At 38.3% G+C, this 58026-nt stretch overlaps 6 protein-coding genes across 6 annotated transcripts; 5 read left to right on the top strand and 1 right to left on the bottom strand.

Moving 5' to 3' along the window:
• Positions 1-8935: 8935 nt before the first annotated feature.
• LOC110681120 (esterase E4-like) lies at positions 8936-10823 on the top strand. Its single transcript, XM_021856887.1, has 2 exons — positions 8936-9070; positions 9133-10823. The coding sequence occupies exons 1-2, from the start codon at positions 9014-9016 to the stop codon at positions 10762-10764; spliced, it is 1689 nt and encodes a 562-aa protein (XP_021712579.1). The 5' UTR covers positions 8936-9013; the 3' UTR covers positions 10765-10823.
• Positions 10824-10980: 157 nt separating this feature from the next.
• Positions 10981-13581, top strand: LOC110681119 (esterase E4-like). Its single transcript, XM_021856886.1, has 2 exons — positions 10981-11129; positions 11914-13581. Exons 1-2 carry the CDS (start codon positions 11070-11072, stop codon positions 13543-13545), a joined length of 1692 nt encoding a protein of 563 aa, XP_021712578.1. The 5' UTR covers positions 10981-11069; the 3' UTR covers positions 13546-13581.
• Positions 13582-13658: 77 nt separating this feature from the next.
• On the top strand, positions 13659-15493 carry LOC110681121 (esterase E4-like). The gene is made up of 2 exons (XM_021856888.1): positions 13659-13767; positions 13833-15493. Exons 1-2 carry the CDS (start codon positions 13708-13710, stop codon positions 15456-15458), a joined length of 1686 nt encoding a protein of 561 aa, XP_021712580.1. The 5' UTR covers positions 13659-13707; the 3' UTR covers positions 15459-15493.
• A 10182-nt stretch (positions 15494-25675) lies between these two features.
• LOC110681124 (fatty acyl-CoA hydrolase precursor, medium chain-like) lies at positions 25676-27494 on the top strand. The gene is made up of 2 exons (XM_021856895.1): positions 25676-25775; positions 25835-27494. The coding sequence occupies exons 1-2, from the start codon at positions 25716-25718 to the stop codon at positions 27458-27460; spliced, it is 1686 nt and encodes a 561-aa protein (XP_021712587.1). The 5' UTR covers positions 25676-25715; the 3' UTR covers positions 27461-27494.
• Positions 27495-33778: 6284 nt separating this feature from the next.
• On the top strand, positions 33779-35570 carry LOC110681125 (fatty acyl-CoA hydrolase precursor, medium chain-like). The gene is made up of 2 exons (XM_021856896.1): positions 33779-33844; positions 33901-35570. Exons 1-2 carry the CDS (start codon positions 33779-33781, stop codon positions 35524-35526), a joined length of 1692 nt encoding a protein of 563 aa, XP_021712588.1. The 3' UTR covers positions 35527-35570.
• A 3481-nt stretch (positions 35571-39051) lies between these two features.
• Positions 39052-48529, bottom strand: LOC110681123 (translocon-associated protein subunit alpha-like). Its single transcript, XM_021856890.1, is given in 4 exon segments — positions 39052-39743; positions 47446-47655; positions 47658-48164; positions 48259-48529. Coding segments are annotated over 4 exon segments (867 nt in total). The 5' UTR covers positions 48323-48529; the 3' UTR covers positions 39052-39657.
• Positions 48530-58026: the final 9497 nt, after the last annotated feature.

The raw sequence follows: 58026 nt of genomic DNA on the forward strand, positions 1-58026 counted from the left end.
AATGTCTTTGGCGACCATTTTTTTGGTCAATTGATCAAAAAAAATAAAATGTGTCAATTACAATATGGAGCTTTTAAGAGTTTTCAAGATCTTTATTTGTCCAGCGTGGTACCAGAAACATAAATGCTCATTATTCAAAGACGGCTGCACCCAATTGCTTATTTTTTTCACAACATACTCGCAATAATGTATCATTTCGTGGAGTGAATATCATGAAAAAAATGTGCAAGAAGCTGCCGGTAGAGCGGTTAAATATCCATTTACACTTCTAGACATTTTTAAAGCATGCTGAAGCTTTTTCAATATCGCATATTCCAATATGAATGTGCTAACAATACAAAAAACTTATAAAAAATAAAAAATAAAATAATTAAAAAAAGTTTTATTGATATGAATTGCATTTGCCAATGATGGTGTCTTTTATTTTGTCTGTAAGAGCTCTGTTCATCACCGAGAACTAAACGGAAGTTCTTTTTAGTACTGCGTTCTCTCGAGAAAAAAAAATATTACGTACCATTCATTTTTATGGGTCATTTGGATACATAAGACAGCTTCATGGACGCAAAAGTTAAATTTTATTTAGATTTGTGACAAAATAATAAAAACTAACCTTACCGATATTTTTGTAAGTAATCATACTATTCTGACCTGAAAAAAAAACAAATGGTTTAAAATATTTCAAATTGATCGAAACCTGTTAGATTGTATCAAAAGTGATTTTCTACATATCACAGCGTAACAAAAATGACACTTTCGCGTGTCTCAAGGAACAAATTATGTGTTTCTAGTAGATTTTGGGTCGCTGAATCTAATGCCGATCTCAGAAATGTTGCAGCACGTCACAATTTTTAGCTACAGGTTGCCAAAGTTGTATAAAACACTAACTTTTTTGTGATATAATCTACCAAACATGCTTAATAGGACTTGAACTTTTAATTTAGATACAAATCAGTTGAAATTTTACGATAAAATTTAGCTTAAATCGATTTTATCCAACATGTTTGCAGTCTTCATATAAAATTCTTCGTTTCTCTTATGTGTGTGTGTGTGTGTGATACAATCCACCTCCCACTGGCCGGCAGTGCTTTTATGGAAGAAAATTGTATGCATGTATTTAATGATACCCTTCGATATCTTTATATCTGCAGACAATTTTAGCCCAGGAGATGAAAGGTGATAGCTCTACTGAAATTCCAACGACCCATTTCAAGAATGGCAGTAAATACACACACATTCTGAGGTCATTTTTATTTACAGTAAGCCCCGCATAAAAACATCCAGATATCAAATGGATATATGCAATGTTTTTACACTTCCCGAATCGAAAATTATATTTTCGACCCTGGCACGTATTTAGTTTGAATTGGTAATAAGTGAGTAAAGTAAACAATAATAAAGAACGATTTTACCAGGATGTGAAGCAGTTTTTCTCCGTCGCTGCACTGGGGTTTCCGTAAAACACTATACACATTTTCACTGCACTCCACGCGTAACACGTTCGATCCTGACCGCATCACCCGCCCCGCAGGAGCAAGCGTCGCAGTCAAAGGAACACACACTACTGCAAAACAGGGGAAAAAATTCTCCGGCAACGAAAATACGCGCGAATCCGTCAGAAAAATCAATCGGACGACGCAAAACCGAACTGTCCTGCTTGGGCTTCACGAAGCACTACCCAGCAAGGCGCTCCAAAACAAGGAAAAAAAAAATCCAGCAACGAAAATACGCGCGAATCCGTCAGAAAAATCAATCGGACGACGCAAAACCGAACTGTCCTGCTTGGGCTTCACGAAGCACTACCCAGCAAGGCGCTCCAAAACAGGGGAAAAAATTCTCCGGCAACGAAAATACGCGCGAATCCGTCAGAAAAATCAATCGGACGACGCAAAACCGAACTGTCCTGCTTGGGCTTCACGAAGCACTACCCAGCAAGGCGCTCCAAAACAGGGGAAAAATTCTCCGGCAACGAAAATACGCGCGAATCCGTCAGAAAAATCAATCGGACGACGCAAAACCGAACTGTCCTGCTTGGGCTTCACGAAGCACTCATAAAATTCTTCGTTTCTCTTATATGGCAAAATACAATACTTTTCTGAACAACCAAAAAATAACATTTTACCATCGAAAATATTATGAACTTCGTTGATAATTATTGTTCTATACATAAAGTTTGAATTCTGTGACAAATTGAGCAAACAAATTGCCGTACAAGTTGAAAAACTTGCATGCAAGTTGTTTGAAACAGTCAAATTAAGCATTTTCAACAGTCAATATCTCAAAAACTAGACGTGCCATGATATTTCTGATAACGGCAATGGACTCAGCAACCCTTCATTTAGTAAATAGCGGTATTTTGGTTCTTGAGACAAAACCGTGTTCCGCAGTGTATTTGATCCTTAATATTTCGGATAATCGCGTCCGACCAATATAACATTTAAATGTGGCAATTTAGATACATGATAAATTGTTGCATTTCATTCGAAAACGATCAAAAGTTCTCATGAAATTTTAAATTGAAAAATGTTTGATTTCTAGATTTCATTTCCAAATTCGTTTTTCATTTTGATATCAAATATTTTCCAATAATTGAGCATGAAGCAGGGCTGGAGGCGATTGAGCGTCTCGAAAAAAGGAAATTAGTAAACCTCTTTCCTGAAAAAAGAAACTTAACAGCAACCAAAATGAGATCGGAAAGAGACCAAACAGTAATCAAAAAACAAAACGAAACCTAACAGGAATTAGGAGAAAAGATTTTGATCAGATCAGACATCAGAATATTTCTTATTTTTACAATTTCTCGTGAAATTACGACTATTTATTTCTTCAGGTTAGATGGGTAGATAGACATCTTTATTTGAGAGACGTTCATTGTTCTTCAAGAGCTCATTTAGTGCTTATTTCCCAAGTAATCTCTCTAAGAATTCGCCTAAGGCATTTCTCCAATATTTCTGTTTTGGATATCTCAACATAAAACCTGGATTTTTAAAATAACAACAAAAATTATCTCAGAGATTTCATCAGGGATTCCTTAATATATTATTTTAGATATTTTTCAACAAAGCCTTTAGTCCTCCAAGATTTTATCCAGTGATTCTCCCTTCGGTTTTTCTATAAGATCCTCCAAGACTCCCGAATAAAACATGTTGGAATGTTCAACCAGAAACTTCTCCAGATATCTACAAGAATTTCTCTGGATATTTTACAAAATTCTCCAGAATTTCTTTAAGGTTTTATGGAATTACCTATTTTTTTGCATTATTTGCTGTAATAATGAAACATATCTAATTGGTGATGCATCTGTATCAAAATAGCATCGGAAAGATCAGAATTGATGGAGTTGTTAGCGTATCTTACGAGCGCCAAAATATCATCTCGATCTGTCTGAACACCGACATTTAATGGCGTAGGAATTCTGTAGGGTTTCTAGAAAAAAAATATCCTTGAACGAATTTCTCAAAAACTCTGGAATTAACCTTTGCGGGTTTGCTTGCAAGAAATTCTGTGGGAAGTTTTTGGAAGATCTCTTAGACTTGGAATCTGGAGAAATCTGGAGAATTCGGTTGAAAAGTTAGTGAAAAAATATCTAGAGGTTATCCTAGGATTGTGTTTGGAAAATTGTTCAAAGTAATCCCTGAGAAAATTACAGGAAGTAGAAACGTTGCTTAAGGATTTGCTGGAGCAAATTTTTGAGAATTTTTTAAGCATCCTTTTTAAAAATTGCTGAAAAAATGTTAGAGGAATTTCATGAAGAATTTCTGGGGAAAACCACGTACTAGTTCCTGACGAAATCTCCGGAGAAACCACTAAGATAACTCTTGAAGAGAAAATGAGGAATTGTGAGGAGAATTTTTTCACCATAATTCACTGCTAGCGAGATAGGGAAAAAGATACTTTAGATACCATTTTGGTAAAATAAAGATTTCAGAGGCCTTTCATAAAAAAATATATTTTTTTAGAGACTTGCATGAAAATAGAGATCATGTCTCTAAAAAGAAACCTGCTACCAGCCCTAGATGTGTTAATCCATTACTGATTTAATTTAGAGATATTTAAAACATCAATCATGTTTTGGTAAGTCGATAAAATTTAATACTCGAAGAATCCTCACTGAACAGCTCAAATAGCGTTTTGATAGCGGCAAATTAGCCACTTTGTAGTATATTTGAGGCGTCCCGCGGACCCGAAAATGGTTGTTTGTAGGGTCAATCGAATGCATGAAACATGGTTATCCAATTCAATCATTTCTCAAAAGGTTTACACTGCTGCATTTTTCTTAAAACTCATAGTGGCCACATTATAATTGATTCCGAAAATTATCGTACTCCGACGATGAGTTTCCTGGCAGAAGATGATCTCCCGAACTGTTGGTATCCGAACAGATGCCAAAGTCGGCCCTACGATTCCGGTGGAGCGAAACTTCCGTTCACGTGTTCAACGACCCTTTGAAGGTGCTTTTATGCGATCTACACATTTTCTGAAAGATTTTCTTTCGAGCTTAAATCGCTGGCGATTTCTGACAGCGTCTCGTTTCGTTATTCCTGAATCGAGGGCAATCGTCTAAAACATGTCCTGGTGTCTCCTCGATATTTTGGTAGGCTGTACCAATTGGAGACTCTGGGAGCCTGAATCTATGCAGATTTTCTGAGTCAGTTTTCAAACGTTTTCACTCAAGAAACTCTGAAAGATGAACAAACCAGTCGGCAACCATCCAATAGTTGATCCTGGATAAGTTGGCAAGATTTGCTTCTCCATGAAATCATCGACAAGCTCCGGACCTGATGGCATTCCTGCATATATTTTGAAGAAATGCTCCATAAGTTTATCTACGCCTCTTTCTCGTCTCTTCAATCTATCTCTGCAAGTTGGATCATTTCCAGTCCAATGGAAACGAAGCTATGTATACCCAGTATTCAAAAAAGGGAACAAACGTGAAGTTTGCAATTATCGTGGAATAGCTGCTCTTTGTGCCTTCGAAGTTGTTTGAAAAAGTCGTTTACAACTTTTTGTTTCATCACTGTCATCATTACATTTCGGAGTACCAACATGTTTTCATGCCGAAACGCTCAACTAATACAAATTTGGTGGTAGGGTTTTGTTCTACTTCGTCGTAAGCGCTATTATTCGTCGTATCAAACTTTAAACTACGGCGGATATTCAAACTTACCTGCAACATAGATTCATTATCCAAGTGTAATTTTGTGAAACCTGTTATGGTTCGTACAATTGTACACCAATTGGTGACTTACTTCGCCGGGTACTTATTTTCATTATGGAAAACCTTCGTACTTCTTCACTGAAGGATTTCATTCCAATCACACGCCGTAAAACTTCAATAAATCAGCAAATTTTACGAAATTTCCTCAAACGCCGCTTCTAACTGAGAATGTAAACAAAGTTCAATCCGTCGTACTGAGAAAAAAAAGCTTGTGCGCATCAATGTGTGCGCGACCCTCGACGTAAAAATACGGCTCCTTTGATTGTGTTGTTTTCGCTGTACTGTGAGCAAATGCCATAATTGTACGGTCAAAAGGAATTGTGTTTATATGTTTGGGCTGAATTTTGATGACGAACAATTAATTTTAAAGGAAATTAGTATATTCCATCATGCTGAAGGAATGGAGGGAGATGCCCGTAGATCTATATATTCTAGTAAAGCATTTTATTATAGCATTGATATGTTGTGTTTTAACCACTCAATACATCACAGTGAGTCGTAAGTTGTGAGACAAATCTGGAAACTGATTGGGACGGAGTTGAAAACGATACGACGGATTGAGAATACGGTAAGATGCATTTTCTTTGCATTATTTCCAAAAAAAGATCAAGATTTATCGAAATGTTATTGTACAATGCTAAAGCCGTTTTGAGAAAGAATTATTTGGCATCGGTTTGTATCAGCATAATTCACTTGCAATACTGAGAAAATTTCAGTTCCCACTGATCAATGCTTAATACGATGGATACTAGCACATCATCCTATATACAACTTTCATCGCTAAAGCTCTACAGAAAGGAAAGCAAGTAGATTCTATCTACACCGATTTCTCGGCCGCGTTTGATAAAATAAATCATCAGATAGCTATTGCAAAATTCAAACGTCTCGGTTTCTCCGGATATATCGACTTCATTGCCTCTAAAGCCTCTAAAACTCTTGGTTTTATTTTTCGCGTCGCTAAAAACTTCAGAAATATTCAATGCTTAAAATCATTATACTGTTCTTTGGTAAGGTCTATTCTTGAATATTCGTCAGTTGTTTGGGCACCGTACTATCAAAATAACACATTTCGTATTGAAGCAATTCAACGGAAATTTCTACGCTTTACTCTGCGACATCTCCCATCTTCTTCTTCTTGCTGGCGTTACGTCCCCACTGGGACAGAGCCTGCATCTCAGCTTAGTGTTCTTATGAGCACTTCCACAGTTATTAACTGAGAGCTTACTATGCCAATGACCATTTTTGCATGCGTATATCGTGTGACAGGTACGAAGATACTCTATGCCCTGGGAAGTCGAGGAAATTTCCAACCCGAAAAGATCCACGACCGGTGGGATTCGAACCCACGACCCTCAGCTTGGTCTTGCTGAATAGCTGCGCGTTTACCGCTACGGCTATCTGGGTCCCATCTCCCATGGAACGATCCAATTAACTTGCCCAGTTATAAAGATCGTTGCAAGTTAATCGGCTTGTTGTTGAGTGTTCACCGTGAAGTTTCAAAAAGTCTCTTTGTTTTCGACCTTCTCCAATCGAGAATGGATTGCGTTCAACTATTATCTCTCATCAATATAAATGTTCCATACCGTCAACTTCGATTGAACTCCCTCCTATTTTTGCACGGTGCTCGCACAAACTACGGGCATCACGAACCATTTAAAAGTATGTGCCGATCGTTCAACCGTTGTTTCAATGAATTTGATTTTCATCTTTCCCGTTCAACTCTTCGTAAAAAATTTCATCTGGTTCTGGCAAGCTAGGTTTCAATTAGTCATAGTTATTAAGTAGATTTAAGTTATCTTTGTATCAGTTGGAAACAAATGTAATAGTCTGTTGATATGGAAAGAAGAGGAGGTTTTGCGCCCATTTGTGAAAGAGCTAAATATTTCTCAGCTAAAATGGGCTTTTCCCTGCTCCAAATAAACAAATAAACAAATAAATAAACAAATATTGTCGCACCGCCACCAAACCGGAACGCGCCAGTGAGACTCGCGACGCGCCTCAACTCGCCGCATTTTGAAATCAGTTTTTTAGTGTGGCGCTGCATTCTTACGATTTTTATGAACACAGCGCACTATTCACATATTAGCTGCGACGCACGGGGCCCGAGAAAACAATAATTATAAATAAATGTTGGTCTTGATTCCTACCGGATACATAATATATTTTCGAAAGCATGATCGAGTAGAAGATAATTTCTCCGTGTTTTCTGGCCGTTAAGGAAGATTTTTTTCTGTTCGGATGCGCCACTGCGAACATTATTTAGAGCTATTATGGCATAACCCGTATCCTTAGTGTATAGTGCATGTCGCATTACTCCATTTCCTATCCCACCTATCAATGGTAATGAAGCATCGTATAATTCTTGTTTTGATTTCTCAGAGATTGATAAAAATCAAACGTGATGAAAAGGTCCCGCTATTTACACCCTTCATAGAAACTTACATCTCAGCGAAGGGGCGTCCCTTAGCAAACATAATCGAATTTTTGAGGAACCAAATCGGTACTACTGATATTTGACCATGCATCGGAACCCAAGCCCCATTTTTTTTTCGCTTTTAGTTTAGTCCCAGAAATATACTAAAAAAAGGGGCCTTGTGCTAGCAGTAAAACCGTATCAAGCTAGAAAGTTTGTTTAGTAATTAGCATTTTTACGTGAATTACCAGTAATTAACAGTCCTTGTTGAGTTAATACTCATGATTGTTATCTTGGCTTCAAGTGTAGTCTCGAGACTGATGAACTCCGAGGCTTTAACCATCTGCTAGGTAAACTAGATTCAATTTCAGAATGTGTTGCCAGTAACAAGGACTTTGTACCGTGAATCCTTGAATTACCAGAACATATTACCCTAGCCCGACAAATAATATGAGACTAGGGTTTAAATTGGAAGATTATAGTGGACCAACTTTCTTTTTTTCCGAGTTGATCCACTCCTGCTGCCACTTAGCCATTACGTCCATCTTTATGGTGTTCCGGAATACCGTATCTCAATATGTACCAGGAGATAAACCGTGTTGCTTTTTGGTTATCCAAGGCATGTTCCTAGCTACTGTGTTAACTGCTCAAGCCGCCTTCTCGCAGACCATAGTTTATGTGGCTGATGAAGGTGCTTCAGAGAACTTCCTCCAACGGTGACGCTGAACTGCTGAAGGAGAATGGTGTGTTGTGGCGAAGAATGAACCTATGAGCACTGAAACGCCATGGTAAATGAGAGAAAGATAACAAGAACGCAAATGTTGCATGTAAACTTCAGAAAGTATTGATTGATCGCCAGAATTTCATAAACTAAATTTAAAGGATGTTTTTTTTAACCAAATAAAAAACGCTTAAAATTCAATTGACTCTAATCACACCTAATTATCTTTCCGGTAGGTCGTCTAGCCTTTTTAGAGGTATATAATAAAGCCTATAATCAGCATTTTCAGCGATGTGTTTAAAGGATTACAATGGTAAGAGACCAATCAATTTGAAATTTGTTGCATTACCGGGTGGCATCGTGCTCGCGTGACCCGCAGATTATGACGTTCATGGCTCAGATATAAAATTATGTGATAAGATTTTAACCCCTGGAAAATCCATATTTACCACTTAGATTACTGTTTCCATTTACCCCCTGCATACGACATACAACAAGACAGCTGGAAGCTTTTTAGTCAAAATAAAATTTCTCTGACGTTGCTTAGCTTATCTCCGACATTCACCTAAATGTGGTTCATTCTGGAAGCCAAAAAGCGGCCAACCTATAAATACAGGTTCCATGGCGAATACTGAGTTTAGTTGCATTTTCAACACTCGAGAAAATGCTCAAGCTTATTCCAATACTGGCCTTGGCGATCGCCGCCGCCAGGTCTGACCCGGTAAATTATTAAACGATAGCCAAATCTATCAAAAACCAGACTGACTATTCGAATTTTTACAGGCCAGGCCAATCATCACGACCCGTGGAGGTCAAATTCAGGGTGTAACATCCAGCTGCGGCCTGTTTTGCAGCTACTTCTCGTTCATGGGCATCCCATATGGTGAACCACCAGTTGACGAGCTCCGGTTTCGAAACACCGTACCACACAGAGGCTGGGAAGGAATCAAGGATGGTGGCGAACACCGTGCATCGTGTCCTTCTGGTGCTCTGGTCGGCGATGGTTATGACGGAGATGAAGATTGTTTGTACTTGAACGTCTACACGCAAAATATTATCGGTTCACGACCAGTCATGGTGTGGATTCACGGCGGATCCTTTACCGGAGGCTCTGGAGACTCGTGGATCTACGGCCCTGATCATCTCATCCAAGAAAATGTAGTAATTGTTACTATCAACTACCGATTGGGAATCTTAGGATTTTTCAGCACTGGCGATGAACACGCCCAAGGTAACTGGGGTATGAAGGATTGCGTTGAAGCTCTACGATGGGTTCGCGATAATATCGCTGCTTTTGGTGGAGATCCTAACAATGTAACTGTTTTTGGCGAAAGCGCTGGAGGTGCAGCTGCTCACTATCTAGTTCTGTCTCCGATGGCAACCGGCTTGTTCCACAAAGCTATCATACAATCCGGAACTTCACTATCTCCATGGGCATTCCAATATAACCCACGGGAAATGTCACGCCACGTGGCTGATACTTTCGGATATCCAACCAATAACAATGCTGAATTGGTGCGTCTGCTGCGATACACTCCCAAAGGAGAGTTTGTGAGGTTACAACAAGGATGGACCGACATTCCAATTCCTCGAGGATTCAAACCATTTGAGTTTGTGCCTACAGCTGAACCTGCCAATTCTCCTGAACCCACATTCCTCACACAACGACCAATCGATTTGTTGAATGCAGGAAACTTCAATAAGATGCCGATGGTTTTCGGATACACTGATGCTGAGTCATTGTTTATGATTCACGAACATAGAATTGATTCGACTGTGTGGAACGAATTCTCCCGAAATCCACAATTCTTTGTCCCACATTACTGGCGTATCACACCAGGTACCGCTGCATCGAATGGCGTTAGTCAAGGATTCCGTGATTTCTATTGGCAAGACCGTCCTCTTGGACCAGACATTATGCTCGAGTGGACCAGATTCCACACGGATCAACAGTTCATATATCCTATCGACAAAACAATTCGACTCACCGCACAACACAATACTTCTCCAACCTTCTACTATCAGTTCAGCTTCGATGGCGACCTTAATTTGGTGAAACGCCTGATTCTACTTAGCGACTGGCCAGGTGCAGTTCACGCAGACGAACTGCCTTATATGTGGTCTATGACTAATCTTCCCATCACTCCAATTTTACCTGGCAACCCGGCATTGACGGTTCGTAACCGTATGGTGCGTTTGTGGACCAACTTTGCTCTTCACAGTAATCCGACGCCAAATTCGGACAGCAATTTGCAGAACGTTATTTGGGCCCCGATCCAAAATCAAAACATGGCTTTCCTTGATATTAATGCAAACTTGGTTGCGGGTCATTATCCAAACACGGCCCGTCTGAACACCTGGTACGATCTGGAGAGCCGTTATGCCAACGGCCCATTCGAGTACCCTATGACGTAAATTAAGTAATTTGTGTGTGAATATATAGATATTAAGGAAATTTTATTTTAAGCTTTAAATAATCTGGCTCTTTCTCGATGACTGCCCCCCTCGAAAACATCGATAACAATATTTTGTTATCTCAGCACCTACAAAATCACAATAAGCATTAATCGACGCACAACTGTTAATCTTTAAGTTTGGGAATTATTACGCATTGATTCGTTTAATCTTATCGGTTGAAATAAGGTGACAGTTGAACAGTGTATAAATAGCAGTCACTGACAGCCACTATGTTTAACATTCACTGAATTTATTTGAACAGGATGTTCAAGATTTTGGCAATCTTGGCGTTGGCTGTTTCCACAGCCGTACAGGCTGATCCGGTAAGTTTTTTTTCATAAATCTAATTATTAATAATAGTACGATTCGCGCATAGGAGTATGTACACCACGTGTTTATTATTTTCACTCAGATAAAGACAAATATTTGCTTCTTCCTCTACCACGACTATGTAGTGCATCGAGATTTTTACTCATCATAGGTGAAAAACAGTTATAGCGAAATAAGTACGATTTACTCTAGAGCGAGGAGTAATTTACTACCATAAACTTTATGATTTCCTTACATTCCAATTCGCGGTTACACGTCTCTAAGGCTGACAGAGGCAGTCGATTCTCTGCAATTCCAGCATTGAACATCTGGATTACCTAAAATCATTGATCTGTTGCTATAATTTTAATATGCAAAAATTAAATGTGTTGAGTACATAATTAAGTGTAAAAAATCATCCTTGCAACCTTTTTCCCATGTATCTTTTTTTTATGATTACATGTCTGACTATCTATCCCTTGTGCTGAACTACAAGATGTAGCCGAACTTTAATTTCTCAACTCTCTCCGACTTGTGACCCTACTCGCGTTTTCAAAGGCACAAAACTGGAGAAATAGAAGGCAAACGTTCCTGATCTTCTTATTTTAAGCTTTCTGCTAGTGCACAAAGCCAAAATAAAAAGTTCACTCTTGTTGGATGCTTCCTTCGCGAGATTTGTGCCTTTGAAGTTTCAGTGCAATCTTAGAAGTTGATTCCAAACTTTTTCACCTTAATGATCGCTGAAAATAACCCGATTTCAAACAAACATCATTCATAATAAAACTCCATCTTCAACAGGCCCGCCCTATAATCACAACCCGCGGAGGTCAAATCCAGGGTGTGACATCCAGCTGTGGTTTATTCTGCAGCTTTTTTTCGTTTATGGGTATACCATACGCTGAACCACCGGTAGGAGATCTCAGATTCCGTAATACAGTTCCACACCGCGGATGGACTGGAGTGAAGGACGGCAGTGAACACCGAGCGCAATGTCCATCAAGCAGCTTCTTCGGAGATGGATACTCCGGGGACGAAGACTGTCTTTTCCTAAATGTTTACACCCAGCAAGTTGTTGGATCTCGCCCCGTAATGGTATGGATTCACGGAGGATCCTTCTCTGGAGGATCGGGAGATTCGTTTATCTACGGCCCAGATCATTTGGTGCAGCAAAATGTAGTTATCGTTACAATCAACTATCGCCTAGGGGTTCTGGGATTCTTCAGCACAGGAGATCAGCATGCTCAAGGTAATTGGGGTATGAAGGATTGTGTGGAAGCTTTGCGTTGGGTACGGGACAATATTGCTGCTTTCGGTGGTGATCCTAATAACGTGACAATCTTCGGCGAAAGTGCTGGTGCTGCAGCTGTACACTACCTCGTGCTATCTAGAATGGCATCAGGACTATTTCATAAAGCCATTGCTCAATCCGGCACCGCCCTTGTCCCATGGGGATTCCAGTATAACCCTCAAGAAATGAAACGATACATTGCGGAAAGATTTGGATATCCAGTCAACGACAATGCAGAGTTGGTGCGTCGTCTAAGAAATACACCAAAGTCCGAATTCGTAAACCTACAACAAGGATGGACCGATATTGCCATCCCTCGTGGTTTCCGTCCGTTCGATTTTGTTCCAACCGCCGAACCTGTCAATTCTCCTGAACCAACGTTTTTAACTGAACGTCCTATTGATATTCTGAAGGCTGGCACTTTCAACCATGTACCCTTTATAATTGGATACAACGATGCTGAATCACTCTTTATGATCCATGAGCATCGCATTGATTCAACCGTATGGAATGAGTTCTCGAGAAATCCTCAGTTCTTCGTACCCCACTATTGGAACATCCCACAAAACACACCCGCAGCCACAGCCGTTAGCCAAGCTTTCAGGAATCTTTACTGGCAAGATCGTCCTCTTGGCCCAGACATCATGTTGGAATGGACCAAATTCCACACCGATCAACAATTCACTTATGCTTGCGACAAATCGGCTCGATTAACAGCGCAGCATAATACCGCTCCAACATACTACTACAAGTTCAGCTTCGACGGTGCTCTGAACCTGGTGAAACGTGTTACACTACTATCGGACTGGCCAGGAGCAATGCATGCCGATGAACTCCCTTATTTATGGTCTATGACCAACTTCGCAGTGTCTCCTATTCTACCTAGCAATCCAGCAGTCACTGTCCGTAATCGCATGGTGCGCATGTGGACAAACTTCGCAATTACTGGTAATCCAACTCCAAACTCTGACAACGTTCTTCAGAATGTCAGTTGGGCGCCATTCACCACACAAAATATGGCGTTTATGGAAATAAATGAGTCTCTACTGCCAGGGACTAACCCAAACAGTGAAAGGCTGGATACCTGGTACCGCTTGGAAGAACAGTACGCCAACGATCCGTTCTATTATCCATGGCAGTAAAAAAGTAATAATAAGAATAAATCAATACTCAAAATACCCATTTATTTTCAATACCGTGGATGACATTTGCAAACTTTATCTTATCGAAGAAATGATCCGATCTGCATAGGATTTCCCTAGTCTATAAAAACCCACCGCGTCAGTAGGACATCATTCATAATAATGTTTAAGCTAATAGCGGTAGTTTTGCTTGCAATTTGTTCTTGTTTTGCACAGGATGCAGTAAGTTTTTTAATTTTTAATTTTTCGTTGGATTTCTAGTTACATTGTTTTCAATTTATCTGTAGAACCGTCCCATCATTACCACAACTGGAGGTCAGGTGCAAGGAATAACGGCCAGCTGCGGCTTATTCTGTAGCTACTTCCAATTCAATGGCATACCATATGCGGAGCCTCCAGTTTCAGATCTAAGATTCCGGAATCCAGTCCCACATCGTGGATGGTCGGGTGTTCGAGATGCTAGTGAACATGGAGACAATTGTCCAGCTCTAAGTCCTCTCAGTGAATACTCAGGCAGTGAGGATTGCTTGTTCATCAATGTGTATACGCAGAACATTATCGGATCTCGGCCGGTTATGGTATGGATTCATGGGGGTGCCTTCGTGCTAGGTTCCGGTGATTCTAGGATGTACGGGCCAGATCATTTAGTTCAAGAAAATGTGGTGGTTGTCTCGTTCAACTATCGACTTGGCATTTTGGGATTCTTCAGCACTGGTGACACACATGCACAGGGTAATTGGGGTGTGAAGGATTGTGTTGAGGCGCTGAGATGGGTTCGCGACAATATTGCGGCTTTTGGTGGAGATCCCAACAATGTGACGATCTTTGGTGAAAGTGCGGGTGGAGTGCTGGTACATTATCTAGTTTTATCTCCAATGGCCACCGGATTATTCCACAAAGCAATCGCCCAGTCTGGAACCGCTTTGGTTCCATGGGGATTCCAGTACAACGTTCGAGAAATGGCACACAGTATTGCGGATGCATTCGGTTATCCGCACGATAGTGCAGAACTTACACGACTTCTGCGATATACTCCGATTGGAGATTTCATTGCTCTTCAAAGATCCATCACGGACATACCGATTCCTCGTGGGTTCAAACCCTTCGAATATGTTCCTAGTGCTGAACCGGTCAACTCCCCAGAACCCACCTTCCTTACACAACGCCCAATTGAAGTCCTGCTTTCAGGAGCATACAATCATGTTCCAATGATGATCGGCTACACTAGTGCAGAAAGCCTGTTTATGGTTCGTGAGCATCTTCTGGATTCTACTGTATGGAACGAATTCACTCGCAATCCGCAATTCTTTGTGCCACACTTTTGGAATATTGCTGCCAACACTCCAGAATCAAACGCAGTCAGTCAAGCATTCCGCAATTTCTACTGGCAGGATCGTCCTCTTGACGCTGATATCATGGTAGAATGGACACAATTCCACACTGATCAACAATTCCTTTATGCCGTGGACAAAACAGTTGTTTTAACTGCTGAACGAAACACACAACCCACTTTCTACTATAAATTCAGTTTTGAAGGTGACCTCAACCTAATGAAACGAATGCTATTATTGACTGACTTCCCGGGAGCAGTTCATGCTGACGAATTAGCCTACCTATTTTCTATAACAAATCTACCGATTTCGCCCATTCTACCAAGCAATCCAGCAAACCTTGTTCGACAGCGAATGGTTCGCCTTTGGACCAACTTTGCCATCACTGGCAATCCTACTCCAAATTCCGATACGGCCCTACAAAACATCCAATGGGGTCCAGTTCAAGGAAGCGATATGACATACCTAGACATTGGAGACAACCTTATAGTGACTCAAAACCCCAACCAAGCGCGTATCAACCTTTGGAGAGATTTGGAAGAACGCTATGCCAATGACCCATTCTTTTATCCTTATTCTTAAGAGACTTGTAATAAAATAAATTTACTACTCTTGAAGCTTCGTTTTCCATTATTTTTCTTCCATTAAGTTCCATAGAAAACGCATACTTATAGGTAAATGTATATGGTCGGCGTTAAGTCAGAATGGATCAAGTGACATTTTTCATATTTTGAGAAAAATGAGCTTAAAGTCTATCGCTTTGTAATTTTCTACCTCGTTTAAATTTTGGTTCAATACTTCTACACATCATTTTGTTACTTTCAAACAATATAATGTGAAGTGATAATCATGAAAAATCAAAATCCAAACCTCTGGTAGAACGATTTTTTGATGGTCTATGTGCACTTGGTCCACTCTGACTGAACTAAGACCACCGTTCAGTGAGTTGGATCACTCTGACTGAACAATTTCTGCGAAAATAACAATCATTTAATGCTTGCATCGTCAAACAGGTTGCATATCTCTAAGATAAATAGATTATCAAGATCCTTCGACATCAGTATCGTAAATTTTTCATAGTTTCCATATCGTCAATCCAGAAAACAGTGGCATTACGATAGTTTGAAAATCAAGTTTTAGCAGGGCCAGAACATTGAAGACCAGAAATATTGAAATAGGTATGGGTTAAGTCAGAGAAGACCAAAATATAATGGTCCAATAAGCGGGTTCTAGGACATTCCATACATACTCCATAGAACTACCATGAACTTCTATCGCCCATTCACTACCCAACAAACATTTTTGCTGAATAAAAGTTAAACAAATCACTCTTAAGCTTATTTCAGTTTAATAAACTGTTGTTCAGCTACTAATGTTACTTGGGTAAATCCCTGTGCAACTTCGATTGCTCTGGTCAATCATGGAGTAGCAACTACGAATTATACGGTAATTTATGCTCATGCTCTCATGCTCATGCTACTGAAGTAATATTTGGCCACAATATGCATTGTATTAACTCTTCTTCTACCAAGGGGGTGAAAACTTACGCCAACTACCAAGGGTCCAAAAAGAAGTTGGAAGTGCAACTTTGGACATGCATATCTCTGTCGTTTTCGAAGCGATTTTCAAACATTTTCCAGCAATGGAACCGGACGCTATTCAAGATTGATCAAGATTGCGTTTTTGAAATAGATGCGTCTACCCAAAGTTATTAAGCAAAACGCACTACCTAGTTTTTTGAAAGACGCATTTTTCCACAAATTTAACAATAAAACATAATTTAAAGCGATGTAATTTTTTCGACATTAATTTGCTTGATTGAGTATAGTGAACATCAGAGTGGATCTAGATAAGAGTGGCGTCAATGTCAAAATTGGAACAGCGGCGAACTGTCATTTCCATACAAACCCGCGTTCCAATCGAGCAGGAGACCTGTCAAAACTGGAACATGACGTCACTCTTGTTTACAGGCACCCTAGTGAACATGTTTGAGCAGAAATTGAAATGTTTGATTACACAAAAAAATACTTTAACCCAAAACATTACGAAAAACCCTGTTTTTAAGACCCGATTGCTTGTAACTCAAAATTTAAAGCGATGACATATAGTTTTTTCGACATGAAATTGATTGTGAAAGTCAAGTGAACATGTCTTACAAGGGAAGGTCACGATGGTGTTACACGGGGTTTTCAACCGGACTATTTTTGTTAGATTCTACATGTTGAAATATGAAAAACCCCAAAGCCTTTCGGGTGGTGGAACAGTGGTGTAGCCAGGAGGGGCTCTGAAAGGGGCAATTTTGTACGTATATTATATTATTAGGCTAATAGGAAATTTGACAAAAATATTTTTTTAATATCTATTGTGATGGTAGAGAACAGAATTGACATTAATTTATGTTTAAAATGTATTTTCCATGCCATAGGCGCAATCGGGATGGGTTTAGTATTGGTATACTATTCTAATAAAACCAAATTTGTTTTGGTGTCCATATTCCATGATGGTTACGCCAATGGCATGGAAAATACATTTTAAACATACTTTAATGTCAATTCTGTTCTCTACCATACCAATAGATACTAAAAAAATATTTTTGTCAAATTTCCAATTAGCTCAATAGTATAATATACGTACAAAATTGCCCCTTTCAGAACCCCTCCTGGCTACACCACTGGTCCATCACCCAAAAGGCTTTTGGGTTTTTCATATTTCGACATGTAGAATCTAACAAAAATAGTCCGGTCGAAAACCCCGTGTAACACCATCGTGACCTTCCCTTGTTAGTAAAAAAAAAAATAATTTCTGATGACACTCACAATTTATTTTACCTAGAAAACCACACAAAAAACGTATTTCTTGAGCTTTCTGTCTATAAATGAAAATTGAAGGCTATGACATGTAGTTTTTTGACACGCATATAGATTTTTCGACATGTAATTGATTGTGGAAGTCAAATGAACATGTTTTAGCTAAAAATTGAATTTCCGATAACAATTAAAATTTATTTTACCCAGAAACCACACGAAACACGTATTTCTTGAGCTTTTTACCTGACGTCAAAATTGAAGGCTATGACACGTAGGTTTTACGAAATGAAGTTACTTGTAGAGGTCAAGTGAATATTGTAGAGTAGTAAAACAAATTTTTGGCTACACTCAAAATTGCTTTTACTTACAAAACAATATAAACAACTTATTTCCCGAGTTTGTTCGTCTGTAAATCAAAACTCAAGGCTATGACATGTAGTTTCTTCGGCATGAGTTTATTTGTAGAAGTCAAGTTAACATTTTTGAGCAGAACTGTTTTTTTATTACACTCAAAATTTAATTAACCCAAAATATTACGAAAAACCCTAATTTTTGGATCCGTTTGCCTGTAACTCAATATTCAAAGCGATGACATATAGTTTTTTCGACATGAAATTGATTGTGAAAATCAAATGAACATGTTTTAGTAAAAAAAATCAATTTCCGATGACACTCAAAATGTACTTTACCCAAATACTACATAAAAACGTATTTACTGAGCTTTTTGTCTGTAAATCAAAATTTAAGGCTATGAAATGTAGTTTTTTCGACATGAATTAACTAGCAGAGGTAAAGTGAATATTGTAGAATAGAAAAAATCATTTTTGACTACACTTAAAATTGTTTTTACCTACAAAACCACATAAACAACTTATTTCCCGAGTTTGTTCGTCTGTAAATAAAAACTCAAGGCGATGATATGTAGTTTTTTAGCATGAATTTACTTGTAGAAGTCAAGTGAACATGTTTGAGCAGAAATTGAAATTTTTGATTGCACACATTATTTCTTTTAACTAAAATATTACGAAAAACTCTATTTTTGGGCCCATTTGCCTGTAACTCAATATTCAAAGTAATGACATATAAATTTTTCAACATGAAATTGATTGTGAAAATCAAGTAAACATGTTTTAGTAAAAAATGAATTTCCGATAACACTCAAAATTTATTTTACCCAGAAAACCACACATAAACGTAATTCTTGAGCATTTTTGACTGCAAATCAAAACTGAAGACTATGATATTTAGTTTTCTCGGCATAAATCTATTTGTAGAAGTCAAATGAATGTGTTTGAGTAAAAAAAATGACTGCACTCAAATTTGTGTTTAACCTAGAAAACTTGATTACACTCAAAATTTCCTTCGATGTTGATTTACAAACCATCTAGCTCTGAGAATACGTTTTTGTGTAGTTTTCTAAGTAAAATTTTAAAGTGCAATTAACATTTCCTTTTACTACTCAAATATATTCCATTGATTTCTACAAGCAAATTCATTACGGAAAACCTATACGTTATCGCCTGAATTATTAATTTCAGACGAAAATAAAACCTAAGGAAAACCTGTTTTTTGTGTTGTTGGGTAAAATAAATTTTGAGTGTAACTTCACAATCAACTTAACCTTACTTACTTACTTATTTGGCTTTACATCAATTATCTTGATAAAGCCTCGCCAACAATATTTCGCCAATTCCCTCGGTTCATGGCCGCTTCTCTCCATCCTCGACTGTGACCCACGCTCTCCAGGTCCTGGTGTACCTGGTCATTCCACCTAGCTCGCTGCGCCCCACGCCTTCTTGTTCCGATCGGATTCGTGGCGAACACCATCTTTACAGGGTTGTTGTCCGGCATTCTTGCAACATGCCCTGCCCAGCGTATCCTTCCAGCTTTAGCTACCTTCACGATACTGGGTTCGCCGTAGAGTTGAGCGAGCTCGTGGTTCATCCTTCGCCGCCACACGCCGTTCTCCTGCACGCCGCCGAAGATCGTCCTTAGCACTCGGCGTTCGAAAACCCCAAGAGCTTGCAAGTCCTCCTCGAGCATAGTCCACGCCTCATGCCCATAGAGGACTACCGGTCTTATGAGCGTTTTGTACATCGTGCATTTGGTGCGGGGGTGAATCTTTCTTGACCGCAGTTTCTTCTGGAGCCCATAGTAGGCACGACTCCCGCTGATGATGCGCCTTCGTATTTCCCGACTAACATTGTTGGATCCGAGGTAGACGAACTCGTCCACCACCTCGAAGGTATCCCCGTCTATCGTAACACTGCTTCCTAGGCGGGTCCTGTCGCGCTCAGTTCCGCCAACCAGCATGTACTTTGTTTTCGACGCATTCACCATTAGCCCGACTCTTGTTGCTTCGCGTTTCAGGCGGGTGAACAAATCTGCCACCGTTTCAAATTTTCTCCCAATAATATCCATGTCGTCCGCGAAGCAAACAAATTGTCCGGATCTCGTGAAAATCGTGCCTCGACTGTTAAGTCCGGCTCTCCGCATGACACCTTCAAGCGCAATATTGAATAACAGGCACGAAAGTCCGTCGCCCTGTCGTAGTCCCCGCCGAGACTCGAACGAACTGGAGTGTTCGCCCGAGATCTTCACGCAGTTTTGCAACTTAACCTTGAAAAACCTAAATGTCATCACATTGAATTTTGAGTTACAGCCAAACGGGTCTTTAAAATATGGGTTCTTACTTGACTGCCCATAAATGCATAACTATCCCATGTGAATAGGAAATCCAGCAAACGTGGGACTGACATGCATTTATGGGTAGTTGACATGTTCACTTGACTTCTGCAAGTTAATTAATGCCGAAAAAACTACATGTCATAGCCTTGAGTTTTTATTTACAGACGAACAAACTCGGGAAATAAGTTGTTTATGTTGTGTTGAAGATACAAGCAATTTTTCTTATTCTTCTTTCTGGCGTTACGTCCCCACTGGGACAGAGCCTGCTTCTCAGCTTAGTGTTCTTATGAGCAGTTCCACAGTTATTAACTGAGAGCTTACTATGCCGATGACCATTTTTGCATGCCTATATCGTGTGGCAGGTACGATGATACTTTATGCCCTGGGAAGTCGAGAACATTTCCAACCCGAAAAGATCCTTGACCGGTGGGATTCGAACCCACGACCCTCAGCTTGGTCTTGCTGAATAACTGCGCGTTTACCGCTACGGCTATCTGGGTCAAACAAGTAATTTTTAGTGTAGTCAAAAAAATATTTTTAATTTTTCAGTTTTCACTTGACCTATGTAAGTTAATTCGTGTCGAATAAACTATAAGTCAAAGCCTTCAATTTTAATTTACAGACAGAACAGCTCAAGAAATACGTTTATCGTGTGGCTTCTGGGTAAAGTAAATTTTGAGTGTAATCAAAAATTTAAATTTCAGGTCAAAAATGTTCAGTTGACTTCCACAAGTAAATTCATGCCGAAGAAACTACATGTCGTAGCCTTTTTTTTACAGACGAACACACTCGGGAAATAAGTTGTTTATGTTGTTTTGTAGGTAAAAACAATTTTGAGTGTAGTCAAAACATATCTTTCTACTCTACAATATTCACTTGTATTGGCGGTTCTGAGACCTATCTTGCGACATACCAAACTTCATGAATTTGCAAATCAAGTCAAAAGAAGAATAGTTCAAGAGGTTTTGGATGACTTGGCCACATACTGGGTTATTTCGGATAACTAGTTGTTCGGTGCAAGTGACAAATATGTTGGCGGTTCTAAAACCTAATTTGCGCTGTATCAAATATCATGATTTTTCAAACCAAGTCCAAAACATTCTCAAATCGTGTGAAAATTTGTGTTATGAATTTTGAGTTAAATATTTACTCCGCAGAATAACCTTGAATTCGCAGATGAGTTTCTGTCAAGCCTGCAGCTGGAAGAGTTGATATAGGAATTTATTACATCTTATAAACTCTCTAACTTATCCATCCACTCTTTCTTTCACTAACTCATACATTTTCTCATTATCACACACACAGAAAATTTTGCTTTCCATCCCAAACTATAAAATCGTATTACTTTACTTCCCCACACGTGGCTCCGTTTGGCACATGTCATTTGAACCTTCATTAGGTGCCTTAACATAGTCTTCAGGATATACGTCCTCTATATTCGGTATAATCTATACGTAAGAACGGTAATCTACAACACTATGATTAGCACATAATTCTTCACTACTATCAGTGGGACTGTTATGCGTAGAAATTCACCAAAAACCCCGTATTTCTAAGCATAACAGTCCCACTTTGAATTTCGTAGCTTAATTTACTTTTTCCCATAACACAAACTATTGATTCTAATGAACACGCTATTCTTTATACTATTGTAAAGATTTTAATTTCATTTACCACACACCTGGTCAATACGAGGCCTAAATGTGTTAAAATCTTTAAACGCGTTTTTCTCGATTGCATATTTTGGAACATGGGACAATTATGCGTATAACGGCAGTTTAAGTGTTATCGGAAATTATTTCTTTTACTAAAACATGTTCACTTGACTTTCACAATCAATTTCATGTCGAAAAACTATATGTTATCGCTCTAAATTTTGAGTTACTGGCAAACGGATCTATAAAATAGGGTTTTTCGTAATGTTTTGGGTTAAAGAAATTTTGTGTGTAATCAAACATTTCAACTTCTACTCAAACATGTTCACTACACTTAATCAAGCAAATTCATGTCGAAAAAACTAGATGTCATCGCAATGAAGTTTAAAAAAAAAAAACTAGAAAGTGCCTTTTGCTTAATAAATTTGGGTAGACGCATCTATTTGAAAAACCCAAAGATAAATATCAGTCTTGAATAGTGTCCGGTTCCATTGCTGAACATTGTTTAAAAATCGCTTCGAAAACTAGAAAGATATGCATGATCAAAGTTGCACTTCCGACACTCTGAGGGGGGTTTAGAGTACAGGTGTTAAAGTGCTTCTTATTTCAAAGTTTCAGACAATTCGACCGATGAAAACCCCCCATGCCAAAGTGAATCATGGAAGTAGCTCTGCATCCTATATAAAGTAAAAAAATATGACTTTCAGTGAGTTTACAGAACTTTGTTATTTTTCAATCAGTGATGAAGCTTTTAGCAATATTACCAAATTTGTCTAAAATTAAAACCAAATCGATTTAAAACTGTTTTTCCTAATTTTTCCTCCTTTTACTGGATTTTCGATATTTGTTTGACCATAACTTCATGAATACTCAACCGATTTCAAATTGATTTTTACATGCTGTTTCGGCCAGGATGTCTTCCCTACATTGTGTCTTTACTTTGGACGGGCAACGAATCAAACGAACGAATAACTTTTACACGCTACTGATTTATTGCCACCGAGAGGCAGCGTGCCTACTCGGTGGGGAAACGAAATAAACTACAATCTTACAGGCTAAAAGGGTGCGCCTTATATAGGCGCACAGTATGTTCAGATACAATATACTATTGAATCATTTATTTGGCGCGCACGCTGCCTTCAATAGATTGGCGCCCGTATGGATTGGCGCCAGCTAGTGAAGCTGGTACGTTGTACGGTAGTGAAATCTTCCACTATTGGCAATGGCACAATAGGTAGCGTTGTCCCTCTCTGCATACGCTTCAATTGAGCGGCAACTAGCAATGCCGCGTTTGAGATGAACGCGAACACATGCTTTTGAAGACAAAATTGAATGTTTTCGAGAGCGGATATTGAAAAAAAATTTTGACTTTATTATTTAACTACAGAAAAACATGACTTGGCGATAAAAAATTCTGTTCTTTATTTTTTCTTCTATAGTGTAGCATGTCAATTATTGCATAGGCTAAAAACGCGCCAATTATTGCACATCCCATGCATTTCCTATGGGGGGGCAATAATTGGCGCGTTTTTAGCCTGGCAGTAATCGGCAATCTATCCTATTACATTGTAACTACAGTAGACGGAGTCTAATGGCTACCGCTTCTGCTTCATAAACAGAAGGTCATAAGTCCAAACCCAGGCCCTTTCCTCGAACTTTGTAGTTGTATCTTTCACTTACTTTTATATATCCACAGGTATCAGAAGGCTGACTCCAGAGGCACGTTCCCCGCTATTAGGGAGATTTGTGCCATCATATTTCGTTCTTAAGCCCCAAACGCGATGATAGCGGAACGGCGTGGCAACGGAAAGCGGAACCGGTGCACTGGCATGAACTGCCTGTCGATTTAGTATTGGTTGACTTTCATTTGTTGACACCTTAACGGAGTCGATATGGTGTGATCCATTCTAGCCGAATCGCTTCCGCTTCCGTTGCCGACCCGCTATCATTGTGTTTGAGCCTTTAATCTATCCCACTTAAACTATGCGTTTATAGAAATCGCTAGAACCAGAGACGGACAAGAAACCGTTTCCATACCCTTCCATTATTCCATCATTATATCACGCCTTTCCTTACGCCTGATAATATGCAGTCTGCTGCTAATCAAAAACAAGCCTCTCTGCCGTAATATTACCTTATACTTATACCACATGAACTGATATAGATGCAGGGGTATATCCGGCTTACGATGGATCCATATTACTGCATTATCAACAGAGCTGCTCGCTGTCACTATCAAGGCTTAAAATTTGCTGATTTCGACTGGCCGACTGCGATACAACTCAGATCATTCTGTATACCATCAACATCATGCTGGTTATTCCATCAACAGTGCACTGATGGTGATAGTATATGGATATCACTGAAAGGCTAAGTTGAGTATTAAATTAAGCTAATAAAACGGCAACCTATCAGTACGATATTTTTTACAGTGCCATCTATTCGGCTTCTGTTTGTTGGTCACCGAAAAACATTTACAGCTTGGATAATTACCACGTGATCACTCATTCTGCAGTGATTATGATCTAGAGGGTGGTATCGCTTCACTTCTGTTGGTTGTCAAATCAAAATGATATTGATAGCTCGATAGTGATATTGATAGTTTTAAGCCATCAGCAATCAGTTAATATGACTGAAATTGTGCAACTATGTTATCAATTGCTCCCTCTTCCCCTCATTGTTCTGCAACCTGATGTGGCAGGCACCATTGTTGCCTAAAAATAGAAAAACATCAGCACTTATACAGTTAAAGTCCGCGGCTACAAAACAAAGCCATGCTGAAGGTGTCTGGGTTCGATTCCCGGTCGGTCCAGGATCTTTTCGTAATGGAAATTCCCTTGACTCCCCTGGGCATAGAGGATCATCGTACCTGCCCCACGATATACGAATGCGAAAATAGCAACTTAGGCAAAGAAAGCTCTCAGTTAATAACTGTGGAAGTGCTCTTAGAACACTACGCTGAGTAGCCGGCTCTGTCCCAGTGGGGACGTTAATGCCAAGAAGAAGAACAAGAACTCGAACTTCGAGGTTTCTCTTATTAATTGAATTCAGAAACTCACACGAACATTTGGTTTTGTGAACTTTCCAAAAATAAGTCGCACCCTAATGTGGATAATTAATATTTTTTGTGAAACATATTAAGATGATAATTGCGTTAACATCAAATCTCCATATAACTCGGCATACAACGAGAAACAGGTCATGAAGTATTGCAAAAATTAACACTTAATTGAATAATTGAGTAACCGAAAAAAAAGTGTCATTTAAAAAATTAATACTATGTAAAACACTCAACTGGTTTAGTTTTACTAACTCGATACGGCACAAACAGGTTTCAGAGCTAAAGTACCTTTTCTGATGCATTAAGTTTTAAACAATCAATTTGGAGTAACTTTTCAAAAGAAATAGTTTTTTTCTCATAGAGTTCTCGGTTATCACCTATTTTATACATGGTACAATAGAACGACAACTGACATATTCAAATAATTATTCAATAGGTTAGTAATACACAATGTTTTGTCCCTCTGGCTTCACGAAATTTAAATTGACCCAACTGTGCCTTATCCATTTGTTTAAAACATTCTATAAATAACATTTGTAAACTTTATCTTATCAATATAAGGTCCAATATGCATAGGATTTTGCTAATCTATAAAACCCCCTGCGTCAAACAAATAACATTTAAAACCATGTTCAAACTAATAGCTTTAGTATCGCTGACCGTTTCATTTTGTTGGTGTCAAGATGTGGTAGGTGGATTTTTGTATTTAAAGATGCCACCATTACATTCTTTTATTTTTTTCTGCAGTCTCGACCCATCATTACCACAACTGGAGGTCAGGTGCAAGGTATAACAGCTAGCTGTGGTCTGTTCTGTAGCTACTTCCAATTCAATGGCATACCATATGCGGAGCCTCCAGTTTCCGAATTGAGATTCCGGAATCCAGTCCCACATCGTGGATGGTCGGGTGTTCGAGATGCTAGCGAACATGGAGAAAGTTGTGCAGCACTAAGTCCTCTCAGTGAATACTCAGGCAGTGAGGATTGCCTGTTCATCAATGTGTATACGCAGAACATTATCGGATCTCGACCGGTTATGGTATGGATTCATGGGGGTGGCTTCGTTTTAGGTTCCGGTGATTCCAGGATATACGGGCCAGAGCATTTAGTTCAAGAAAATGTGGTTGTCGTCTCTTTCAACTATCGACTAGGCATTATGGGATTCTTCAGCACTGGTGATACACACGCCCAAGGCAATTGGGGTGCGAAAGACTGTGTGGAGGCTCTGAGATGGGTTCGCGACAATATTGCGGCTTTTGGTGGAGATCCCAACAATGTGACGATCTTTGGTGAAAGTGCGGGAGGAGCACTGGTGCATTATTTAATTTTGTCTCCAATGGCCACCGGATTATTCCATAAAGCAATCGCTCAATCAGGAACTGCATTGAATCCATGGGGATTCCAGTACAACGTACGGGAAATGGCACACAGTATTGCAGATGCATTCGGTTATCCACACGATAGTGCAGAACTTGCACGACTTCTGCGATACACTCCTATTGCAGATTTCATTGATCTTCAAAGAACCATCACCGACATCCCGATTCCTCGTGGGTTCAAGCCCTTTGAATATGTCCCTAGCGCTGAACCAGTCAACTCTCCAGAGCCCACCTTCTTTACTCAACGTCCAATAGAAGTTCTACTTTCGGGAGCATACAATCATGTTCCAATGATGATCGGCTACACTAGTGCAGAAAGCCTGTTTATGGTTCGTGAGCATCTTCTGGATTCTACTGTATGGAATGAATTCACTCGCAATCCGCAATTCTTTGTGCCACACTTTTGGAATATTCCTGCCAACACTCCAGAATCAAACGCAGTCAGCCAAGCATTCCGCAATTTCTACTGGCAGGATCGTACTCTTGGGCCTGATGTTATGGTAGAATGGACTCAATTTCACACTGATCAACAGTTCATCTATGCCGTAGACAAAGCGGTGGTTCTAACTGCCGAACGGAGCACACAACCCACCTTCTACTATAAATTCAGTTTTGAAGGTGACCTCAATTTAATAAAACGTGTGCTTTTACTAACCGACTTGCCAGGAGCAGTTCATGCTGATGAACTAGCCTACCTGTGGTCTATAACAAATATACCCATTTCACCCATTCTACCGAGCAATCCGGCAAACGTTGTTCGACAACGAATGGTCCGCCTTTGGACCAACTTTGCCATCACTGGACATCCAACTCCTAATTCGGATACAGCCCTACAAAACATCCACTGGCCTCCAGTCCAGGGAAGTGATATGACGTATCTAGACATCGGAGACAACCTGGTGGTGACTAAAAATCCTAACCAAGCACGAATTAACCTTTGGAGAGATTTGGAAGAACGCTATGCTAATGACCCATTTTTCTATCCCTATTCGTAAAAGTGTTGTGAAAATAAATTCAAAATCCCCTTAAGCGATTGTTGTGTTCGTTTTTGTAGACGGGTAGGTTAACGCCTTGTATTAACCAGCAGTTTATAAAAATCGCATGTGCAACTGACATTCTTTTCCTCAAATACCAGCATTTGAGTTATATTTTTACACTAGGAGAAAATTAAAAGATTTATTCTGGGCATTGTTTCTATCATTTGCTATGAACACAAATGCAAAGTTTTCACAATTTTTAGTACAATTGTACATGTAGATGAAAAGTATAAAAGATATTTTTTTGGTTTTCAACCAAATTTCTAAAAGCAACAATTAATTAATAATATATGGTATGGTAATATTGTAAGTTGATAAAGTTATTTCCGCCCACGGCTTCTCGCAATGTTTTGAATGGGAAAAATTACTTTAATAAAAAAAATGCTTGAACAAAAGTTGTTGAAAATTGTCTAAATTTATCAAAACAGTAAAAAATTGATTTTAAAAGATTAGTTATTTGATTGTTTATCAAAAGTTACACTATTGAATACACAAGTCGGATGTATGATTGTTGTTATCCACTTATAATCTATTTCTAGTACCAATGTTGTAAGGAGGATCCTGGCTAGGGTCTTAAACTTCCTTGACTTATGCGCCAGACGACGAAGTCGTCTGTCAAGAACTCCGGATATGTAATGCCCAACTAGCAGTTTTCAGTGCCTAGCACCGAATCCACCTCCAATCCCAAACAAACAAACAATCAGTCCTAATTCCAAATTCCAAAGACTTTCCAAAAAATTCCTTCCCAAATTTCTAACAGAATAGTGAAACTTTCGATCAACCAAAAATAGTAAATCTAAAGTTAAACAAACCAGAGAAAATTTTATTAAAAAAAAGAATACTAGGTAATGCAGTTCAGTAAAACTTTTATCAAAATTTTAACGTTTTAAAATTCATTTTTTTTTTTTCATTTCATCACGCACAATGCCCTGCACTATCTCCTACCAGAGCTAGCTAAGTACTGAGTGGCTATCGACTGTTCTCCCGGAGCTAAACGCTGGCCAACGGTACCGAACTCGCCGATAGTCACTCACTCCCTACGTGTGACGTCACTCACCTCTCGTGTATCTTTCGTCAGTCGTTCTAACCCCCTAGCTGTGTTTCTTCCCCTACTGCTACAAATCTCGCATGATCTGGGATAACGCCCTAAAAGCCATTGGTAACCACGTGTGTAGTTCGTTGTTTCTGTGCAAATGAATGAATCAGCTTCCAAACCAACATCACTGGCGTGTAGGTGATAATCCTTTCTTCACCATACCGTTGTAAAATAACATGTAACTCCATTTGAATGGTCAGAAACAACGAGCTACACACATGGTTACCAATGGCTTTTAGGGCGAGATCAGAAGTTATGCGAGAAATAGTGTTTCCCTACTTGAAATCACGGTGGATTGGTGTGTGTTGATGGAGTTTGATTCGGGTACTTACAGTTGAGCGACGCTTGTTGACTAACACGATCAACCCTGAGCAGGGGGTGGCATCGGTCCCGAGGACGACGCTATCGACCAACCACGTCGAGATTGATGAACACCAACAACGAGGGGAGGTAGCTCGGCTGCAAAAATTTTGCCTTTCTCTTTCAGGATATCGCAGGCGGGAGGTGGCGAAGGATGGTCACTACTCCTACTTGGGTAAGGTTATCCACAATCCGCGGTTCTGAGGGTGATAATTTTACTCCCCGGAAAGGTGGTTTGGTACTGTCCGAACAGTCTCCGGACTTCAGAGCGTGAGTCGGGCGGGTACACTGGCGCTGGAATTCCTTCCCTTTGATGGACGACCCCACAGAGCGTGCAATCACGGTTAGCGGGTGTGATTCTCGTGGGGAGGGGGGGGGGGGGCAAGCTTCCTACTTCGATGGCCAACGCACTCTAGACGTACCTATAGTGGCACGAGACCACGAGTCGATAGGTATGCCCAGGGTAACCTCGCTGTGTACCAACCACCAAATCGCTTCACTTTTTCCGTCGCAACGATCCATTAATCTTCGCACCACCAATCTCGCACCTTCACGTTTTTCTTGCACCGACCGCACACCAATTCCCCAATGGAGAATGCCACTGGGCTGTGGCTACTGTAATAGCAGATTCTTAATACCCAACACACACATTTTCTATCAATTCACCAAATTACCTTATATTCCTTGCTTCAATGTTTTCACTTTTTTCTTGTCTTCGACTCACTGCCTTAATTTGCCTACCCTTATTGTCAAAATCAAAATATTAAATTTAGATTTTCTTTTTTTTTTACGGTTTTGCAACTTACTTCCGACTACAACTATTTTAGGCACACGACTCACGGTTTGTATAAAATTTCAATTAGATTGCAAATTAATTATCTGAAAATAATAATAAATTTTATCACGTTAAAATTTACACTCTTCTTTTGATTTTATAGCTTCTTTTACTTGTTTTAGATAGAATAATTTTTAAGAAATTTTCTCAATGCACTTGATAAGATTTTAGCACTTGACTACTTGGCGGTCCAAAAGGGAAAGACCAACTTGTTGGTTTCGATTGACCAAGAAAGTTATCACCGATTACATTAATATAATATTCGAGGGTTTCCGGTTTTATTTTGATTTATATTCTCTATATAAAAATTTTCTTGACGAACGATTTTTCATTTCTCGGGGTTTCCTGTTAATCATTACTCTTCACCCACTCTCATCATCATCTTAAAATTCACACTGATAAACAATAGATTCAAGCACTTTATCATCTATGGTTGCCTATCTAACAGGCGCAATGGTAGCAAACGCTACTTATTTGAAACGGCGGATTTTCACCAAATCTGCTCGTTTTCAATGTTAGAATATCGAATTGGGCATCTCAGAGAGCCGAAGGAGATGTAGGGTTGTGAAGGAGAAAATGGGGGTCGTGACGGACTTTGGTTTCAGGTTGGCCGATTGCGCTGCAGAATCGTTACCCGTTCTGTGGCGTAGTTGGTTAACGCGCCCAGTCTAGCGTATTGGGAGTCGTGGGATCGAAGCCCACCAGAACGATTCTATTATTTTTCACAATCTTACATCTCAATTTGTCCAAATTGACTTTTGTGTCTACGACCTTCAGGTTTTTTTTCAAAACACCGTCGGCTAGTTAAGCCGTAATAGACATGACAACCCTAGTTGAGAATTGAATTATTTTGTGTTGGATTCGTCGAAAAGTTATGGTGCTCTACAGAGACCATGAGCGTTAAAGGGTTAATTCCAGGGATGGGAAAAGTACTGTAGCAAACATTTGCCGCCTCTACATTACATGTTTCTACACGACCATCAAAATCCAAAGCAAACCATGACCGTTCAAACAAAAAAAAATGTCACGGCTCTTAAAAACTGTAATCTTCTTCTTCCAACGTTTTTTCAAACCCGAATGCGAAATGAGCACAGTGGTGACACGATTTTTAACGGTTTTCGGGGTTTTGCATTTTTGCTCGATAAAGGCAGCATGAAATTGAACTTGTTCATATGTATCGCAACGGATTGTGCTCTTGCTGAGCTAATAGATTTCAATTAGTTGAAAACACAAGCGAAATATTAGCGATTGAACGATTTAACATTTTTTTCAATCATTCACCTCGGAATGGCTGCCAGTAAACGATCATAGTGGAGAGACAAAAACAATCAAGCCAGCGTGTGAACCGTCGGCAGCGCAACGCCTGATGGTATTCGCGATGACGGAGGCAATTACCACAGTTGACCCTAATGCGTGAAGCTCCGATTTCTTTGCATGGCAAAGCATAGGAAGTCAATTTTCAAATCCTTCTAGAAAATTCAAAACTAAATTTAATTAAATTCTGTTAAGTGTACGGGGTTAAATTTATGATAAGCTATAGAATCCGCAGAATATTGAGGAAAAAATATAAAAATCAAAATAATGTTTCTATAATGTAGCCCATCAATAGTCTATCAACATGTACTGAAAAGAATTTAAATAGCTATTGTAATTAATTTTATATAAGCATATGAAATTTCACCTTCCTATACCTTGCCGGGTTAAATTTTCCGACCGCTTCACGCATAGAGTAACATTTTCCAAGATGGCAGCACCGTACCTTCGTTTAGAGCGAAATATTGATGTTGCTGCTGCTTTGTGTTTTGGTTGACTGGCAGAATCGATGAACTGTGGGTAAATTGCGATCACAGTTCCCAAGGCCTGGTTAATTCACAATGGCAAAGACCTGGTGATTTTGTTTTTCCAGCAGTTATCTATTGATTTATTTATTTACTTATTTATGTATTTACTGCTTTAGTGAACAGGTGAAGTTCCACCCCCAATGACAATTGATCTTAAGTCTAAAGCCAAAAAAAAAATGAATTAACATAAAAATTGTTTAAAAGTAATCTTATTTGTTTTCACGCGATACATTAAAATTAAACGCATGATAACAACTATTAAACCCACGGGACATGCTATGCATTGGTTTCGTGAGGCCATAATTTGTTCTGGCGGAAGGAATTTTCAGAAAATGGATGAAACCGGAGATTTCGGCGACGCAGTAATTGATGTTCAATGAACTGAGCAACAGAGGGCAATCTATTGATCCTTGCAAAAAGTCAGAGATGAAGCACGCCTTTGCCACATTGCGTCTAGGCTCAAGAAGGTACAGATCAATAAGTTTGCAAGCGGCGTTAATAACTTGGCAAGTTCAGTGGATCTCTCCACATAAGTCAGCAAAAGGGCGAAGCGCCGCAAGACTTTGCGTTGAACGGCCTCAATTTGTTGAATCTCATTCCTGTAGAATGGTGACCATACAACCGATGAGTATTCCAGGATAGGGCGTACAATTGAGCAGTATAAAGCTTTCAGGCAATACACATCGGTGAGTTTTTTGCTGAAGCGAAACAGAAAACCCAGCTGCACAGAAGATTTTGAGATGATGTAAGGGTTCATTCATTTATTTCATAACGCCAAAAATGGCCCATTTTGACACCAACCCACCCCCTCGTAACGCTTTTTGTATGAATATTCTACAAAATTTGTATGAGCCGTAACATAATGAAGACACCCACCCACCCCCTTTAGCGTTATGAAATTTGTGAATGAGCCCTAAGCAACATGATCCTTAAACGTCAGCTTAGTGTCGATTAGAACGCCGAAGTCCTTCACCGTAGTTACACGTTGCAGTTCGACACCAGCCAAACCATAATTAAACTGTAGTAGTGTGCGTCTGCGGCCAAATGAAATCACTAAGCACTTGGACACATTTAGGAACATTCTATTGATATTGCACCATTCTGCGAATATTTCCAACTGATGTTGTAAAAAAGCAGAATCTTGCGGTTTATTGATTGTGCAATAAATGTGCTTATTCTGCGCGGCGTGTGAGGTGACAATTGTCGACTCGTTCCCATTTGATTAGCATTAGTCGTCTCACGTCACCCGAGGTGAGAGCGACTCGTCTCGACTCACACGCCGCGCAGAATAAGCACAAAAGCTTTCGTGCCTATTCTGCGCGGCGTTTGAGGTGACACGAGTCGAATGAGGTGACAATTGTCGACTCGCTCCCATTTGATAAACATTAGTCGTCTCACGTCACCCGATGTGAGAGCGGCTCGTTTCGACTCACACGCCGCGCAGAATAAGCACATTTATATCATCAGCGTAAGAAAGTTTTAGGCAGTCCAGAAAAAAGTTGACATTTGTGCTTATTCTGCGCGGCGTGTGAGTCGAGACGAGTTGCTCTCACCGCGAGTGACGTGAGACGACTAATGCTAATCAAATGGAAGCGAGTCGACAATTGTCACCTTATTCGACTCGTCTCACCTCACACGCCGCGCAGAATAAGCACAATTATTCATGTAAAGCAAAAACAAGAAGGACCGAGATGGCTGCCTTGAGGTACGCCAGACCAAACCGAGAAAGGCATTGAAACATGTTCGCCAATTTTGACGGACATGCTTCGTCCAGTCAGGTAGAGTTTAAGCCAGAAGCGGTTATCAAGAGCTAATGGAACACTCGTGCCTATTCTGCGCGGCGTGTGAAGTGACACGAGTCGAATGAGGTGACAATTGTCGACTCGCTCCCATTTGATTAACATTAGTCGTCTCACGTCACTCGAGGTGAGAGTGGCTCGTCTCGACTCACACGCCGCGCAGAATAAGCACAACTATAGGAAAATAGAATCCTTCTGGATTGTTGAATACAACAATCGTATTTGCCACATTACTTTTCATTAACCCAAATCTACCTTATACATTTGTTTTAAATATTGAACAAATGACATTTGCAAAATTTATCTTATCAAAATAGATTTAATCTTCATATGCCTTCTCAACTAATGAAACTGTTGAAACTAATAGCTCTAATATCTCTAGCTGTTTCCTTTTCTTGGTGTCAAGATGTGGTAAGTAAATTTTTTTTTACGGTCGATGATTAAATTCTTAGTACTTTTTCCTGTAGACTCGACCCATCATTACCACAACTGGAGGACAGGTACAGGGCATAACGGCCAGCTGTGGCCTGTTCTGTAGCTACTTCCAATTCAATGGCATACCATACGCGGAGCCTCCAGTTTCCGATTTGAGATTCCGGAATCCAGTGCCACATCGTGGATGGTCAGGAGTGCGAGATGCTAGTGAACATGGAGAAAATTGCCCATCGCTAAGTATACTCAGTGACTACTCAGGCAGTGAAGATTGCTTACATATCAATGTGTACACGCAGAATTTGATCGGATCTCGACCAGTTATGGTGTGGATTCATGGAGGTGCCTTCGTTCTAAGTTCTGGTGATTCTAACAGATATGGACCAGACCATTTAGTTCAAGAGAATGTGGTGGTTGTCTCTTTCAATTATCGTCTAGGCATTTTAGGATTCTTCAGCACTGGTGACACACATGCACAGGGCAATTGGGGTGCGAAAGACTGTGTGGAGGCTCTGAGATGGGTTCGCGATAATATTGCGGCTTTTGGTGGAGATCCCAATAATGTGACGATCTTTGGTGAAAGTGCGGGTGGTGTGCTGGTACATTATTTAGTTTTTTCTCCAATGGCCACTGGATTATTCCATAAAGCAATCGCCCAATCTGGTACCGCTTTGGTTCCCTGGGGATTCCAGTACAACGCACGGGAAATGGCACGAAACATCGCAGATGCATTCGGTTATCCGCATGACAGTGCAGAGCTTACACGACTTCTGCGATATACTCCTATTGCAGATTTTATTGATCTTCAAAGATCCATCACGGACATCCCGATTCCTCGTGGATTTAAACCCTTCGAGTATGTTCCCAGTGCTGAACCAGTCAACTCTCCAGAACCCACATTTCTTACGCAACGTCCAATTGAAGTACTCCTTTCCGGTGCATACAATCATGTTCCAATGATCATTGGCTACACAAGTGCAGAGAGCCTGTTTATGGTTCGTGAGCATCTTCTGGATTCTACTGTATGGAACGAATTCACTCGTAACCCTCAATTCTTCGTCCCTCACTTTTGGAATATTCCCGTCAACACTCCAGAATCAAACGCAGTCAGCCAAGCATTCCGCAGCTTCTACTGGCAGGATCGCTCTCTTGGGCCTGATATTATGTTGGAATGGACTAAATTCCACACTGATCAACAATTCCTATATGCCGTCGACAAAACAGTCGTTTTGACTGCCGAACGGAACACACAACCTACATTCTACTACCAGTTCAGTTTTGATGGTGACCTCAATCTAATGAAACGAAGACTCTTGCTAACCGACTTTCCAGGAGCAGTCCATGCTGATGAACTAGCTTACCTGTGGTCGATGACAGATCTACCCATTTCACCCATTCTACCAAGCAATCCTGCAAACATCGTTCGACAGCGAATGGTTCGCCTTTGGACCAACTTTGCCATCACTGGACATCCAACTCCAAATTCAGACAGCACCCTGCAAAATATTCACTGGGCTCCTTTTGAAGGAAATGAAATGGCGTATCTAGACATCGGAGATAACCTAATAGTAACTCAAAACCCCAACCAAGCACGTATCAGCCTCTGGCGAGATTTGGAAGAACGCTATGCTAATGATCCATTCTTTTATCCTTATTCGTAAAAGGTGGTAAAAGTATAATAAAAAATAGCTCATAACTTATGTAATTGTTAGTTTTATTATTTCAATTGTGTTCCATTGAAAACATAACTATTAATAGCATAGCATAGCATAGCTTGGCATAGCATGAGCCTCTGTATGCCATAAAATGTTCGACTTTTACTGTTTTTACCTTGTTTTCAATTTAGCCGTGAGAGAGAGCGAGATAGCACCAACACACGGCGCACAGTAAAAGTCAATAGAACAAAAGAATTTATGGCACGTACAGAGGCTCATAGACTGACTGTACTTGTCAATTGTTGCTAGTAGCAACTTGCTACTCCGTGATTGATCCGAATTGGTAAGAATTGAACTTCGATCCAAATGAATGAGGGATGGGATTTTCTGCATATTCTCGAAGTGCAATTTTAGCAGCTCTCTTATTATTGATCAATAAGGGGACATGCACAAATTACGTCACGCTCCAAGGGGGGCCTTACAAAATGTTCGGAGGACTCATACAAAAAGTGTGAGTCGAAAAAGTTGAAATTTAGCGTGACAAAATTTGTGTACCATCCCTAACGGCGCCGGCCAAGTCCTTACAGTCAGGAAGGGGAAGGAAAGCTATTGTGTAATGATCGTTGCTTTTAGCGACCGAGAATACCTCTGCGTCTCCACAATCATCACGGGAACCCTTGGTCGGTGATGCGATCCATGGATAAGAAGGAAAATACGACCTTTACTTAAAACTAGTTTTGCATTTTTCGCAGCAAAAATATATTTAATTAAATTATAAAAAAGTCGACATCCATAACGAACTATTCAATGGTTATTTTTAGCAATAACGAAAACATAAAGGTATATTAAATTTAAGTGAAACACGAAAAAGTCGACACTTGTATTGACGAACCATTCCAAGCTTTGTAGTAGCTTTGCAACGATAAAAATGAATTATAAGCATGAAACGATCTCACCAGTAGTTCATCCTTGAATGAACACGAAGCTTTCCGCACTTGAACAACACGAACCGAACACGATTGGTCTTTATTCCGTACCTCGTCCCTCCGGAACATGCAACCGAATCAGAAGACCACGCACTACTGTCGATTTTTTTTCACACTCGAATAACGCGAACCGAACACGATTGGTCTTGATTCCGCCACTCGTCCCACCGGAACATGCAACCGAATCAAAAGACTACGCACTACTCATAGGGCAGACAACTATTAATGAATAATAAATATAAAAACAGAGCTTTGTAAAAAAATAACTGATTGCGGAAAGGAAGCTAATTGTACGATAGCTAGAAAATTCCATTATCGCCTGGAGCTTTCTCATGCCTTCCAAATCGGTCTCCCAAGAATAGGGCGATATTCAAAACTGAAAAGGCAATAGATGGCTCTTTTTCAATGGTAATAAAAACGAAATCTTGGAGCAAAGAAAGCACGCTGGAACATAAACTAAACACAAAAAGTGTTATGTATTGATATTACGCTTGATTTTTAATCACTACTTTTTCGATCCAGTTTCCAAATTGCTTGTAATTCACGTTTTTCATTTCCATACGTTTTGAAAGTTCTCGGCTACCATTCTTCTATGCGCTTGTGTTGGAAGTTTTAGAAATTTGAGAATCCAGCATAGCGCAATCAGTGCGTGGAATAGAGTCAAATAATCCTAAATGCCACTTTAAGGATTTGTGTTGTTTTCTCCTAATGAGATCCACATTTTAACGCCATTTGAAGTCCTAACAGTTACTTTATAATATTTGCTATCTGGAAACATTTCCCAAATTTGAGTTTTTTACGGATTTAAATCGGGTAGAAAACATAGTTGAAAAATGGGGGTGGTTCAAAATGACCAAATGGATGGGGTAGAATGCCATTTAGTATGGAGAACTGGTCGTTAGCAACCAAGTTTCTTCATGAGTTTGCTCTGTGGTATGGAAACGCTTATTCCTGAATGAAATCATCGGAAAACCTTAATATTTAGGCAGAAAAGTGAAACATGTTGAATTTCACCGTGAAATTAAGGAAACATCATATGGTTTATGTCCAAGGGCAACTCTTGGGTAAACATATTTTAACATCGTGTGGCAAAGAATACATATAAAAACGATCTAGGTATGATACAATGAAGTGAGCCATTTTACCCAAATATGACCATGTTCCCCTACAAACATCAGTGTAGCCGCTCGGCGGCCAGTGAGAGGAACTGAATGTACGAAAGGTTGTTGTTTGCACTTTTTGCCGCTGGCGCCAACTGTTAGCGTTTAAGAAAGTATTGAACAGTAGTTACCCTATTGTCAAACACGTTTTCTTGATTCAAAATACTTACGAAATCTTGAGTAACTTGTCTAGTTTTTGCGCTTTTTGGATATTTGTTAATAGGGGTAATAGGGGCAATATGGGCCACCTAAGGAAAACGTCATAGAATGCATAGAAAATTGCAAAATCTATCGCATGTTATGACCGAGGGTGTAGCTGCTTGTTTCTAATCCCATGAATGGATCAGAATGAAAACTATCGCCATTGGGAGATATAGGAGGAACTTCTCTTCATCGTAGCAATGTTGAACAACGTGTAGATCCATAAATTTGCTCGTAACAACAAGTTACACACTCGGGCTTTTAGAGCGAGATCACAAGTTATGCGAGAATTAAACTCATTCGGATGCAATCAGTGTTTGGATTTTGATCCGAATAAGCCGATCGAACCATATTCGGAGAGTGCAATAGTTCGTGAATCATGACAGTTCGTGGCACATTGGATTCGGAGAGCCCTAAGAATGTTGTTATTCACTCTCTCGCTCATAAAACACGGCAGGCTGCGTTGGGCTGGTCACGTGCTACGAATGCCGGAAGAACGACAAGCAAAAAAATATTCAGTAGAGAATCCGGACGAGGCCGTCGGCTTCGTGGTAGGCCGCGCACACGTTGGTTTTTTGCAGTTGAAGAGGACTTAAGGGCACTTAACGTTCAGGGCTGGAAGCGATTGGCTCAGGACCGAGTCCAGTGGAGAAGAATTATCCATTTGGCGTAGATTCAACGTAGCGGATTGTAGCCCATCAAGTATCAAGTAAGTATATCGTGTGGCGGATTGTATTCCCGCCAGGGAAGCCCCCGGTCATGGATCTTTTCGTAATGGAAATTTCCTGGACTTCCCCGGGTATCATCGTACCTGCCACACTATATACGAATGCGAAAATGGTAACTTTGGCAAAGGAAGCTCTCAGTTAATAACTGTGGAAGTTCTCATAAAAAAACACTAAGCTGAGAAGCAGGCTCTTTGAGTGAGGACATAATGGAAATTATGTAGGGTTAAGACAACGACTGTTTGTCCTCTAATGTTGTAAATTTCAATAGTATTGATAATTTAATTAAAGCGACTTACCTTTATAGAATCTCATCCTGCAAGAGAAATTAAATGGTCAAAAGTGTTGCTTATTTTTACAACCCAAAGATTTCAGTTACCTTCCATCCTATGAATGCTTTATTTTCCAGCTGATCTCGCCAATAAGGAATGGTCATCGCTAAATAATGTATGTATTCACTTGTTTTACAATTGTCTTACGATTTTTTTTTCATTCTTTTGTAAAATAACTTAGGCAAAAAACGCACTCGACCACGACAAAAACTTATCCGTTACGAATGTCCGCCTGGATGAATTCCGCTTCCACAAATGAAGCGTCATTCCTGTCGTGCATTTATTTGTCGCCAACACATCCAGATTCCCTGGTGCGGCGGATCGTTCTACTGTATCTCTCAGTTCTCTGCTAATAGTATCTCAGTATCCAGTCTCACTTTCACACCAAATGGGGAAGGTTATTTTAAATGATTAAACTCGCGAACAAAAAACGAAAAAAAACATACTTAAATAGTTAAATTGTATCTCTTCTCGAATGGATGCGATGTTTGAAAACAGAATCTATAGGTTAGTTGCGCAAAACTTAAAACTACTTCTACAGGTTTCACTGAACTGAAAAAGGTTTTCCGGCTGTTTGCGCGCTGTTGAGGTTTCGCTTGGATTAATTGTCGATGCAATCACCAAGCCATAATCTCCCGTCAGCTCTGGAATACAAGAGCTGCTGCACTATGGATTACGCGCCCAGCATCTGCTGCGTTGTTGATGTTGTTACTAAACTACTGCTAAATGCGTCTTATTCGTCCGAACCCGCTGATCGCTTGGCCTTTCGCTGCCGTGGGCTTTGCTTGGGGGATACTTTGCCACCCTTGGGAGAATTTTCTGTAAATGTTAAATGATCATTAGCTTTTCGCGTTCTACTGTTCAGAATAATATTCTCTTTTAGGGCTGGAGTGTTTCAAAAATAGGAACTTTAAGAGACCTCATGCCTGAAAATAAAGTCCAATAGAGTCCATTTCTCTAGGGTTGATTTAAGTGTTTTTTAATTCATCGCAATATTACTACAAGTATTACTGTATTTTTTTTTCATGATTTTCTCCAGAAAATTCGTTTGAATTTTATTCAGGTACCATCAGTGCACCAGTATCCGCTCATGCTCCAGTAGCCCGCTCACACTGAAAAAAGATAAGTTTGCACAAAGTAAATTTGAAAACTATAACCGCTATACGGTTGAAATCGACAAATTGAATCATACTGTGGACATTTTTGTGTGTATTTACTCAAATTACCTTACTTTTTAAGCTCGTGAGCGGGCTACTGGAACATGGAGCGGGTACTGGTACGTTGACGGTACCTGTTTGCCCAAAGGTTCCTTCAGGTATTGCTCCGAAAATTTATTCAAGAATTCATGATTCTGTTACGGACTTCCTAAGATATTGCTCTAAGGAATTAATTCAAGAATTTAATCTGAATTTTTTTTAAGGATAACTCCAGAAATTCCAATGTTCTTTTCCCAGCAAGTCCTAAGTCCTATGACAGTTCATGGTTCTTCCATCGACTTTCCTAGGATTCCATCCTTAATTTTCGTTTAGGAAATCTTCGAGAATTCAAACAGTAATTTCTCCAGGAATCACTACAGTGATTTCTTATGATTTCCTTCAAAATTGTTGTTCAAAACATGTGTAACCAGAAACTTCTCTTCAGTAATAAGTCCAGAAATGCCTAAAAAAATTTCTCCAGAAAATCTTTGAGAATTTTCCCAAGGAAGTCCTCAAAAAATCAAAGAATTCTTCCAAGGATCGTCAAGAACATTTTTTAGAAACTAATTGAGTGACTAAACTGGGAAGAGTTTCTAAAAGAAATTCAAAAGTAAATTCTTAAGAAAATCTTAAGAAATTTCTCAGAAAAAAACTTCTAGGCCCTTGAAGAAATTTTAGAGGATTTTATAGATAAATTACGAAAATAATTGATGAGAAAATATACAGTCGAATCTCTGGATAATATACTGCAAAATTTTCTGCAGGAATTTTTTGTAAAACATCGGACGCAATCGAAAAGAGATAGTGTTTGAACGATCGGAGAAATTACTGGAACACTTGCTGAATGTGGTTAAAGTCCTAAAAAAATTTAGAAACTTGGTAGCGATTCTACCTAAGAAATTTCTCGAGAAATAATTTGGAGATGTGGAGGAGTAATCCCAGATTCATAGATATTTGTTGGAGGAATTTCATGAGAATCCCTCGTCGAAATGATTTTGGATTTTCTGGAAGTGTTCTAGAGAAACCGTAGATATTTTGGGAAATCCCTATAAAAATGGTTGGAAGAATTACTGGGATAACCGGTATAGAAACATATAGAGTACCTAGTTTTTGTAAAGTTTCCAAAAAATTCCTTAGTGAGTTTGTCCAAAAACTGTGGAATAAACCTTTGAGAATATGCTTGGAAGAATTCTCATCCTGTATGATTTTTTGGAAGATCTCCTAATGATAAAGTAACATTAGAATCTTGCATTGAGGACTGTGTCGGGAAGAAATTAGCAACATTCATGATGCTTGTTCTCCAAGCCTAACCGAAAATGTATCGAATTTTCGGGCAAACCAACAATATTATATATACCGTAAAACGGGGTGAATAGAAACAGTGGGGCGAATAGAAACAAAGCGACCTTCAGTTAAAAATGCGACTAATATGTAATGATAAACTTTAAAAACCTACTGAAATATTGTTTTTTCGTTAGTTCAATAACAACATAGTATCGCTAGCCTATTTTCAAATTAAAAATTTTGCTACATTTCTCATTAAAAAATTGAGAAGAAAATATTGAAATATCAATCATTTTTGATAGCTTGAAACATCCGCCATTTTGGCTGATTTCAAAAATGATCAAAAATTGAACTTAGTTTCAAAAGTTTTGATTTTTTTCTTCACCAAGTAAATACATGTTGTTATTTCTTCAAGATGCACTTAAAATGTGTTTATTTTTCCATTAAAATGAAAAAAAGTATTGATATTTACTTAACAGTGTTTCTATTCGCCCCATTGCGGGGTGAATAGAAACATACAACATTTTCATAAATCTTTGTACGATATAACTTTTATTTTTAACAGCAATTGGGGTCTTAGCAAAGGAAGACGTGACCCATATTTAAGGCTAATAAACTTGGTTTTTATCCAAACGGTTTAAGTTGTACACATTCAAACATGTCGAAAAGTGTTTCTATTCGCCCCATTTTACGGTAATTTTATTATATTATTATTAGCTTTATTAGGGAGATTTTCAGCCCGTGGCTGGTTCATCTCCAATATATAATTTTAGATAGTGCAATAAATTTTCTTAATAGATTTGTTATATTGAAACGAAACTACAATTTTCCTTCCTTCATTTTAAATTAAATTAAAAAAAAATGATTTTTCATACATTTTTGGCAATTTATGTATTAGTTGCAAACAGAATGTATACAAAAAAAATTAAAAAATATCAATTGTGTTGAAAATTATGTTGACTTCGTAGACCACTAAAAAAGGTTCTCAAATTCCAACAGAGGCTTCCACAAAACATTATTTAAAGAAAGTTTAGAACTGCAAACTCAGATTATTTTGAGGCTTTGCGATAAGAACTTGAACAGTGGAATGTTTCGTTTTTTGCTTTAAATACTTAAATTGTATGTTAAGAGTCATTACCAATTAAAAAGTTTTTTTTTTATAAAATAGATAGAGGCGTAATAAAACACATATGCCAATTATTTTGAAAAGTTTTAAAATATTATGACAAATAGTGGGAAAATAAACCGTGGAAATGTATGACACAGTACTTAGAATAATAAAAAAGTTAAAAAAAAATTTTCAACGAAAATACAAAATCGCAGGGGCTCAAAGACGTATTTTTTAAGATGACCTCAAAAATACATTGATCAAGCACTTCAGAATCACGAGATAATATTCATTTTAGGTGATGCTAAACTTTTCAAGGTGCTGCAATATTCAGTATGAGTGTTGCAATACGCGATTCCATACTTATGGCATGTAGTGTATATGGTTGGGTTCTGACGAAGTGCTGAAAACATTTTTCATAGAGTCCAATGCTTTATTCTCGCAAATTTAGGAAATTGGTTCTAAAAAAAACAGGAAAGGATTCTCAAATAATATTACATTAGATTCTGACAGAATCCTTCAAACAGGTTTGATTGAATTTTGAGAATGATTTGTATAAAATCCTGGACAACATACTCACAGCGTTCAAGGCAAATTTTTCAAAAGAATCCTGGTTTGGATTCTGCCATAATCAGGAGCAGAATTCTCACAGAACTTAAGGCAAGACTATCTCATCCATTTGCAATTTTTCCAAAAGAATTTTTATCATTTTTATTTGAATGTATTACCAAATTTTAAAATTGCTGTATTAAAAAAGTTTGGCCCGCCTCGCGATATTGTTTCTTAGATTTGGCCCGCGATTCAAAAAGGTTGGGCAGGCCTGTTCTACAATCATCTCGCGGCCCCGTAATAATGGATGTTCTTGAAATGAAGATTTATGGAAGACCCTATCTCATTATGAATCCACAACTATCCTTGGCAGGCGCACCCAAATGTTACGTCTCTAATCTACCGAATATGAAAAAAATTACGTATTCACTTCAGTCTAAACCTATACCACACTTTTTTTATAATTTTCTCAGACGTACGCAAACAAATTACGTATCTGTCTGTTTACATTTATGCTCAATCCCCTATTGATGCATGCCGACAGACTTGTTAAAAGCTGTTAGGAAACTGTTTTACGACGATTCGAACATCTCATGTCGGCAGTCCCGTTTTCTTCGGCAAGCCTTTTCCATAAGAATTACTGGTAAATCTGTTCGGAACTCTAATTGAGCCGCTTTTCGAGCCGTGTTTATTTGAATAAACGGCAACTCTGACAAAATTGCTTGTTCAGTCTCGAGAATCTCGTCAGGGAAAAGCTCAGAACAAAGAATCATCTGAATGTTTATTGGGTATCCCTAAGGATTCCATTCGAATCCGTGAAGTTCTCACAAAGCATCAGAACATCAAGCTGCTATGAATATTTAAGGAACTTGCAAATAGGCTTCTTAGAATCCACCCAACGGTCATTCGAATGTGTCAAAAAATCCACCAGAAACTCGTCAAAAACTTGTCTGATATCCGTAACGAATGATCTTTGAAGAATATGTACTACAGATATCAGGCAAAAACTTATCACAAATTCAGCTGATAGATTCTGGAAGATTCCGCCAATGGTTTGGTGAAAACAGTTGAGCATTTCGATTATTTCTATACCACCAATAGTTCGGATAGACATTCTTCCAGAATCTCGGCTGGAACCTTGGTGAAAGTTTTGAAAATTTGCACCAGTGTTTTGAAATATCCCAACCTTTTGTTATGAAAATTTTCAATTATACCAAACCAAGCTAAACCTAAAATTTTCAGTGTAAATTTAGAGAACAAAGTATCCGATTGCGCTGAAAATTGGATCGATTAGTTAGTTGTGACCAATAGATTCAATTATCTTTCAAGACCATCGTTTTATTCTACAGCGTCATTTGTGGATGACGAAACATAGTTCTTACGAGTTTTATACACACGGTGTCAACATTTCGATCGTTATCGAACTTTCTTGTAACTAGGATATTTTTACAAAAACGTTCTGCATTTGGACTAAGATTTTGTAATTGGAAGGTTACGAATTCTGTTTTTCATTTAAGCTAAGTATGCTGTTTCGCTCAAGAAAAGTAAAGAAATTTTCTTGACTGAATGGGTCACTGAATGTCGGGATAAACAATTAAATCATTGCAAAAAATCTGAGGTGCGATCAATTTCGATATCTACAGAAATTTTGACACCGTGATACATGATTAGGAATATTTCCTAAGTGTGAAACTTGTAATTAACCCATTGAAACACATTTGTTAAAGAAGATAAAATTTGTTACAAAAACTCGGTTGTTAAAACCAAAAACAAAATTCGAAAAATTTCCTAACTAATGAAATTCTACCGTTTTCAAGCCACAAATTTTGAAATATTTGACGATAAATCAAATATAGTTCCATTTAGATGCCTAATTGTCACAGTTTAAGGTGAAATAAATCGAAGCCAAACCCCAAATTTTCAAGAACACGGATCTGGAGAACCAAACATCCGTTTGAGATGAAAATTTAATCGATTGGTCACTAGCTGGTGGTCACCGATCGATTAAGTTTTCAGCTCAAACGTGTGTTCGGTTCTCCGTATTCGTGATCTTGAAAATGTGAAGTTTGTCTTCGATTCATCTTCACCTCAAGTCTGAAATAAAAAAGGCTAGTTCAATCAAATAACACTAATCGATTTCTAATAAAAGGACGCTGCCTAAACCTAATAAAAATAAAATTTAATGGTAGATTGGCTAACATTAATCCTACTTCATGTCGTAGGAATTGTAAAAATCTGGATTTCAAACAGAGTGGTGATGAAGAACAGGTACTCCGCGATACAATTTTGCTTCAAAAAGTGCTCCGTGAGCCAAAAACGCTGAAAACCCCTGCTCTAAGCCGTCGTCAAGGCCCTAGGGGGTCCGCGCACCACCTGTTGGCAAGCTCTGATCTATACCTATATGGTTTCCGAATCACACATAGACACATTAGGGGCTAGTACCAATGGTTGTAATGTACCAATAGATTGGATTATGGAATAAAACGTACATTTTTCGATAAAAACCACATGCGCTTTTTATGGATAGATCGCCATTAGTTTAGTCGTTTTGACAAATTTCAGCTTTTTAGTTTCAAAAAAGTCATATAATTAATAAAGTTTACGCAAAAAATTTGCTCCCTTGCACCAGTAGTTGCCGTCGTGTTCCAGTAGGGATCAACAGATGGAAGCAGTTTTTAAGGCGAAGGAGGCCGTCATTGAAATTCGTACGCGTCGTTGATGATTGTTGCTAATTCATCTCTCGAATCAAAGAAAATCAGTCGGTTTTGCACTGATACAGCTGAAAAAGTATCAGCATAATTTATGCATGTAAGCGCGTACAGTGATACTTTTTCAAGTCAATATAAACTATCATGACTGAGTTTTATCCAAGGGATTGCTAAGAGGATCCTTTTCTGTTGCCTCTTATAAAACTATAGCGGAGCTCACCCATACGAATGAGCGCATCAATAAACTAGCTGGTGCGAATATGGCGAAATGAACCACGGCTCACAAATTCAACGCATTACTTGCGTTTCATTCTGAAGAAATTAATTCACGCTTTTTTTTTTGTCTGTTATCTATGGTTTGATTATCCGAAGAAACATTTGCTTTTCTGCAGCTCATTACACTCATCAGCTTTTGCAGATTTCGTTGCGCTTCATGCGTTTGTACTGTTTTCTCTCGTAGGAAAAAGGTAAACATCCGAAAAATAAAAGTGTGTGAGTGGAATTTGACTCTGGAGTATAAATTATGTTCCGGTTAAGGAGGTACAGCTCAATCTGTCAAAATCCATAGTGAAAAAATAGGACGCCATCCCTCTGGTTTTATCACTTTGAAATGCAAGCTGAAAGTCAATTTTTTGCCAAAACGAAGACGGGCTACTTAAGGCCCAAACGCAATGATAGCGGAACGGCAACGGAATGCGGAACCGGTTCGCCCAGCATGAACTATAATCAGCTTGTCCACTCAGTGTTGATCCAATTTCATTCGCTGTCAGCTCAGTCGAGATGTTGTGATTCATGCTGGCGAACCGGTTCCGCATTCCGTTGCCGTTCCGCTATCATTGCGTTTGGGCCTTTAGCCTTAAAATGGATGTATAAAAATGAATAAAAGTTCCAGAGATCTGTGAGATATAGAATCCACTGGGTTGGGAAGTTGCACTAGGTTTGATCACAGCAATCGGTTTTAGACTGTCATAGTGTCAATGTTGGCACGCTGCTGTCACTTGCACACTAGACGCATTCGTACTCTGCCTCACTTGCAAACCGATACTTGGCAGGGTAAGTTGTGTGAGCATCGCGTGGAGGGTGATTCCTTTCCCGTTGATAATCGGAACTCCACAAGATCATCTTTATGCTTCATTTGAAAGATACTAGTTGCTGTTCAGAGAAAAAATGTTATACCTGTGTAAAAATTAACTATTTTGTTTCAAATTTCTTGTATCATCCCCAAACGTCTATTACTAGAGCACTAGCGTAACTACTGGAACACGTGTTCCAATAGTGGCTCAAGCGATTTTATGGTCAATAACTAATTGTGTCAAGAGATCTCTGTTCAGGCTTTTCGTTATTATGCTATGATTTTATATAGCTTAGGTAGTCCACTAATGGCACCGGCACCCTATTTGCTTGCTGTTCAAGTTTAAGATGCTGATCAAATCTATAGATTATCATCGAATCACGCAAATAGTGACTTAAATGACAATTTGACTGAAAAAGTGACAAAACAAAAAGTTACTTTTTGTTGTAAATTTGACTTTTTAATGACCTGGTCACTATTTTCTACCAATTCACTAAAAAGGCCCCAGTCACTGAAAAGTGTCTCACTACCAGCCCTGATTAATGACCAGTCTATAATAAGAGACCTTTTACCAGCCCTGTATAGTGTACATGCAGATACTTACGAATCTTCTTCAGCGTCTCTGCCGGGATCCAATCGTAATCGACGTCCTTGGTGTTGGTGGTTCCGGTTTCCACAGTCTTACGGACGGCCGGAGACCGCTTGCGCTTGCCATACGATCCCAGGAACTGCTGGCCCAAAACTAGCAGCAAGACGACTACGGCAGCCAGGAACACGTACAGGAAGAACGTTTCCCCATCCAGTCCCTCATCGACTCGGTGATGGACACGGTTTCGTTGAAAACGGCCTCGCTGAACTGGTTTCCGCTGGCATCGCGATAGTTCAGCGCAATGTTCAGACCAAATGGACGTCCGGCAAATGATTCCGATGGCAGGAACGAATACGAAACCGTAGCTTCGTGGCCTGGCTTAATTTCCCGGTTATAGGCGATGGCCGAGAAGTTCTGGATGAAGTAGTTGAAATCCATTGGGTAACGGAAGGAGGCTTCGACGGTTTCCACGATGAAGTCATCGCTGCCCTTGTTGGCAAATCCGACCAGGAATTCAACTGGGTATCCGGCTGGGAGTTCAAGCTGAGATCCGCTCGAATGCAGAGGACGGGTAAACAATAGGAACGTGTCAGCATCTGGGGACTTTGTCGTTTCCGGCTCATCATCCGTCTCGGCTTCATCGGTCTGTGTCACAGATGCATCATCCGATTCAACTTCCACATCCAGTTCTTCGTCCAATTCATCTTCCGAGGCGTAGGCCATCAACCGAGAACCTTAAAAAGAAAAGCACATCCAAAGGAGTTATGAAATGCCACGTCGAAGTGAAAGTAACCCTCAACCATTCCCCCAAAATATCTCTCAACTTACCACCGTCCACAGTCAGGAGAACAGCTGGAAGCACCAGCAAAGCAAAGATAAACAGCCCCTTCATTCTACAATTCACTTTTCGATCGTAAAAATACACCAAATTTCAATCAAACTTTGCACCGAAATTTTCCTTCTTCCGAAGCCAGACTCAACGGGATCAAAGCAAGAGGAAAAATGAACGAACGGCAAGCCAACTGTGCAAGAAGCCGACGACGATTCAACAGCGAATCGCGAAGAAAAAGCTGAAAACGTCAGTTCACGTGGAACCGAAGTGACAAAACGACGACGACGTTTGACACTTTTTTGACACGAACTGCGTCGCTGTCAAACATCGCGGCCGCGCGCACACGAACGGGGGGCGGTTCGATTGAAATTTACACGGGAAAATATTGCTTAATTTTCGTCACATCTCGCGAAACAATTCTAAAGGCCAATGATCAAATTGTAAAAAAATCGGGTTTTGCTTCGATATATATATATAGCATCTCCCACACCCACAACTATGCTGCCACACACAGAGAAACAGACGTAACACTTAGAACGAATTGCGATCAAAATCATAGTCGCGAAAACATGTACGCCCAATGCTAAAACACTGTAGTTGGCCGATGGACCAACAGGTGGCGGTAGTGTGTAAACGTCAAACACGAACAAAAACGACGCGAGCGCTGCTGGTGGTCGATTGACCACCTACCAGATATTCGAAATCGATCGTTAAAAAGTTGGTCGATGGACATCGATGAGAGTGTGACGTCTGTTTGTCTGTGCTGTCAACATTACCATAAAACTTTATGCGTAGTATGCACCTGAAACGAAAAGCGCTCAAGTAAAATTTCTCTTTTTTACCAAAGTAATTTTGACAGCCGATCCAGTATGAGCGAAGTGTCACTTTTACTTGCGGAATAATTGAGCGGCACATTTTTTCCGTACGGAAAAGTGACAGCTCCATTTGATTTGTACATCAGGCGTTACCGACGAAATCAGCTGAGAAGTAGCAGCGTACAACTCAAGTAATTTCGGTGGAGGAATCATTCCTTGACCGTTTCTTGTCCTATCCTTTTGCACAGTACACAGCAAAAAAAGTTGTTGAATATTACATCGAAACTGCTGCAACCAAGTCGTTCCCTCGGTTGTGTAATATTACACAGCCCGACGTACTCGCGGGCTATTGGTGTAATGAAAGCGACCGATGTAATTTTTCCGATGTAATATATTCAACGTACAAAATACGATGTAATCGATGCGATGTAATATAAAATCTATGTAATCATAGCGATCGCAAATCCCCCGTACGAAAAAAAAGCGATCCCAAATTCTTCTCAATGGTTGATTAAATTGCTTTTTAATCTTTTTTCGCTTTTAAATAATGGTTATGATGTTAAATTGGGTTTTACCCACAGACTAAGTTATTGAGTCTTATAATTTTTGGAATCGATTTAAGCAATTTAATCAACCATTAAAGGGAATTTTATGGTGGTAAGATAAGATATGTTTCAAACAAAATACAATAAGTTTACATTATTTATTCCATTTTTATTGCTTCAAAAACTTTAAAATAATGCAGCATAACGACTGGAGCACTTCATGTGATAGTCCGAGAACCCGCAGTGGACAGAGATTAAAATCAAGCCTGCAGGCACTTCAGGTAGTGATTAGTTTCTTCCAGCCAAGAGTGAAATGAATCGTAAAGCTCGTTCAAGTTTTTCGTGCCGATCTAAAAAAATAACAAAAGAATATATTATTGAATTATACATAAATATATATAATTTAAGTATACTACAACGGATCGATATATAATGAACATTTGAGGTAGTATTTTAAACGGAATTTCTATTCAAATATTTAACGGAAATATGAGTTTTCATTGTTTTTGCTTTGGGGAAATCTTAGATGCAAAGATTCAACAAACCCGCTTCAGGAAACCCTCTGGTAAATTTAAAAATTCTCCTGGTGTACTGAAAATCCTAGAAACAGATTCCTTGTTTAGAAATACTTGCAGATAATTCGCAAGGGATTTATCTTCTGGACATTTGGTTGAAATCTATTTTAGGTTAATTTTCTCTTAAAAAGCGCTTCGGGAATTCTACTACATTCATCTTCAAGTTCTGCGAAGATTGCTTCTTCTGAAATTCATGTAGCTTAAGGAATTCCTTAATGCTTTTATTTTTAATGGTAGCACAATTATAGTTATAATTTTATGTCTAACAACATTGACGGTAGAACCATTGACAAATCAATCAAATAATTATATTCGAAACAATATTAAATTATATTAAAACAGCAAAACAAAATAGAGAAAAAATAAAGAACTATGCAATTTTTATTTTTTTTTAGTTTTCTTGATAATTTAAAAATAATTTTAATATTTTTAAAAACTGTCAAAAATTCCTAGAAATCTTCAGTTTTTACCACAAATTTCTAACAACTTCCAATGTTTTAAGAAGACGCAAACGTTACTCCAGAAATACTCAGTCTTCTCGCATGGATCATAAAAGCTTTGAAATTCGTGTATGGTTTTCTACGACAGTTTTGTAAATCTTCAGTCTTCACTAACTATTTTAAATGTTCTAAAATCATTTGAAAGTGTGAAGATACTGGTGTTATTATGGCCCATAAACATATGCCCCTATGCAAAACGCAATATAATAAACCACCTCAGTTTTTTTATGGTATTACTTAAAGAGTTGCTTTTATCATAAAGATCATCATAAAGGAATACCTTATAGCTTTTTTTGGGAGATTATTGTATTTTTTCCATGAGTTTCTTATAAAACTACATGAGGATATTTTCCTGACATTATAGAATTCTGCAATATTTTCCACAAGACTTGCTTTTGACTTTTTCCCGCAATTCCTTTAGAAACGTCTCTAGATGTTCCATGAGTTTCTCATGTATTTTTAGCGTACTTTTATCAAATTGAATTTATATGAATATTAATTTATGAAACATTTCTGTTATTCATCCAGTGTTTTTTTCTGGATTTAATTATGTAATTCGAACCTATAGTTACTATAGTTCCATTAAATTACCAGTTTTTGGTAAATCCAGCAAAAGTTTCTTCTAGAATTTATCTAAAAGTTCTTCATGGAATTGTTCCGCATAGAATGAATTGAGCATTTAGAATTTCTTTATTAATTGCTTTTGAGTTTTCTCCATAATATAATAGAGGAGTTATGTTTTAATCCTGTCAAGCGATTCTTTTGGAATCCATCCATACGTTTTTTTTCTTTTCAGTTTGTTTAGCAATTAAAAAATCACAGATTTTCGTAGCTAGATCGAAAAAGCACATTTTTCTAAGTACATATAACACAATTTTATTGCTATTCAATATCTTAATTAACACATAATATAGATTAATGATTAATGAAAATTATAATCTTTATACTCAATGACATTTCAATTTTCATGACAGCTCATTCCGTAGAAAATCGCGAGGGATGATGCAAACGCAATTTCCATATTAACTTCAAACGTGTTTAAAAAATATTTTCAGAACACTGACAATTATGAAACATTAAGTTTCGGCTCAATTTTTAACATAGAATTAGGGTCTATTCACAAATTTCATTACGCCAAAAATAGTCGTTTTTGACACCCACCCATCCCCTCGTAACGCTTTTTGTATGAACAGTTTTCGAATTTTGTATGTACCGTAACATTTTGAGGATTCCCACCCACCCCCTTCAGCTATATGAAATTTGTGAATGGGCCCTTATAATATGTAAAAAACTAGGTACTCCTAAACAAGCCAATTCTCTGGCTGGTATTTCCAAGCAAAGGAGTTGTTTTAATTCTTCCAGAAGGAACTCTTTGAAGTTTTATCTTTTTTTCCCAAAAGTTTTATATAATTTCTCAAAACTTATTTATGAATTTCCTCCAATATTTCTTTATGATTATTGTAATATGTACTTTATAAAAACGCCTTTGAATAAAATCATAAGAAGACCTGGATATCCTGCAAATGTTTTTTAACAGAAAAAAAAAACATAAAATTTCATGTAAAACTTTTTCATGAAATTCCTCTAAGATTTCCTTCTGATTGTAATGTCTTATGAAATTGCTTAACCTTTAGACTTTAGAATTCTTTTTTTTTCATATCTTTATTAACGAGATTTTTAGCCCTGGGCTAGTTCATCTCGGGACCAACGACTTTACTTCCCTTCCGAAGGAAAACGTCACTGAAATTTTTAGTGACTATTTTGGGGATGGGATTCAATCCCAGGTCCTCGGCGTGAGAGGAGTGTGTTCTAACCACTACAGCAGGTCCGTCCCCCCTTTTTAGAATTCTTAAGAAGCACTTGTACAATGTTCGTTCTCATGCAAATGCTTTTTTTTCATAATATTTCTTTGAAACCAATTTAGGAATTTCATTTTGAGGAATTTTTGTAATACGAATGAAATCGCTCAACTTTTGCATAAGAAGATATTGTACAAATCCTGAGAAAATTGAGTTGTTTATAGTGATTAAAAACTTCTAGATTTTTGTAGCTTGCTCTAAAGATCTTACTATTCTGAATAAGACACAATTTTATTACGCAACAATATTATATAAGTTTGACATTTGAACGATTAAAATAAATTAAATCTGTACACATAATAACATTTAGATTCACATGATTACAGCCATTACATCTCATCACGAAGTGAAATTTGACGAGGTGTGATTCAAAAAGGACTTCCACATCAACGCTTTTCAAAATAGTTTCAGGGCATCAATAATATTAAAATGTTCCAGAATTGGTTTGAAAATTTCTTTTTAGTAGTAAACTCTCTGGCAACCCTTTATAATAAAAGTTATAATTAAAAAAGATTTTCCTAACAATTAATATAGTAGATTCTACTGGATTTTTTCTTTGAAATTAGTCTAGAAAATTATTTTAATAGTAGTTTCTCTTGAAATTTCTCTGGCAGTTTTCATGAACTCCACAGACACAAATTGTCACCATACTTGAAGGGGGCACGTTGTTAGAGTCAAAAATTTTACAAGGTAATCATCAAATTGAAAGATTGAACATTTTAAATAAATCTATCGACCTCAAATTTGTACTGTACTAACGGTTTGAAATAAGCAAGATGGACGGTATTTTGTTCATAGATTATCCAAATTTGATGGCTTGTTCATTTTTAGACTTTTAAAAAATGGAAAAAGAAATTCGGTTGGTCTTAAATAACAAATAATACACTGAGTAATACATTTACTGAAAACTGCATGAACTCATTATTGAAAAACCACCAATTTTTTTTTATCAGGAGACTGGCATAGATGAAAGTGAAGAACATCTAACTAACGGCTGTTTCATTGGACTTTGTAAAATAAAGAATCTGAGTCAAGAGATATTTCAGAGTATTTTATTATCATACATGCATAAATTTCTAATATAAATGTGACTTGCAGAAACCCCATTGTAGTTAGTCTTTCAAGATTTTTTCAAACTTGCATTAAACTACAGATTAGAGACAAATATAAGGGTTGTCTCCCAAACTTGGGTATTCAAAATATGTTTCAAAATGATATATTATGTATTTGTTTATACATTTTTCTTACAAGTAACGCCATGTCTTTAAATTACAAACATTGTACATATTTTGATTCTGATCATGTCCCTGTTACATTTCTACCCAGACAACCAGATATCGCATGAAAGTTCACGTTACATCTCGTGTATTCTTACTAATTACATCAAACCCGCAAAACACCGTGGATAAACTAATCAGATTGATAGGTTTCCTCGCATAAAACATTTTTTTCTGAGTTCATTTGAACATTTTGTTTCGTCCCGTACACTTGTACGAAGTAAGCCGAATCAATCCGTAGCAGCTGTCAAATATACATTTGTTATCATAAGTTAAGTCGCATAGGATCACAAGATAGTTCGGACATGATCTAATTTATTTATGAATTAATTTTAATACAATTAAAAAAAAACGGTTTACATTTTAAAAGGGTTATGGACAAAAAGATTTAAAATATTTCTGCACATCTTCATCGATCCTCTCTTCCGCTAATAACTTTGCAAAATAAATCTGCAATATTTCTTATTAATGAAGAAGATATAGTGATTCTTCATCCTACGACAACAGAATCAGTTTTCTGTAATAACGCAAAGGAAACAACGATGAAGAGAAATCGATGAATGCAGATAGGCCCTTATGAAAAAAACAATGCTGATTTGCTGAAATATCTAAAACACCGTTACCCCCTGGAACTCGTAGGAAGTTCAGAGAAATTATGGAATAATATACTTGTGCATCTAAACTTTCACAAAAGGGCTAAGTTCAATAGCCAACCTATTACCTTCTAAGAATGCCTTAAGAATTATGCGTTAGACATGGCTTATGCCTGATTTATGGAGAAATGATGGATCTGTGATGAATCTCATGTTGGATCCAAGAAAAGATCTTTTAACAAAACAATATTTCCAAATACATGTTATTGTTCTCCTATGCAGCTGGCTAAAACTTATCACATGAATCCAAGATTGCATCTTCCAAGTAATCTTCAAAAGATTCAATGAACATATTAATAATCTAGTCAAATACTTTACAAGAATACCTAAAGGATCTCTTTATTTATTATTCATCAAAGAACTAGCCATGACATTTGTTTTGGATTATTGAAAGAATTCGCTGTCAATCTGCAGAAATCTATACAAAATCTCGTCAGAGGCCTTATAAGAACCGTCTAGGCCAGTAGTTCCCAATCTTTTTGGAGCTGTGGCCCCTTTCAAGTTCTACAAATATCCGCGGACCCCTGCAAACAAAAATTGTAGAAATCATTTTTTGTTAAACAAATAAAAACGATTTGATTGGTTTTTAGTATAAGGTGACTTAAATGCAGATCAGAAAAAGGATCATATTCAATTAACTACAATTACAAAAACATATTCTTTTTCGTTTTTCCCAGCATATCTAAATAGATCTCACAAAGGATTAGTCTACTCGCGAGTGCTGTAATCTGTCGATGATAAATCTTTTCGTGTACGTATTCGGAGCTGTTCGAAGTCAATTGGGCTTTTGGTAGAAAAGGCCACTGAGCTTTCTAGACTTCAAGGGACTTTTATTACAAACTTGTAGTTTACTGTCGATTTGATGGATGTACACTTGATTTGTCTGTCAAAACCATAATAAATCTCACCCTGTTTAGTTGCACGCGAGTAAATGTTCACGAACATTTTAATATTTGTCCTGGTATGTTCTCCCGTGCAGGCGGGTGCAAACCTACTCTCATCAAATTTGTTTGCGAGTCTGGCTTGTTTGTTTTGCGTTGGTTTACACGCGTAAGATGCTTCGTGATTTCCACCTTGGCAAGGAACCTAATTAGCGGTTTAGGAAAATCCTTCGAAAAATTTTACATTTATCAATAGATATCCTTGATAGGGTCTCACACATATCACGTCTGCGTTCCATATAATATCTTCTATGATCTTCTGTATGGATCTACTCGTGAAGATATTTTTGCCAGGCAATTTTTGGAAGATATTGTAAGGAATATAGCAAGCAATTTTGGCGGCTTCTGTGAATATTTCAAGACACTTTCCAATGGGTTTCATAGCCCATTGTATACCGTGGGATGAATTTCACCTGGAACTATCAGAAAAGCTAGTCAGATAACCTTCAAGAATCTTCCCAAGAAGTACTGCTGCAGGAATATGTTAAAATCTCACAAGGGATCAAATAGAAATCCAGTTAACTGTATGCGAGTTGCGCCAAGTTGCCCAAGGATTTGGGTACAATAAGTAAAAATCCACCGAGGAAAATCAAAATTATGTCAGTAATTTTCTGCGCATTCCTCAAGAAAATATCTCAGTGTAAATTTTCAATAAAACAATTTTAAATCATATAAATTCGTCTGTTTTTTACCCTTCTTACAACCATAAGAAGGGTATAAAGATCGCTTGAAAAACCGACTTTTGATCCGAGGCCCGGAGGGCCAAGTCTCATATACCAATCAATAGAGCTCGACGAACTGAGCACATGTCCGTGTGTGTGTATGTGTGTGTGTATGTGCGTGTGTATGTGTGTGTGTGTGTGTTACAAAAAATGTCACTCAATTATCTCAGCCGTTTGTCAACGATTTAAACACTTTTAGCTCTAAAAGAAAGCTACAACATTCCCATAGAACGCTATTGAATTTCATTGCGATCGGACATTTCGTTACAGAGTTATGATTCAAACAGTATCGTGAAGTACTAGAAAAAGCATATTCTAATATTTTCAACTGTCTGCATTTTGATCGATATCTCAGCCATTTTTGAACCGATTTAAGTTCTTTTATCGGCTAATGAAAGCTCTGACATTCAATCATAAGCCTTCAAATTTTCATTGAAATCGGATTACTAGTTTCAGAGATATCATTGGAAGAATTTTCTAAAGTAGGGGAGATCCCCCAGTACCGGACAGCACCCAATACCGGACAAAGTCAAAATATTGAGAAATCATGGTCCAATCAAGATGGTGTATTAGAAGGAAAGAAAGCTATTATGGAGACTAATGTTTGCGTAGAATAACACAACCTTGAAATATGCATGCCTTTTTAAAAAAGTAGAAAAGTTTGAAAATCTCAAAAAAATTGACGTATCGCCTTAATATTGAGCCTTCTTAGTAATTGTTTTGAATATGAAAAAATACTTTGGATCACGCAAGCATGTTCGAAAATAATCCTAATTTGATAGTATAAATGTATTTTGTACCATAATTGAACCAAATACGGACAAATTACAATTTTGGGTCAAGCACCTCCTGTCCCCCAGTTTCGGACAGCTTGATTTGTTATATGTTATCTTTGTAATTATTGCACCAGTGTCTCAAAATACATTCATTTTTCATGGTTTCCGTCGAACATGGTATCAAACATGCGATAAAATTAAGAAGAATGAACATTCAGAACAACATCGTAAAATGTGATATTTTTCATCATATATGAAAGAGGATTTTGATGGACATCTTGTAAACTAAGAAAAACTCAAATTGTTCTTGTAAATGTTGCAAATGCATTGAATTGGCAATTGTATACTATTCCTACAGTAAACACATTCAATGATGTTCAAATTTACAGAATTCGACGCATTTTCAGATCGTGTCCGGTATTGGGTGCCACGTTTCAAGATCGATCAATTTGGTACTAAAATACATCATCAAAATGCAATGTAAAAATTCATATTTATATTTTCAAATTTATTTTTATACACTATAAAAATGATAATATTTATCATAAATGGGTAACACGAGCTCATAATACCAATATTTTTCGAATTATGAATTTAGTGGCTTAAGTGTCCGGTACTGGGGGATCTCCCCTACTGGAAAAAAAATTTCTCTGAAATATTCATTTTTTTTACATTTTGATCAATTTTTCAGCTATTTCTAATCCAATTTAAGCTCATTTTTCGTCGATTGAAAGCTCGGACATCATTCACAACCATATTGCAATCGAATTATAAATTACAGAGATAAAAATCATTATTTTGAAAAATCTCTAAAATTCCCCTTTTTACCTTTCTTACAACCATAAGAAGGGTATAAAGATCGCTTGAAAAACCGACTTTTGATCCGAGGCCCGGAGGGCCAAGTCTCATATACCAATCGATAGAGCTCGACGAACTGAGCACATGTTCGTGTGTGTATGTGTGTGTGTATGTGTGTGTGTGTGTTACAAAAAATGTCACTCAATTATCTCAGCCGTTTGTCAACCGATTTAAACACTTTTAGCTCTAAAAGAAAGCTACAACATTCCCATAGAACGCTATTGAATTTCATTGCGATCGGAA

The sequence above is a fragment of the Aedes aegypti genome, unplaced genomic scaffold (assembly GCF_002204515.2).
Source record: "Aedes aegypti strain LVP_AGWG unplaced genomic scaffold, AaegL5.0 Primary Assembly AGWG_AaegL5_hic_scaff_445_PBJ_arrow, whole genome shotgun sequence".
NCBI lineage: Eukaryota > Metazoa > Arthropoda > Insecta > Diptera > Culicidae > Aedes > Aedes aegypti.

Bases quoted from the DNA above. Each gene is read 5' to 3' on its own strand.
- LOC110681120 (XM_021856887.1), top strand. From the start codon at position 9,014: ATGCTCAAGCTTATTCCAATACTGGCCTTGGCGATCGCCGCCGCCAGG. The intron at 9,071-9,132 runs GTAAATTATTAA...GAATTTTTACAG, and splicing joins CCGCCGCCAGGTCTGACCCG to GCCAGGCCAATCATCACGAC.
- LOC110681119 (XM_021856886.1), top strand. From the start codon at position 11,070: ATGTTCAAGATTTTGGCAATCTTGGCGTTGGCTGTTTCCACAGCCGTA. The intron at 11,130-11,913 runs GTAAGTTTTTTT...CATCTTCAACAG, and splicing joins CAGCCGTACAGGCTGATCCG to GCCCGCCCTATAATCACAAC.
- LOC110681121 (XM_021856888.1), top strand. From the start codon at position 13,708: ATGTTTAAGCTAATAGCGGTAGTTTTGCTTGCAATTTGTTCTTGTTTT. The intron at 13,768-13,832 runs GTAAGTTTTTTA...ATTTATCTGTAG, and splicing joins CTTGTTTTGCACAGGATGCA to AACCGTCCCATCATTACCAC.
- LOC110681124 (XM_021856895.1), top strand. From the start codon at position 25,716: ATGTTCAAACTAATAGCTTTAGTATCGCTGACCGTTTCATTTTGTTGG. The intron at 25,776-25,834 runs GTAGGTGGATTT...TTTTTTCTGCAG, and splicing joins TTTGTTGGTGTCAAGATGTG to TCTCGACCCATCATTACCAC.
- LOC110681125 (XM_021856896.1), top strand. From the start codon at position 33,779: ATGAAACTGTTGAAACTAATAGCTCTAATATCTCTAGCTGTTTCCTTT. The intron at 33,845-33,900 runs GTAAGTAAATTT...TTTTTCCTGTAG, and splicing joins TTTCTTGGTGTCAAGATGTG to ACTCGACCCATCATTACCAC.